Source organism: Salvia splendens, chromosome 6, assembly GCF_004379255.2.
Source record: "Salvia splendens isolate huo1 chromosome 6, SspV2, whole genome shotgun sequence".
Taxonomy (NCBI): Eukaryota; Viridiplantae; Streptophyta; class Magnoliopsida; order Lamiales; family Lamiaceae; genus Salvia; species Salvia splendens.
Genome location: NC_056037.1, coordinates 20,329,571 through 20,401,659, shown reverse-complemented (window position 1 = coordinate 20,401,659; position 72,089 = coordinate 20,329,571). Strand labels below are relative to the sequence as shown.

The 72,089-nt window shown below is 40.3% G+C and overlaps 1 protein-coding gene across 2 annotated transcripts; it reads left to right on the top strand.

Moving 5' to 3' along the window:
• Positions 1-27,074: 27,074 nt before the first annotated feature.
• Positions 27,075-30,051, top strand: LOC121809630 (putative late blight resistance protein homolog R1A-10). Of its 2 annotated transcripts, none has more exons than XM_042210356.1 (2): positions 27,075-28,439; positions 28,806-30,051. In XM_042210356.1, the coding sequence occupies exons 1-2, from the start codon at positions 27,327-27,329 to the stop codon at positions 29,922-29,924; spliced, it is 2,232 nt and encodes a 743-aa protein (XP_042066290.1). In that variant the 5' UTR covers positions 27,075-27,326; the 3' UTR covers positions 29,925-30,051. The 2 variants fall into 2 exon arrangements, with proteins under 2 accessions (XP_042066290.1, XP_042066289.1); XM_042210355.1 differs by having other exon boundaries at positions 27,119-27,200; positions 27,359-30,051.
• Positions 30,052-72,089: the final 42,038 nt, after the last annotated feature.

Here is a 72,089-nt window from a genome sequence, read left to right as displayed (position 1 = left end):
AGTGTCTTCACCAGTAGCTGGGACAATAGAAATCTCATGAACATGCCCGAACGTAGAAATTGTTATGGGAGGCTTAAGATAGTTGCTCATGATCTGCAAGTTATGGCAATCAGAGGCATCGACGTAATTTTAGGAATGGATTGGTTAACCTTGAATTTTGCAACGATTCGTTGTAAGGAGAGACAAATATCTCTACAAGCCCCGGGCCAGGAACCTACCTTATACCATGGAATCTCGATGAACCGGCGAACCTCTATCATTTCCGCGCTTCAAGCTAGTACGATGGTGAGGAAAAGACGTCCTGCTTACCTTGTCTATCTACAAGGAGAGGAGAAAGGAGAAAGGAAAATAGAAGACGTAGCTGTCGTACGGGAATTCCAGGACATTTTCCCCGAATCTCTACCTGGACCACCGCCAGATCGACAATTGGAGTTCACAATCGACCTAACGCCAGGTTCGGCGCCTGTGTCCAAGGCACCCTACCGAATGGCGCCTAAGAAGTTAGAGGAACTCAAGATACATCTCCAAAAACTTATGGACCTGGGGTTTATTAGACCCAGTGTTTGACCGTGGGACGCGCCGGTGCTTGTGAAAAAGAATGATGGATCGATGAGAATGTGTATCGATTATAGGGACCTGAACAAGATGACCCTCAAGAACAAATATCCACTGCCGAGGATAGATGACCTATTCGATCAACTTCGAGGAGCCGGTGTGTTCTCTAAGATGGACTTAAGGTCCGGGTACCATCAGTTGAGAGTCCGAAGAGAGGATATACCAAAGACGGCTTTTCGTACGAGATATGGTCACTATGAGTTTGTCGTAATGCCGTTTGGATTGACGAATGCACCTGCGAGATTCATGGACTTGATGAATTGAGTGTTTCATCCGTACTTGGATAAGTTCATTTGGTATTCATTGATGACGTGCTTGTTTACTCGAAGAATGAGAAGGAGCACGAGGAACATCTACGAATCACCTTGGAGACTTTGAGGAGTGAGAAGTTGTACGCCAAATTCAGCAAGTACGAGTTTTGGCTAAAGGAAGTAAATTTCCTTGGTCACATCGTGTCGGCAGAAGGAATCCGAGTGGATTTCGCTAAGGTTGAGGCGGTGCAACAGTGGAAAACACCTTCAACACCAAACGAGATCAGGAGTTTTCTTGGTTTGGTGGGATACTATCGAAGGTTTATAGAAGGGTTCTCCAAGATAGCGAGACCCATGACACAATGATAAGGCTAATTTCATGCATAGGTCTAGGGGATAAAATCATGGATTTACTGGGTCTAACACACGTTTTAAGCCAGATGTGTAGAAGAATTTCGCCAGATCCAGGAAAGAAAGAGGACAATCACATGTCCGAGGAAACTGGCGAAATAGTGAGCATTGTGGAGGAAAATTGCAAGACGGAGGAAATCTCGAAGCTGAAGGTAGAATAGAGATTTCTATGAAGGCTCTAGAAGATTATGTCCGCGCCTATATATATAAAGAAGAAAGCATGCATTCTGGAGGGACCTTCTCGGTGGAGGCCTCGTTAACAGTCTTTTCGCTTTCTCATATTTCAAAGTTGGGTTGTAACACCGTCCTACTGAGGACAAAGAAACAAGTTCCTTTTATTTTCTCGTATTTGGTGGATTTTACCGAGCTTCGCTGTTCGAAGCTCGGCACTCTGTTTGCTGTTTATTTTGAAGGTTTATGCAAGTTTAATTTTCTGTTATGTCGTTGATGTTGATTTCTGATGTTTATCTTGTGATTTTCTGGAGATTGAGTTAATTTACTTGTGTTGGATGCGTTTCGCAATTGTTCACTGAATCTGATCAGAGTAATGGCTGGATTGGGTTGATCGGAGTATGCAGGTGGATGAATCGGAGGTTTGAGTTTATAGTTTGTAGCTGAGATGAGTGGAATCGTTTGAATCTGGTGTTGGTCGGAGTAGAACTCTTAGATCAAAAGTTATAGAGTTGATTGAGGCTGTCGTTTGGGTTGGATCGCTTGGATCCGGAGTGGATTAAGCATCCAACGTGAATCTGAACAGAGTTGTTTTAAATTTATGCCTAGCCTTCGTGTTTTCATTTCATTCCGTATAGTATATGTAGATCTGTGTTATTTCCGATTTGTTGCAAGTTTCCGACGATCAAACTTTTATATTCTGTTCGAATCTAGGTACGTGCTCTGTTTTCTTCATCTTCGAGTAAGTTAAAGATGCATGTCGCTGTTAGTTTAGAGTTTCGGTTTGTTATTGGCAGCTTTTCCACCGTACCTGCTAATTCTGGAATTATGGTCCCCACTGCTTGCGTACTTTCTGCCTAGCTAAATTAGGTAGTCATTTACATGGTCTAGGAGGTGAGTTTAATATCTACCTGACATGGGGAGGTTTGATCTCAGTTCATTTACAGCTTTCTAGGTCTAGTGTTACAATTCCTGCCTAAGTCTAATAATAGTTTTACCTCAACCCAGCTTGCGTGGCAGCAGCTGCTTTTGTCAAGAGTCTCTAAATGCTTTCTACGTGTTCATCCTCGTGGGATTCGACCCCTACTTCTCTATACTAATCTGTAATATTCGGGTTCAGGGATCTTTGAAGGGGGAGTTGTGTGTGTACAACGACAGAGTATTCTGTGTTCAATTGAGTTCCTAGACCAAGTGATCTAGTGAATTCATCGGACGTGGTATCTCGCCCTAGCATAGCACATTGCTTTTCCACAACACACTCGTCTCGCCCTTCACACAACAACTCAAGAAGAGGGTGAAAGTCAATTGGACTCCTGAGTGCGAGGCGAGTTTTCAACTCTTGAAGGAAAAGCTAACTAGTGCACCGATCTTAGCTGTACCAGAACCTGGAGTGAACTACGTGGTATACACGGACACCTCGAAGGTGGGACTTGGATGTGTATTGATGCAAAACAACAAGGTGATTGCTTACGCATCCCGACAATTGAGGCCACACGAGTTGAACTATCCAAGCCACGACTTGGAGTTAGCAGCAGTGGTACACGCCTTAAAGATTTGGAGACATCATCTCTACGGAGTACGATGTGAGATCTTTACGGACCACAAAAGCCTGAAATATTTCTTTGAGCAAAATGATTTAAACATGAGACAACGAAGATGGCTCGAATTGGTGAAGGACTACGATTGTGGGATCAACTACCACCCTGGCAAGGCAAATGTAGTGGCAGATACCTTGAGCCGGAAGGGTCATTCCCAACTGGCCACTTTTCTCACCAAAGAAGAAAGCTTGGTCCGCGAGTTTAGTAAGATGCGTTTGGAAGTGGTGAGAGCACCTGAAACAGTGGAAGCACGAATTGCCACTCTAGTTGTTGAACCTGATCTAAGGTCAAGGATTATTGAAGCACAACGGATGGATGCGAAACTAGAGGAAATTCGTGTAGAAGTGCGAACCGGCGAATCTGGAAACTTTAGTGAAAAAGGTGACAACGCTTGAAAGAGCAGGTTTGCAGGTGTCGTTTCAAGCAAAGGTGTGTCCTACTGATCAGTATGGAACAATCCCTAGCTAGACCTAAACCTGGTATCAATAATTCCTCAACCCTCTTGTACTGGGTAGTATAGTGAAGGTAGGGGTCGAATCCCACAGACATGGTGACGGTTTGGAGTGATCGTGGTGATATTCTGGAAGGGTTGGTTAGCTACCACGCTTGGGTTGAGTCTCTACCTAGACGGAAAATTGAGATGGTGTCCTTCTGACTAGTAAAGGTGAATATTGGTCGACATGTGGTGGTGTACGTGGAATTTTGGTGGAAACGGTGTAACAGAAAATATTCGAAAAGTACTGGGTTTCTATTTTGGGCCAAACAGAATATCAGAAAGGGATAGGTAGTTAGGCGACAGGCTGACAAATTTGCAAGGTAATAACTAAAAGTGAAGGACAAAAAAAACAAAAAGCATCTAAAAAGCAAAAGTGGTCCCCTACTATTGACATGGACATCATATTCTTCAACACACCATGATCAAAATCAGATGACAACTCCAGATTCATCACGTAAAACACCGAATAATGTCCCACGAGCACAGATCCACAAATAAGAATACCAAATCTGAAATAAAAAACCGACACTGTATCTCCGCATACTGGTCAATATGGAAACGAATCAAGACTAAAAAAACTAGACTTCGCATGCAACGATTCTCTTCACAATCAAATAGTTCCAAATTAAACTAACTTAGAGCAAGTTGCGACGAAAGCAGGAATAACAATTTAACACTTAAAACAACCAGAAACACTAGATCTAAGCTAACTAGGTAGGAAGAAAGGAAATCAGCACGACAAAATGAACAGAAATTAACTTCATAGCACTAAACATGTTCGGATCTTCAACAAGTACTTCAAAGCAGCGAAATTCAAAAGCAACAAAGATCCAACGTAAGGAAAATGCAAGTAAATTAAACTATGAAAACGCAATAAAAGTCTTTTGCCACTCCGGGCGATGAAACTTCTAAACTATGATCTTGTTGACTGGAACGAGGATGACTGGAACTCTGGGAGCTTCTGGAACTTAAGTGATCATGGTTGTGGCGAGGAACGAGAAATACGAAAGACAATGCTGAAGGAGTGATCTGCCGAAGAGATTGCTAACTAAGCTTAGGAGTCTTCTAACTACTTCATCTCCTTTTCAAGTGGCTTCATTATATAGGGAGGCCTCCCTTGATTTTTAGGGTAGACTTCAAGCAATGAAATGACTCTTTTGCCCCCTTGCTAGCGGCTGATCTTCCCAGCTATCTTTCTTCTCCATCTCGAGCCGTTTTAACATGTATACTGGTTAGCATGAGATTTTTCTGATACCCTTTTCACTTGAATCATTTCGAAACTCTCCTACTGGCTGGAGCGCTTATCCTGCATACTTTGAGCAACTATTTTGCAAATCTAATCATTTACGCACATCATACTGACCCGTAACCAAGGCCTAGAATGCGACTTATCAAACTGCTCACACTTACCACATGCTTGTCCTCAAGCGTGAAGACAAACAAAAAGAATAAGTCGTATTCCAGCCTGGTTACTCCCCTGACCGACTCTAATCTAAACTAGACTCTAAACACTATACAAAAAAAAGAACACACAAATGACAACACGCACAAAACAAACACAACACACTTAAAACAAATCAACCGGGCTATATTTTCAACCATCCCTTACCTCGGGATCAGGTGCAATCCGGCCTTAGATAGCCTTGAACTTCTGCCGCCCCCCATTTCTTTCCCAGTCAGTACATCCGCTTGTCAAGATCGCCCACACTCTTGGCCAAACACTAGGTTCACTCAGTCACTCATACCTCACCAGGAATGTTAGGACTGTTCTCTCTAATTGCTGGACCACAAAATGCTTCGAACTTAGATCTCACGTGCAGCGACTGAAGGACTTAAAAGCTTGTAATGAGGCTATTGGCTTGTAGTGTTTTGGGGTAGATGTTCCTAAGGCTCTAAGGTTCAAAACTTCTTCTTTATTGATGTGGGGGAACTGTGTGCATTAGGCTTCTGATCAGTTGCTTTTCTCAGCTGGCGCTTCTTGCGTGGGTCTCTACTGGTCAGTAGCTTCTTGTGGCTTCGCCACCCTTATTCCTTCTCTTTTTCTTTTTCTTCTTTTCCTTTGTGGCTTTGCCACCCTTATACCTTCTTTTTTGGACGACTCCCTAGTCGATCTTCTTCTAAATTTCGTGTCCAGCTGGTTTCTGCCCTTTTGTACAGCTTTCTGGCTAGTAAGTTTCATTCGCCTCATGCCTTGCACACACAGCCCCAGTGGCTAGGGGTGTTTATCTGGATATAAAGGGTTAGGGAAAAAGGGGTTCTAAAGGTGGGGTTTTTTTTGTGGGGGGTTTCCTACTGCCTTCAATGTTTGCTACCCGTGGTTACTTCACCCTATGCAATTTGTGACAACCACTCTTTTCTTTTTCAATATGTGTGGAAAGTGGTTCCACTTAAAGCTATAGCTCACATTTTAAGAGGGCTTCCGTGTTTTGGCCTTAAGTATGGGCTTTTCTCTCATACTCACGTCATCTATCCTGACTAGGAGGTACTAGGGATGGTGGTTTCGGCTTTCCAGCATGTCTTATTTCCCTCAATTCCCTTCACCGTCAGCTCAAGTCAGTTGAGTTTTAAGCCCAATCAACACTCAAAAAAAAAAAAAAACTAGACCTAACAAGACATAAGCACAAACACAGATCACACATACATCATACTAACCATTGCGTTCCCCCTCCCACTTCTCAAGTTTCTGCCCTCAGATAGGGCTGTGAAGTGGAAAAGGTAATGGTCAGTATGGTGGACACGTAGACAAACAACAAACTATATATTAAAAACCAAACTCCTCACACTTAGACTATAGAATAGGCTAAGTGGGGGAGTTTAAAACCTAAACACAAACTCATATATACACACTTCTCACACTTAGGCCATGCAATGGACTAAGTGTGATTCAACATGCAAACGAAAACACAAGAAGAAAAACATAGAAAAAGAGAAAAAGAAAAAGAAATAAGCACGCTCAAACGATATAACCCATTACTTCTCACACTTAGACTACAAAATAGGCTAAGTTTTATGAAGTGGGGTTTGCGCACAAACACAAATTAACTACCTAAACAAATATTAAAACAAACAAACACAAAAAACCAAACACAAAAAACAGAAAACTAAAAAGAAAACTAACTTGTCAGTATGGGGGGGGGTCTATCGATGTCTTCTGCTCCTACGCGGAGCAGGTGGTGCAGGTTGCTTCTCCAGTTGTTCCTCCTCCATTCCAGCGTGGTCCTCGTCTTCCTTCGCCAGCTCCTCGGCCGCTGCCGGCACCTCGGCTTCCTCTTTCTCTGGCTCTCCTATCACTGTCTCTGGTGGGTGTGTTTCATCATCCTGGCCTCCATGGCCCCTTGGTCCTGCAGCTTGTTCTTTCCTCTGGTGGGTCACCTCCTCTAATATGTTATCGATCATGGATAACATCCTGTTCATCTCTGTCTGCATCCTTTGGTTCTCTTCACCCAAGTTGGTCACTATCACTTCCATCGATGCCTGCCTCTGAGCCAGCGCGCTCTGTCCTCCAGACTCTTTTAAAATCCTCTCCATCACTGATGCCAATCGGACCATTTCCGCTCGCATTTGTCTGCCTTCTTCTGCCATTTCAGTAATCGTTCTTTCCAACATTGCAACTCTCCCTCCAGCTGTGGCTTCCTTTCCCATCGCATAAAAATGCGGCCTTCCTGCCCTCATATGTACAGCGTTCGTCCTGACGAAGTAGGGTATGTCGAATGGCCCCGGTGGCCGTACCATGGGAAATGGGGACAAGTCCTCGGCTTCCGTAATGATTAGATTGTTTACGACGAACGCTTCCAAAATGTGGCTCAAGGTGAGGTTCCTGGCAGGGTGAGTGGCTATTAAATGGCATTGATATGCAGTCTAGAATCCAAGATACAACCTTCAGCCTCGTCTCGCACACCAAAGGAGATATAACTCCGTCATCGAAGGCTGAATTAGATTGTCCCAGTAGGTTGGCATCCAGATGAAGCTGTACTAATCGTAGGACCGGATCATTGAAGTGAATGGACCGGGAGATAGTGGACGCGAATTCTCCAGCGTCGGGGTGGGTTAGTTCAGTCCAGGCCTCCTGCAGATTAAAATCCACGTGCCTACGCGGGATACCCCTCTCCCTGGCCCTCCAATCAGGCCCTATCGCTTCTTCCAGGGTACACATACCCAACCGGCAAGTCCACTCAATTAAATTCATCCTAAACTCTCCTCCAAACAGACGAAAACTAACAGATAATTCATCCAAATCCGTCGTCACCTTGAATCTAAAAGTAGTGAAGAACTCTTTTGCAAGTCTAACACAAATTTGCGGACCCCCATTTGCAGTAACCATTCAAAACCCAAAGCAATCATATACGCAAGGAATTGTTCATGAACACCTAGCTCATCTAGAGAAGGATAGTGCATTACCTTCCCACATTTAATCTCATTGCTGCCATCGTCTAAGCTTTCAAAGGTATCCTTCAGCTTCTGTTTTTCGAAGAGTTTCATCTCCTCAGCAATCTCATTGGTGAAGTCTACGGTCCATCGTCTGTATCGGAGCCATTTAACTGGTGGATGCACAAGTTCTCAGTGATCACCCGGGAGTGACTGTTCCCCATACTCCTCAGCCTCCAAGGAGATGTCGCTCTCTGAATCTGACGCTTTACCGACAGCGTACTCACTATCACTTAATTCCCCTCGGCTGGGTGGAGTTCGTTGAGGTGGTTCGGTAATGGCGATTCCTGTGTTTGCTAATCTGGCCCTTTTGGTGACCGACTTCTTTTGGATTGGAGCCTTCCCTTTTCTCTTTCTGGTTCGCTGGTATTGGGCTTCCTCCTCTTGGGCAGGAAGGGTGGTTTCTCCTGGGGCTTGAGCATCAACATCATCAGACTCCTCTGGCCTTACTGATCCGGGTGCGAGGTCCGGACCTTCAGCCACCCCTTCTATTTCCGCGCCTTGTTCGTTCTGCACAGGAGATATCCCAATATCCTCTTGATCAGTAGCCTGAGTAGACGTACCCTCTGCCTTCTTGGGAGTGTCCTGTTCTTCCTCGCTTGCGATCTCGACTGGGTTCTCGGCTGTGTTCGCCTGGGCCCTGCTTGCTGCCTATTTTCCCAGGCATCGCTGAGACACCTGTGTGGATTTCGGCCTCTTTGTCAACGGCTCCTTCTTCAGAACTAATTGCCGCTTCACTGGTTGCGGTTTTATGATTGGAGGCGCCACTGCTTCCGGTACTTGGATTTCCACGGTTGGTACCTCCTCTCCTACTTGCATTCCATCATCCCCTGCTTCCACTTGGGGATTTACTGGCTCAGGTTCTTTCTCTTCACTCTGTACCTCCCTTGCTTCTCCTACTGACTGGGAAGTTTGACCTTCCGGTATGGTTCCTGGAATGGCTTTCTCAATTCCTCCTACTGGCCTTGATGCGGGGTCTAGACCCTCAGCCATCAAAGCAGTATCCTCTGCGGTATACCTCTTCTACGATTGACACAAACTCCGTATCGGTCATGAGGTTGTGCTTCTGTAAGTGGTGCGTCTATGTATATGTGTTTATGGTGAGGAGCGTGTGTTTATTTTTTGTACTGTAATATTTTTGTGTATAATGGTATAATATTTTCATAAATGCTATCTTTGTTGTCATCCTTTGATTATTTGCGTGTCTAGGTTTGTCGTATAGTGAAAGTGTGTCTTTGTGATATCTTGTCTTTAGTTATTTGTTGTTGCCGTATAGTCTATATATTCGTTTGTTTTTGTGTTTTAGTACATGCAGTGTGTGTTTTAAGTTTTTATTATCATATTATGTTAATGTTGGGTGCATTGCTTGTTTTTTGTGTATAAACGTGCTTTATAGTGTGGGTATGTTGTGTGTTTTATATGCTTGCTTATTTTGTTTGCAGTGAATGTAGAGCAGCATGTGCAATGTGTGCATATTGGGAGTATTGTAGGTATTTTTTGTACGTTTTGCGTATTTTGTGTATTGAGTGTGCGTATTTTGTGTACATAGTGCGTAATGTACATGTTGTATATTATGTGCAATATTGTGTGTATTGTGTTTATAGTTTGTGTAAAGTGTGTATTTATTTTGTGTATTATCTACAATATTTGAAGTGTGTATTTTTTGTTGTGTGTAAACGTGGTTATAATGCTTGTATTTTGTGTATGATGTGTTTATACTTTGTGCTATGTGTGTAATTACTAGTAGTATGTATATTTTCTGTATTGGTTATGCTTTGTATAATGCGGGTCGTGTGTATTTTGTGTATCATGTATGTAGTTTAGTATGCGTAGTGTGTGTATTTTGTGATGTGTACATGTAGTTGTAATGCTTATATTTTGATCATAATTTGTTTAAGGTGTGTGCTATGTGTGTATTTTCTGTATGTGTATTTTGTACATTGTTTATTTAGCCCGTTTGTTTTGATGTGTTTATTTTGTGTTGTGTGGGTGAAATACTTGTATTTTGTGTATAGTGTGTATAGGTTAGTATGTACAGTGTTTGTATATCTATAATGTGTTTATGGTGCGATCTATGTGTTTATATTTTGTACATGTATATTTTGTATGCAATGTGTAATTTGTGCATAGTGTGTATATTGCGTGTATACTTTTTGTGTAGTGAATGTGTTTTGTGTATATTTTATTTAGTTAGTTTGTTTTGTGTATAGTGTATATAGTTCGTTTGTTTTGTGATTAGTACGTGTCGTGTATGTTTATATTTTTGTATGTATTATGGGATGTGTTTGTATATACAATGCTTGTATTTTGTGTAGTGTATACGTGGGTGCAGTGATTGTATTTTGTGTATAATGTGCTTATAGTGTGAGGTATATGTCTATTTTATATACTTGTATATTTTGTTTATAGTGAGTATAGAGTTGTATGTGCAATGTGTGTATAAGTATTGTAGGTTTTTTTTGTATGCTTTGCGTATTTTGTGCATTAAGTGTCTGTATTTTGTGTATATAGTGCGTAATGTGTATGTTGTATATTATGTGCAATATTGTATGTGTTGTGTGTATTTTGTGTTGTGTGTAATTGTGGTTATAATGCTTGTATGTAGTGTAGTACTATTTATATTTTCTATATTTATAATGTGTGTAGTCTGTGTATTTTGTGTATAATGTGTGTATATTAGTATGCATAGTGTGTATTTTGTAATGTGTATATGTAGAGGCAATGCTTATATTTTGTGCATAATTTGTTTATGTTGTGCGCTATGTGTGTATTTTTTGGAAGTGTACATTGTGTTTATACGGTGTGCCATGTGTATATTTAGCCTGTTTGTTTTGATGTGTGTATTTTGTGTTGAGTATTTCTATGGGCATAATACTTGTATTTTGTGTATGGTGTGCGTAGGTTTTATGTACAGTGTATATTGCGTACACTGTGTATATGTATAATTTGTTTATGTTGTGAGTTCGGTGTTTATTTTTTGTACATGAATATTTTGTGTGTAATGTGTAATTTGTGCATAGTGTGTATATTGCGTGTTTATACTTTGTGCTATGTGTGTAATTTATAGTACTATGTATATTTTTTGTATTGGTTATGCTTTGTATAATGTGGGTCGTGTGTATTTTGTGTATCATGTATGTAGTTTAGTATGCATAGTGTGTGTATTTTGTGATGTGTACATGTAGATGTTATGCTTATATTTTGTGCATAATTTGTTTAAGGTGTATGCTATGTGTGTATTTTCTATATGTGTACATTGTGTTTATACGGTGTGCCATGTGTGTATTTTGAGTATAGTTTATTTAGCCCGTTTGTTTTGATGTGTGTATTTTGTGTTGTGTGGGTGTAATACTTGTATTTTGTGTATTGTGTGTGTAGATTAGTATGTAAAGTGTGCGTATATGTATAATGTGTTTATGGTGAGAGCTGTGTGTTAATTTTTTGTACATGTATATTTTGTGTATAATGTATAATTTGTGTATAATGTATAATTTGTGCATAGTTTGTTTATTGCGTGTATACTTTTTGTATAGTGAATGTGTTTTGTGTATATTGTATTTAGTTAGTTTGTTTTGCGTATAGTATATATAGTTCGTTTGTTTTGTGATTAGTACATGCAGTGTGTGTTTATAATTTTTATGTATTATATGATGTGATTGTGGGTGCATTGCTTGTATTTTGTGTATAACGTGCTTATAGTGTGTGGTATATGTGTTTTTTATATGCTTGCTTATTTTGTTTGCAGTGAATGTAGAGCAGCATGTGCAATGTGTGCATATTGGGAGTATTGTAGGTATTTTTTGTACGTTTTGCGTATTTTGTGTATTGAGTGTGCGTATTTTGTGTACATAGTGCGTAATGTACATGTTGTATATTATGTGCAATATTGTGTGTATTGTGTTTATAGTTTGTGTAAAGTGTGTATTTATTTTGTGTATTATCTACAATATTTGAAGTTTGTATTTTTTGTTGTGTGTAAATGTGGTTATAATGCTTGTATTTTGTGTATGATGTGTTTATACTTTGTGCTATGTGTGTAATTACTAGTAGTATGTATATTTTCTGTATTGGTTATGCTTTGTATAATGCGGGTCGTGTGTATTTTGTGTATCATGTATGTAGTTTAGTATGCGTAGTGTGTGTATTTTGTGATGTGTACATGTAGTTGTAATGCTTATATTTTGATCATAATTTGTTTAAGGTGTGTGCTATGTGTGTATTTTCTGTATGTGTATTTTGTACATAGTTTATTTAGCCCGTTTGTTTTGATTTGTGTATTTTGTGTTGTGTGGGTGAAATACTTGTATTTTGTGTATAGTGTGTGTAGGTTAGTATGTACAGTGTGTGTATATCTATAATGTGTTTATGGTGCGATCTCTGTGTTTATATTTTGTACATGTATATTTTGTATGCAATGTGTAATTTGTGCATAGTGTGTATATTGCGTGTATACTTTTTGTGTAGTGAATGTGTTTTGTGTATATTTTATTTAGTTAGTTTGTTTTGTGTATAGTGTATATAGTTCGTTTGTTTTGTGATTAGTACGTGTCGTGTATGTTTATATTTTTGTATGTATTATGGGATGTGTTTGTATATACAATGCTTGTATTTTGTGTAGTGTATACGTGCGTGCAGTGATTGTATTTTGTGTATAATGTGCTTATAGTGTGAGGTATATGTCTATTTTATATACTTGTATATTTTGTTTATAGTGAGTATAGAGTTGTATGTGCAATGTGTGTATAAGTATTGTAGGTTTTTTTTGTATGCTTTGCGTATTTTGTGCATTAAGTGTCTGTATTTTGTGTATATAGTGCGTAATGTGTATGTTGTATATTATGTGCAATATTGTATGTGTTGTGTGTATTTTGTGTTGTGTGTAAATGTGGTTATAATGCTTGTATGTAGTGTAGCACTATTTATATTTTCTATATTTATAATGTGTGTAGTCTGTGTATTTTGTGTATAATGTGTGTATATTAGTATGCATAGTGTGTATTTTGTGTTGTGTGGGTGTAATACTTGTATTTTGTGTATTGTGTGTGTAGATTAGTATGTAAAGTGTGCGTATATGTATAATGTGTTTATGGTGAGAGCTGTGTGTTTATTTTTTGTACATGTATATTTTGTGTATAATGAATAATTTGTGCATAGTTTGTTTATTGCGTGTATACTTTTTGTATAGTGAATGTGTTTTGTGTATATTGAATTTAGTTAGTTTGTTTTGCGTATAGTATATATAGTTTGTTTGTTTTGTGTTTAGTACATGCAGTGTGTGTTTATAATTTTTATGTATTATATGATGTGATTGTGGGTGCATTGCTTGTATTTTGTGTATAACGTGCTTATAGTGTGTGGTATATGTGTTTTTTATATGCTTGCTTATTTTGTTTGCAGTGAATGTAGAGCAGCATGTGCAATGTGTGTATATTGGGAGTATTGTAGGTATTTTTTGTACGTTTTGCGTATTTTGTGTATTGAGTGTGCGTATTTTGTGTACATAGTGCGTAATGTACATGATGTATATTATGTGCAATATTGTGTGTATTGTGTTTATAGTTTGTGTAAAGTGTGTATTTATTTTGTGTATTATCTACAATATTTGAAGTGTGTATTTTTTGTTGTGTGTAAATGTGGTTATAATGCTTGTATTTTGTGTATGATGTGTTTATACTTTGTGCTATGTGTGTAATTACTAGTAGTATGTATATTTTCTGTATTGGTTATGCTTTGTATAATGCGGGTCGTGTGTATTTTGTGTATCATGTATGTAGTTTAGTATGCGTAGTGTGTGTATTTTGTGATGTGTACATGTAGTTGTAATGCTTATATTTTGATCATAATTTGTTTAAGGTGTGTGCTATGTGTGTATTTTCTGTATGTGTATTTTGTACATAGTTTATTTAGCCCGTTTGTTTTGATTTGTGTATTTTGTGTTGTGTGGGTGAAATACTTGTATTTTGTGTATAGTGTGTGTAGGTTAGTATGTACAGTGTGTGTATATCTATAATGTGTTTATGGTGCGATCTCTGTGTTTATATTTTGTACATGTATATTTTGTATGCAATGTGTAATTTGTGCATAGTGTGTATATTGCGTGTATACTTTTTGTGTAGTGAATGTGTTTTGTGTATATTTTATTTAGTTAGTTTGTTTTGTGTATAGTGTATATAGTTCGTTTGTTTTGTGATTAGTACGTGTCGTGTATGTTTATATTTTTGTATGTATTATGGGATGTGTTTGTATATACAATGCTTGTATTTTGTGTAGTGTATACGTGGGTGCAGTGATTGTATTTTGTGTATAATGTGCTTATAGTGTGAGGTATATGTCTATTTTATATACTTGTATATTTTGTTTATAGTGAGTATAGAGTTGTATGTGCAATGTGTGTATAAGTATTGTAGGTTTTTTTGTATGCTTTGCGTATTTTGTGCATTAAGTGTCTGTATTTTGTGTATATAGTGCGTAATGTGTATGTTGTATATTATGTGCAATATTGTATGTGTTGTGTGTATTTTGTGTTGTGTGTAAATGTGGTTATAATGCTTGTATGTAGTGTAGTATTATTTATATTTTCTATATTTATAATGTGTGTAGTCTGTGTATTTTGTGTATAATGTGTGTATATTAGTATGCATAGTGTGTATTTTGTGATGTGTATATGTAGAGGCAATGCTTATATTTTGTGCATAATTTGTTTATGTTGTGCACTATGTGTGTATTTTTTGGAAGTGTACATTGTGTTTATACGGTGTGCCATGTGTATATTTAGCCTGTTTGTTTTGATGTGTGTATTTTGTGTTGAGTATTTCTATGGGCATAATACTTGTATTTTGTGTATGGTGTGCGTAGGTTTTATGTACAGTGTATATTGCGTACAGTGTGTATATGTATAATGTGTTTATGTTGTGAGTTCGGTGTTTATTTTTTGTACATGAATATTTTGTGTGTAATGTGTAATTTGTGTATAGTGTGTATATTGCGTGTTTATACTTTGTGCTATGTGTGTAATTTATAGTACTATGTATATTTTTTGTATTGGTTATGCTTTGTATAATGTGGGTCGTGTGTATTTTGTGTATCATGTATGTAGTTTAGTATGCATAGTGTGTGTATTTTGTGATGTGTACATGTAGATGTTATGCCTATATTTTGTGCATAATTTGTTTAAGGTGTGTGCTATGTGTGTATTTTCTATATGTGTACATTGTGTTTATACGGTGTGCCATGTGTGTATTTGGAGTATAGTTTATTTAGCCCGTTTGTTTTGATGTGTGTATTTTGTGTTGTGTGGGTGTAATACTTGTATTTTGTGTATTGTGTGTGTAGATTAGTATGTAAAGTGTGCGTATATGTATAATGTGTTTATGGTGAGAGCTGTGTGTTTATTTTTTGTACATGTATATTTTGTGTATAATGTATAATTTGTGCATAGTTTGTTTATTGCGTGTATACTTTTTGTATAGTGAATGTGTTTTGTGTATATTGTATTTAGTTAGTTTGTTTTGCGATTAGTACATGCAGTGTGTGTTTATAATTTTTATGTATTATATGATGTGATTGTGGGTGCATTGCTTGTATTTTGTGTATAACGTGCTTATAGTGTGTGGTATATGTGTATTTTATATGCTTGCTTATTTTGTTTGCAGTGAATGTAGAGCAGCATGTGCAATGTGTGCATATTGAGAGTATTGTAGGTATTTTTTGTACGTTTTGCGTATTTTGTGTATTGAGTGTGCGTATTTTGTGTACATAGTGCGTAATGTACATGTTGTATATTATGTGCAATATTGTGTGTATTGTGTTTATAGTTTGTGTAAAGTGTGTATTTATTTTGTGTATTATCTACAATATTTGAAGTGTGTATTTTTTGTTGTGTGTAAATGTGGTTATAATGCTTGTATTTTGTGTATGATGTGTTTATACTTTGTGCTATGTGTGTAATTACTAGTAGTATGTATATTTTCTGTATTGGTTATGCTTTGTATAATGCTGGTCGTGTGTATTTTGTGTATCATGTATGTAGTTTAGTATGCGTAGTGTGTGTATTTTGTGATGTGTACATGTAGTTGTAATGCTTATATTTTGATCATAATTTGTTTAAGGTGTGTGCTATGTGTGTATTTTCTGTATGTGTATTTTGTACATAGTTTATTTAGCCCGTTTGTTTTGATTTGTGTATTTTGTGTTGTGTGGGTGAAATACTTGTATTTTGTGTATAGTGTGTGTAGGTTAGTATGTACAGTGTGTGTATATCTATAATGTGTTTATGGTGCGATCTCTGTGTTTATATTTTGTACATGTATATTTTGTATGCAATGTGTAATTTGTGCATAGTGTGTATATTGCGTGTATACTTTTTGTGTAGTGAATGTGTTTTGTGTATATTTTATTTAGTTAGTTTGTTTTGTGTATAGTGTATATAGTTCGTTTGTTTTGTGATTAGTACGTGTCGTGTATGTTTATATTTTTGTATGTATTATGGGATGTGTTTGTATATACAATGCTTGTATTTTGTGTACTGTATACGTGGTTGCAGTGATTGTATTTTGTGTATAATGTGCTTATAGTGTGAGGTATATGTCTATTTTATATACTTGTATATTTTGTTTATAGTGAGTATAGAGTTGTATGTGCAATGTGTGTATAAGTATTGTAGGTTTTTTTTTATGCTTTGCGTATTTTGTGCATTAAGTGTCTGTATTTTGTGTATATAGTGCGTACTGTGTATGTTGTATATTATGTGCAATATTGTATGTGTTGTGTGTATTTTGTGTTGTGTGTAAATGTGGTTATAATGCTTGTTGGTAGTGTAGTACTATTTATATTTTCTATATTTATAATGTGTGTAGTCTGTGTATTTTGTGTATAATGTGTGTATATTAGTATGCATAGTGTGTATTTTGTGATGTGTATATGTAGATGCAATGCTTATATTTTGTGCATAATTTGTTTATGTTGTGAGCTATGTGTGTATTTTTTGGAAGTGTACATTGTGTTTATACGGTGTGCCATGTGTATATTTAGCCTGTTTGTTTTGATGTGTGTATTTTGTGTTGTGTTTTTCTATGGGCATAATACTTGTATTTTGTGTATGGTGTGCGTGGGTTTTATGTACAGTGTATATTGCGTACAGTGTGTATATGTATAATGTGTTTATGTTGTGAGTTCGGTGTTTATTTTTTGTACATGAATATTTTGTGTGTAATGTGTAATTTGTGCATAGTGTGTATATTGCGTGTTTATACTTTGTGCTATGTGTGTAATTTATAGTACTATGTATATTTTTTGTATTGGTTATGCTTTGTATAATGTGGGTCGTGTGTATTTTGTGTATCATGTATGTAGTTTAGTATGCATAGTGTGTGTATTTTGTGATGTGTACATGTAGATGTTATGCTTATATTTTGTGCATAATTTGTTTAAGGTGTGTGCTATGTGTGTATTTTCTATATGTGTACATTGTGTTTATACGGTGTGCCATGTGTGTATTTGGAGTATAGTTTATTTAGCCCGTTTGTTTTGATATGTGTATTTTGTGTTGTGTGGGCTTAATACTTGTTCATGATTAGATTCTCAAGCCATTGGAAATTTCCATCTCCAATTTTGCACTTCACCAGATCAGTATCCTCAATTACAAGTGAAACAAGTGAAGTGAATCTCTTCTTCTCCTCAAATTGCTTACTTTGCTAGTTATGTCAAGAAAAGAAGTTTTAGATAAATTTTAGTGTTAATTTGCAAGTTATAATTTCTAATGAACCTTAAAAACAACTTTAGGCTTACTACTCCATAATTAGCATTTTTCATCTAAAAGATAAGTTTATATGCTCCAAACATAGTCACGAAATCTATCCATATCTATCTAGTCATGTAAACAGTCCTTGCAAACAGAGCTTCCTAGCAGAAGATTAGAAAAAAAAGGTTGAAAAATTTAGAAATTTCCTAAAAAGGTTAGAAATCAACGATAAAATAAGAATGAGAATAATTCAGAGTGAGGGGTAAAATATAAAGAACCAAACGGTTATCCAATTTGGGTAATGGCTTTCGACTTCGGCCATAGTAATTGGGCCCAAGTAATCCACAAAATTGATTGGAACAAATTGGATTTACTAAGAGCATCCGCAATGGCGGACTTCCGCGCGGATGTCAGACCGGCGTGCGCGACGTCCACGCGGGACGTCCGCCATTGTGCAACTGTTCAGCGGATACGGTCCGATACGGACACCGCATGTCCGTGCCTTTCCGCTGACGTCCGTCGGGACGTCCGCCATTGCGTTGACACCCACGGACGTTGGCGCAGAATTCCCTATTTTTGCATTATTTTTTTGAAAAAATTCTATAAATACGTCTCGTTGCATTTCATTTCATTCGCACCATTTGTTTTAACAAGTTTCTCTCTCTCTAAATTTCTTTTATATTTCCGTAATGTCTGGTAGTGGTAGTGGTAGTGGTGGTGGCAGTGTGGTGGTGGTGGGCATTATGAACACATGATGCGGATGATACACGCACGTGTGCGGGAGGCCGCGGAGAGGGAGGAACAAGCAGCCTTGGCGCCGGCGGTGCCTCGACCCATCCATCGTCGCACTATAGTGCCCCGGGATCACCTCGTTGCCCTCAGTCGGTTGTACGAGGTTACTTTGCGCCGGAGCCACGGTTTGGAGAGAACCTATTCCGGGGACGGTTTAGGATGCATCGTCCGCTCTTTCTGCGTATCGTGGGCGCTTTGGAGCGTCGATACGGGTATTTTAGGGTGAGGGAGGATGCGGCTGGTAAACCCGGTCACACGTCGATTCAGAAGTGCACTGCCGCAATTAGGCAGTTGGCATACGGAGGTGCGGCCGACATGTTCGACGAGTACCTCCACATTGGCGAGACGACTGCCCGCGACTGCCCAAAGTATTTTTGTCAGGGCGTTAGGGAGATATTCGGGGATAGGTATCTTCGGAAGACTACCCTCGAAGATTGTCAGGCTCTGCTGGATATGCACGGGAATCAGCACGGGTTTCCGGGGATGTTAGGCAGCATAGATCGTATACACTGGGAATGGAAGAACTACCCCGCAGCCTGGAAAGGGATGTACACTACTGGTTTCAAGGCTAAGAATCCCACGATGATCCTTGAAGCAGTAGCTGACTACCGGCTGTGGATTTGGCATGCCTATTTTGGAGTAGCCGGGTCTAACAACGACTTCAACGTCCTCCAGTCGTCGTCCCTCTTCAACAACCAGTGCATGGGCGTTGGTCCGGCCATCAGTTTCGTTGCCAACGGCAACCAGCACAGTATGGGCTATTATTTGGCGGATGGGATATACCCGATGTTGCCCGTCTTTGTGAAGACGATCAGATGCCCAACGGATGAAAAGAAGATATACTTTGCGCAACGTCAGAAGGCAGCGCGCAAGGATGTGGAGCAGGCATTTGGTGTGCTTTAGTCTCGATGGGCGGCAGTAAAGGGTCCATCACGGCTGTGGTATGTTGACAGCATCGCCGACATCATGTACGTATGTATTATCATGCACAACATGATTGTCGAAGATGAAGGCCCAGCGCTGACTGATTGGGCCAAGGATGATGCTACGGCTGCGGGTCCAAGCCACGACGTGGCCACTGGCAATGTACGCATGGGGATACCCCATGACGATGTCGAGCGAGTCCGTGCATTCGCCGACATGCGCAAAAAACAAGCCCATGTTCGACTCCAGAACGATATAATTGAAGAAGTATGACAGCGGAGGTGTCGTCGTTGATGGAGTTTTTAATTGTTGAAATGTATTTTTTTTTATTTTGGTGAAATGTACTTTTCTTTTTTTTAATTAATGAATTTTTTATTTCGTATTCGTTTCGAATTTTTCTTTCATAAATTGCTTAATTCCGTAAATTGTTAAATTGGTGAATTTGTGATTTTTTTTAATGTGGGAAGTCCTTCGGGATGTCCTTGGGGATGTCCGCCACTGTGCAGTTGGATGTCTGTATGACGTGGCATCTGCAGTGGGAAGTTCGTATAACGTGGCAGGAGGTGTTTTTGGGATGTCCGCGGGGATGTCTGCCGGGACATCCGCACCATTGCGGATGCCCTAAGCTCGAGTCTACTTGATAAGAATGAATGGTTTACCCACTTCACTCCTTTACAATTCTAATCAAAATATCCTAAAACTTGTTAGATTTTTTAGTTTAAAATTTAAATTATTATTATTATTATTATTATTATTATTATTAATTATTGATGTTAGTTGTTGTTTTCAGAAGTACTACTCTCTCTCCCTTCGTCCCACTCGAAATGACACAATTTTTTTTTTATTTGTGTCAAATAAGATGATATATTTTTATTTTTGAAAATTTTCTTCCTCCAATTAATATACTCAACCATATTTTATCTCCTCAATTAAATATTCAACTCTCTTTCTCTCTATTTAATAATTACTTACATATTCTTTCTCTAATTAAATACATTAATCAACAACTCTTAAAATTTTGGGTCAATTATCAAAGTCAACATAGCCAGGAGAAATGATTAATAAATTAGTATGAAATGCGTTCACCGGCGGTCGAAATGACGTAATGGGTCACATACCTTTTTTAGTCCAGTTTTTAAACTTGAAATGCATCATTTCAATTAGGCATCCAAAACCGCCTATAATAGAAATAATTTTTTTATATTGAATAAGAAAGTAGAAGACAAAATCCTCAGATTCTTCACAACTCCTTCCTCTAAATCCAATTATTAAATTTTGAAAATAAAATAAAAGTGATTGTGTGTATTATCTTCGTCATTTTATGAATAAATAAAAGTGACTTTGTGGACAAGTCAATTGGCTTGCCAATGTCAAATTAAAAAAAAAGGGAGAAAAGGGCAAAAAAGGAATCATATTTAAATGTGCGGCACATGGGCATTGGAGGATGGGTCCAGAAGGATGCCAAACTTGACTATAGTGAAAAGGTCATGGAATGATTAATCGGATTCCTAAAGGAAGATTTGGTACACCTGTGGTCAAACAAAAAAAAGACTTTATAAAGTAATACCAAGATGGTCGCTAAGCGCTATTCCAAAACACCCGTGTCTCTCTGGAAAATGAGATTGTGCCATTTCACAAAGTCTGTGTTGCTTAAACTTCTAGTAACAAATTAATTCAATTATATTTATATCTTTGTTTTCACTATTGGATTCTGGAGTTTCGTATGTTAGCCCATTTCTTGAGAGGTATCAAGTTTACTGATTGTTGAGATCCTTGCAGACATACCTCTTGGTCTCGTGACTGTTGAGGCTAAGAGAATTTCACTATGTTTCATGCTGGAAATGGTGGAACAATCGAGCTCTTGCACACAAAGTTGAGTGAATTTTTATTAACACCACCGTCCCACAATAAGAGTACACAATTTGTCATTTCGGTCCATCCCAAAATAAAAGTCACATTTCACTTTTACCATAAATAGTAAGTAGGTGTAACACTAATTCACTTCATTCACATTCTATTATAAAACCAATATAAAAAAGTGAACCTCATTTTCCACTAACTTTTCCAACCCACTGTTCTTTACATTTCTTAGAACTCGTTCCAACACCAAATATGACTCTGACTGTGGGACGGAGGGAGTAATATAAGTCATCCGTCCCCCGGAAATAGACTATATCAATCAAACAGCTAAGATTAAATCGAGTCAACTCCAGCTGAAATGATCAACTCAGTTCCATCCATCTTCAGTTGTGATCGAGCTATCACCCTGCTCAGCGTTTTCTTGCTATTTTGTCTTGAACTTTTGAATTCACTTTTGATTCATAAGCAGAGTTGTTGAAATATATGCATGTAAATAAATGGGGAAAATTATATTGATTGTTGGAAATATAGGATTGAAGCTGCTTATACCCACTTTTAATAGAAATGGTAACTCTTAGTCTACAAGAATGCATTTAATCGATTTAAAATTATAATACAAGTGTTATTATAGCAGGTTGCTTTTTGTTTTTATTTTTTTTGGTTTTATAATACTACAAGATACACATCACTATTATTCTACACGTAAAATAACACAAAGGGTTGCAGCACAAATGGTTGGTTATAGAGGTTTTCATTTTGAGTACTCATTTTGAGAAAATGATAATAAATAACTAAAGTAGAGAGAAAAAGTAAAATAAGAAAGAGAATACTATAAAGAAGACTTTATAATAATATGAATAGGAAGAAGAAATATTTGTTGTTAGATAAATCATATTTCATCCATTTTCTGAAAATAGGAACTTTAGAAATGATAGGATTTTAATACGAAATTGGTAAAGTAAGAAGAAATATAACCTTTCTTGGTATATAAGAGCATCCATAATGGTCGGGACCAGTGGTTGGACTATAGTCTGCGACATCAGCATCGCTTAGTCCAGACTAGCCTCCTGCTATGGTGCGGACTAGTGTTCGCCCTTTCAATTTTATATTTAGTTTTATTTTTTTGTTTTCAATTAATAACAAGCAAAATATAATACTCCCTCCGTCCATGAAAAATAGATCACATTTGTTGTTTTTAGTTGTCCACAAAAATAGACTAAGTTTGAAAAATGACCACATATTTGCTACCAAAGACAATTAAACACTACTAATAATATGGACCTCACATTCCACTAATACTATTACTCTCTTACTTTTCCTTTCTTCTTACTTTATCAGTTCCACATTAAAACCCGTGTTATTCACAATGTGGTCTATTTTTCGTGGACGGATGGAGTATATAAAACACAACAAATTTTAAAAAAACACTTGCATTTATTGAAAAAAAACGCTTACATTATTTAAATAAAGTTACATTATCATAAAAATATAAACATGCTTATAGGAAAAAAAAAGGTGTAAAAAAAAGAATTGAATAAAATGAGAAAAATATAATAGTATAAGTCAAAATTAAAAATAAAATATTATGTTTGGGGTATGAACTGGAACCTCTATGATTTTTCAAGACACATTTACCAACAGAACTAAACATTGATTTTGTATTGAAATCAAGCAAATTTATACATAAAGCATCAAAAATACTTTTTTAAGCGTAAAACTAATTGTCCACATCAAAATTACAAAGAAACTTAGAGTTGGAAACCTATATAAAACAATCATTTATCTCACATCTAAGTCACAATTAAAGTTGATGTTGAAAACCTATCTATAATAGGATTACTCAAGCAATGCAAAACTTGCTCATCTAGTATAAATGATTATATTCTACAAAATATAGTCTTTCACTATTTCATGGATCCGTCTTTTAGTATGGATTGTTGTGAAATTATAATTTTTTGTTTTAATTTAAAAATCAATTTTTAAATAACAATTGATTTTTTAATTAAAAATGAATTAAATGAAGATTAATTCATTTTACTTTTTGGTCAGTTTCAAACTTTCAATATAGACGATCTTTTTGAAAAATAAACTAAGATAAATTAGAGTTTTTGATTCAAGGGTTAAGGCCATCGTTAACGCACTGGGCCGGGCCGCAAAATGCGAGTCTCGGCCCGTCCTGAGCGTTGGAGGGGCGGAAGTTCCGGCCCAGGCTGGTCCCGGGGCCGCATTTGCGGCTCGGTGACGCTCCCGGGGTCCGGCCTGGCCGGCGTTAATCGGGGACGGGCCGCAATACGCGAGTTCCGGCCCGGCGTTGCACGGTCTCTGGGCCGGGCCGCAAGTCCCCAATTTTTTTTTCGATTTCGTCTCTATAAATACGGAACTATGGTGCATCATTCTTACGTACATTATCCATTTCAATCCTCTTTTATTCCCTTTTCTTTCGGCGTCAATGGATTGGTTTAACATCGATGAACGAGTTCGTCAACGCGAACAATTGGTACATGCCGACATCACCACCATCGCAGCCGACGCCTAGTCCGGGAGTCGGTAGCAACATCGACGTAACATCGTCGGTCAACACCGATGAGTTCGAGATCAGTGAGATGGATCCCGCTCAAGGGCGGGGCAAGGGCAAGGTCGGCTAGGATGACGGGCCGAAGAAGTATAGTCCGCAAGAGACAATGTGGCTTGCCAGGAACTACGTCGACGTCGCCGAGGATCGTATCATCGGCAACCAGCAGTCCGGCAAGGTGTTCTAGGAGCGGATTGCTGAGAAGTATAACGCTGGGCGTCCTAAAGGGTCGTTCTAACGTAGCTACGTGAAGCTGCGCAAGCATTGGGGTCGGGTCCAGGCGGATATGAGCAAGTGGAATGGAAAGTGGGCCAACGTAGTCCGGATGTGGCCGAGCGGGCACAGCGAGGCGGACCTTGTCGAGAAGGCGAAGGAGGCGTTCTTCGCTGATGGGAAGAAGCACTTCAAGTACTTCGACGTTTGGAAGCTCGTCGAGAAGAGCCCGAAGTACACCAGTAGTGCCGAACCGACGGCAACCGGGGCGGCAAAGAGAACCAAAGTTTCCGCCTCCAGAAAATACTCTTCGAGCGAAGGAGGTCCGACGATCGACCTCAACGTGACGGACGACGACGTCTTCATCTCATCTCCTAGCGTTCACAGCCGCCCGATGGGAACAAAGGCGGCAAAGAGGAAAGCAAAGGGGAAGGCAACTGCGAGCAACTCCGCTATGGCGCCACCGCCGATCAATCAGTCTCTGGATAAGATGTCCGACTCTTTGTCGGAGATGAGTAATACCTGGCGGATGAGCCAGCTGACGGAGTTGACATCGAGGGATACCTCGACCATGTCGGAGTTCGATCTCGAGTTGCACCGTGAGATGATCGCCTACCTTCGCGCCCAAATGAAGAAATAGTTTTTCTAGGATTTATAAATTTTTTTTCTAGGACTTTTTAAATTTTTTTCTAGGATTTGTAATTTCTTTTTTTGAATGAACAATTTATTTTCCCGGTTTGAATTGTTCAACGTATTGCATTTACGAGTAAAATATGTTGAAGTTGTGAATAGTGTCATTTATTAGTTGCGGCCCGGGTTGGGGCCTGCAGGGTTAGAGCAGTTGGGGTCTGGGCCGCAACTGTAGGGGAATGATGACGTGGAGGGGACTTGGTGCCTGAAATGGGGATGGGGTTAATGATGCCCTAAGAGCATCATTAACGGTAGGGGCCGGGTCGCAAAACGCGAGTCCTGGCCCGTCCTAAGCGTTGGAGGGGAGGAAGTTCCGGCCAAGGCCGGTCCCGGGGCCGCAGTTGCGGCCCAGTGATGGTCCGGCGGTCCGGCCTGGCCGGCGTTAATCGGGGACGGGCTACAAAACGCGAGTCCGGCGTTGCATGCTCTCCGGGTCGGCCCGCATGTCCCCAAAATTTTATTTTATTTTTTTTCGATTTTGTGTCTATAAGTACAGAACTATTGTGCACCATTCTTACGTACATTATCCATTTCAATCCTCTTTTATTCCCTTTCTTTCGGCGCCAATGGATTGGTTTAACAGCGATGAACGTCAGATGGACGAGTTCGTCAACGCGAACAATTGGTACATGTCGGCATCACCACCATCGCAGCCGACGCCTAGTCCGGGAGTCGGTAGTAACATCGACGTAACATCGCCGGTCTGCACCGATGAGTTCGAGATCAGTGAGATGGAGCCAGCTCAAGGGCGGGGCAAGGGCAAGGCCGGCGAGGATGACGGGCCGAAGAAGTATAGTCCGCAAGAGACAATGTGGCTTGCCAGGAACTATGTCGACGTCGCCGTAAGCTATTGGTGTAAGCTATTTATATAAATTGAGGAATGTGATGCTTTCTTAACTTGGCCGGCCTACTATGTAACTTGTATAGCACGAAAGTGAAAGTTTGTGATCAATGTTATCATTTTGAGAGGCCACACCCGGATTGTTAGTATGAGAAAGTACTCGTTTCGTTTGCCCACGTAGAGTAAAAATCCAAATTTGAGTTTTGATTTAAAGGAAAATTGCATTTAAAAAATAATTTTTGATTGTTTTGGTTAAACTCATTAATTTTTAAAATAGAGAATTAAATTTTAACTTTTGTACCTTTCGTAATTGTCTCATGCGATTAAAATTTTGATGAAACTAGTATTATAGCAAGTGATATCCGTGGGACATAATATTTTTCAAATAGTGATGATAAATTCTAAAGTAAGTAGATTTAAATAAAGAGGACAAACAAGAGATATGCAACTTAAGGCCAAAGAGTACGAGCTGGTTAGATTAAGATATACAAATGAAGAAAAATGTGCTACTAAGGATCAATTAGGAAGAAATCATATAATTTGAACAAATAAATAGTTCAACAATTTTGATTAACTAAATATAGATGTTCACAAATACGAACAAAAACTTAGAAAAATAATAAACTAGTACTCCCTCCGTCTCACTCTAAATGGAGCATTTCTATTCCAACACTAGATTTTATTTAGTGTTATTTTGTGAATTAAGTGGAGAGAATAAAGTAAGAGAGAGGAAAAAAGTAAAGAGAATGATGTTTCTATTTTTAAAAATGTTTTATTTAGAGTGGGACATCCAAAAAAGAAAATGATTCACTTAGAGTGAGACAAAGAGAGTAGTTTATAAGTTTTGAAAAACTTCTTTGTAAACAACACTAATAGTGGAATCATCCTGACCATCATCATCATCATCATCATCATCATCTTTACTAACTAACAGAAAAGTATATATACTCCCTCTGTCTCATATAAATAGACCATGTTTCATTTTTTGTCTGTCCCATAAAAATAGTGAATATCCATTTATAACAACTTTTTTCTCATTCTCTTTTACTTTATCATTTATGAGCCCTATCATCCATTACATAATTTCAATTACTTTACCAATTATGCATTAAAACAATGTCTAACTCAGTTATTTAGTGAAGTAGATTCTTAAGGGACGGAGAAAGAAGTTATTTTAGAGATGAAGATTTGGACTTTTTAAAGGTAGGGCGGTATAGGTGGTAACATGGTTGTCTCTAACAAATACCGTCCCTTAAAATTTGTCATATTTTTCTATTTACATACCATAAAATTTGTCACGTTTAACTTTTTACCATTTTTGATAGTAGATTTTATATTCCAATAACTCATTCCAACTCATATTTTATTATATAACTATATAAAGTAGAATCTATTCTATACTAAATTTTTTCTAACTCATTTTCCATTACTTATCAAAATGTGAGAGGGAGTAAATCAGAAGCTCGAATCAATACAGGATTAAATGGGGTTCAAGTCACTAAGATGAAAATCATTATTGTTCTTATTTTTACCAGAAGAAAAAAAGTTGTAAGACCTTTATTTATGTCGGCCGACAGCTCTGGTGGATCCATCCTCCATTAGGTAATGGGAATTTCTTTATGCAAATTCAATAAATGGATAAAATTGTACAAATTCTCTCATATTCATTAGATTGAGTTGGAATTGTTCAAATTCCTCCACTGCAATTTATTCTAGAGAGAGTAGGAAATGACGAATTTGGCTTACTTGGCTGCTGTCAGGCGCAAGATCAGGTCTCGTCTAGAATCTTCTAATATTTCTCGAGAAATCGTAGGAATGGCAGTGCAGGAAATTGAGAGGTTCGAAGAAATGGCGAACAGAATGCTGTGGGGAAGCAGGAGAAGTTGGAACAAAGAAATCAGAGCGACAATAGACAAATTTAAAGGTGCGATGCAGTCCCATCTCTCAAAATCTGGAAGCAGTGGGAATTTCGTGGAGGAAGTAAAACTAGAAATTCAATCTTTTGCGGAAAGAGTGAAGAAGATGGAGGATGAGCTTGTTGATGAACTGTACCAAGATGATGATGATGATGATGATGTTTCATCGCCGATTGGCTCGGAGATGGTGGGACTATCAGATCAGTACGACGAAATCAAACGTAAGATTATAAACGCCGGCGCTGATCTAAAGGTTTTCTCGATCGTGGGGATGGGAGGCATCGGAAAGACTGCTCTTGCCAGAAGAGTTTACGAAGATCGAGATGTTGAGAAACAATTCGATCTTCGTGTATGGGTGACAGTTGGTAGAAAATGTCGGCCTAATCAAATTTTACACCGCATTGTAGCTGAGTTGTATTCCGATCAAGTAGGAAATGATCATGATGAGGTTGTACGGATGCTGAGAGAGATTTTGAAGGGAAAAAAGTATATAATTGTATTGGATGATGTGTGGGGGAGCAAATATGTGGAGTATCACTTGCAAATATCGTATAAATATATAAAAAATGAGATGAAAAACCCTTTTCCCGACCAAGGAAATGGAAGTAGAGTTCTGCTCACCACTAGGCTGCATCAGGTGAATGAAATAAATCATCGATTTATCGATGATTTATCGGTGCGGTTGTTGAATAAACGAGAGAGTTGGGATCTTCTTCGTGAGAAGGTGTTTGGTGAAGAGCCTTGCCCTTTTAAACTAGAGAAATTTGGGAAGAAGATTGCTGAGAAATGTGACGGTCTTCCTCTTACAATCGTGACGATTGCTAAGCTCTTGTCTGAAGTAGACAAGACTTTGGAATGTTGGAAAGAGATTGCAGCACATAAAAGGCATCAAATTTTCGTGGAGGCGTATGAACGAGTATCAAAGGTACTTTTACCAAGCTACAAACACCTGCCTCGCATATTGCAAATGTGCTTTCTTTATATGGGAGTTTTTCCAATAAAATATGAAATATCAGTGTCTAAGCTCACTAATATGTGGAAAACTGATGGATTTCTTGAATTAAAAGCGCGTGAAGTTCCGTACCCTAGTGAACTGGAATATTTGGATGAGCTGGTTTTGAATAATCTCATGATCATCCACAGCACAACCAGAGATGAATCACTATTTGGTGGGAAACAATATATGAAAACTTGTGGCCTCCATTCTTCGTCATGGTATCTCTGTAATAAAGAAGGTCGGAAGGCTAAGTTTTTCCATGTCTTAAATAGTTTTCATGATTGTTCTGGACAGGGTATTGAAGGCCAACAGAGGCTATCCTTCCATAACAATGTTTTACTTGGCATAAAACAAGTGCATGAATCTGTGGAGGAAAATTGTTCATCAACTGCACATTCTTTGCTATGTTATGGTCCATATCAAAAGTATCCAGTGCCAATATGTTTTAGTTTGAGGTTGCTCAAGAAACTTGATGCTCTTACAATCCGTTTCTACGATTTCCCAATGGAAATCATGCAACTAGATCAGTTGTTGTACCTCACCCTCACTTTGGACGGAGAGATTCCTGGTTCCATTTCCCAGCTCTTAAATCTCCAATTCTTGATTGTTGGTCAGCATTTGAGCCTCAAGCCGCGTAGTGGTTCATCACATCTGCCCGTAGAGATATGGGACATGAAAGAATTGCAGCATCTTCAAGTTATGGGAAGGGACTTGCCAAATCCTTGTAGGACTTATTTGGAGAAGTTGTCGACGCTTTTAGGTGTAGGCGCTCTAAGTTGTGCAGTGGGCATTCTTGAAACGATTCCTCGGTTAACTAAGCTAAGTATTCAAATAGAATTGGTTCCTGACGAGGATGGTGATCCTTTAAGCAGCCTTGGTCATGTTTCTTGTCTCAGGGAGCTGAAATCATTAAAATATGTGGCTGTGAATCCTGACATGGTAGTGCCCCTGCATTCTGAACTCCCGGCGTTTCCAAGAAATATACGGAAGTTGAGTTTGGGCGGGTTGGGCTATCCTTGGAGAGAAATGAGTATCATTGGTTCGTTGCCATTTCTTTACATGCTCAAATTGCGAAGCTATGCCTTTCAAGGTCCGGTGTGGGAAGTAGAGGAGAAGAGATTTATTTCACTTGTAACACTTGTGATTGAGGATACCGATTTGGTGGAGTGGAGATTTGGAGATGGAAGTTTCATATCGCTTGGGCAGCTAAGCATAAAGCACTGCTACAATTTGGAAAGGATTGAAGGGGAACTTCAAGTGTATCTTGAAAATATTGAGGTGATTGAATGTGGGCCTTTAGCTGAGAATTGTGTTGAGCAGATAAGAAAGGATAGAATGGGGAAAAGAGATATTCTCCCAGAGCCTGATGTGGATCTTGTTTCTACATGGCTCCAGGGGTACCCTAGGCCATGATTCTCTTTCAAGTTCTAGTTTAAGATGATTAATTGATTTTGTCTACAATGTTTTTGCATATATATAAACAAACTGTTGATGCAAATTGTTTTATGTAATCTCCTGAATGAAAAATATGGTTTTGGCATGATTAGATATTACAGTACTATTTACTTTTTAGCATTTGCATTTGCATTTGGTAAAATATGTTGGTATTTTCTTTACCATCTCTTGTTTTCTTATTCCTTTGCTCAAGTGCTAGTACTCCCTCTGGTACACGATTAATGCCGGTCCACGAAAAACTGTTTCATTTTGTCATTTTGAGATATGTACATAAAGTAGTCTCATCTCTAAAAATATCCAATAATTTTTTTATTCCATAATTTCCACAGTAATACAACGAAAACTTGCATCTTATATTATTTTGGTATTTAAATTTAAATTATTTGATAATATATTAAATATAGAAGTACAAAAAAATTAAAACAAAATACGATGACGTGGAAATTAAATGAGAAGTGGGATAGGCCCTAAGAGCATCCGCAATAGCGGACTTCCCGGCGAGCCGGTCGTCCATAATATGATGACGTGGAAATAAAAATAGGTCCTTGAGATGGATTGGCCTATCCATCTAATGCTCCTAGCCTAGGTATCGTGACAATAAAGTACACAGTGTCTTCATTTTAACTGAGCATGCCTAAACAGAGATTCCTCAGAAGAAGATTAATGAAGAAGGTTGAAGAACTCAGAAATTTCCTAGAAAAGTTAGAAATCAACAAAATTGGGCCTAAGTAATCCACAAAATTATAAACTTGTGAGCTTGGAACAAATTTGATAAGAATGAATCGAAATCGCACTCCTTTACAATTATATTCTAATCAATACGTCATAAAAATTATCAAATTTTATAGTTTAAATAATAATAATAATAATAATTACTGCCAATAAAAAAAGTGGAGTACTCCTTTCGTCCTATTAAATACGAAATATTTAATTTTTGGCATAAAATTTTGTATATGTTATTTTGTGTATTAACGAAGAGAGAATAAAATAAAAAAGTATAAAAAAAATATGGATGATTTTGATTTCATTTTAAAAATTGTTTCATTTTGAATGATACTATCAAAAAAGGAAATGATTTTTAATGAAACTGATGGATTAGAAAATAAAATTCTCGGATTCTTCATACTTCCAAAAATTTATAAAACCTTACTCTAAATCTAATTATTAGTTTTTGAAAATAAAATAAAATTTGGCAATATGACCTTCGGGAAAGTGATCTAAGGAGACCACTACCAAGTGTGGATGAACCATTTTTCCTAGACCCAGAGCCAGAAGTGGAGGACGAAGTAGTGAGGAAGGAAACGGGTGAGTTTTCAACTAGAGGTTCTACAAGAGCAGGGAAACAATTGAAACCATTTCCGCACCGAGGAGAGGTTAAGAAGAAGAAGGAAGAACCGGTGGATTTTATGGACATCTTTGGAAAGTTAGAGATCAACTTACCGTTCTTGCAGGCTTTGAAATTGCCGGTCTTCAGCAAATTCATCAAGGAATTCATAGCTGGAAAGACCAGACCCAGTGGGAAGATCCTGATTGGCGAGAACGTGTCAGCAGTGATTCAGAAACGAAAGATGCCTTCGAAATGCAATGACCCAGGTATGTTCACCCTACCAATTTCCATTGGTGATGTCAGAATTGAGCATGCTATGTGTGACTTAGGGGCGTCGATAAATGTTTTACCGCTTTGCATATACAAAAAGTTGGTAGGAGTTGGAATGGTGGATACAAAAGTGGTAATCCAATTGGCGGATAGGTCGTGCATTTGTCCAGAGGGAGTCTTGGAAAATGTTATAGTCAAAGTGATTGATTTTCTGTATCCAGCCGATTTCCATGTAATTAAAATGAGTGATCATGAATCTGCTGAGTCTAGCGGGGTGCTTTTAGGACGACCTTTTCTGCGTACCGCTAAGACCATTATCGATGTCTTTGATGGAACAATATGTCTGGACTATAATGGGGAGAAATATATATTTAGCATAGATGAAGCAATGAAGAAACCATTAGATGTAGAGAATTTGCATGTTATCGATGTTATTAACCCCCTAGTACAGGAATATCTTGAGACCGAGTTGATACAGGAACAGATTGGAAATTCAGAGTCAAGTCACTCTATTGACAGAGCGGTAGCTGGTTGGTGTGAGGCAATGCACACAAGGGAATTATCGGATGAAGAGCTAGCCGAAGCTATTTCGGAATTCTGTACGAATCCAGAGTCAGCCAGGTCAAGGGGATTAGCCCATGTGGCTAGTATGGGAAATTCTTCAGGGTCTGGAAAGGGAATGATAAATGATGTGAAAGAAAAAAATCTCTTACCCCAGGAAACAAGTACCCCCAAAAAAGGAATTGAAAACGCTTCAACCAGGGCTCAAGTATGTCTATCTGGAAGAAAATGAGACGTTTCCAGTAATCATCAACAACAACTTGACCAAGAAACAGGAAAGGGAGTTACTGGAGGTAATCCGAAGGAATAAGAAGGCAATAGGATGGACTTTCTCAGACCTATTAGGAATCAGTCCTGATCTTTGTATGCACCACATGAGGTTGGGGGAAGGTGCAAGGCCTGTAGGGACCCGCAACGTAAGCTGAACCAAAACATGAGGGAGAAAGTTCTGAAGGAAGTGTTGAAGCTACTTTCCCTGGGTATCATCTACTCCATTCCGAATAGCGAATGGGTCAGTCCGGTTCACGTGGTGCCTAAAAAGTCTAGAATTCAGGTAGTTAAGAATGACAAGAATGAAACTGTGCCCACTCGACTTGTCACTGGGTGGAGGATGTGCATCGATTACAAGAAACTGAATGAAGCAACCATGAAGGACCATTTTCCATTACCCTTCATTGATCAGATGCTAGAGAGGCTGGCTGGAAAGCAATATTTTTGTTTCCTTGACGGATATAGTGGGTACTTCCAGATCTATGTAGATCCCGAAGACCAAGAGAAGACTACGTTTATGTGCCCCTTTGGCACGTATGCTTATAGAAGGATGCCTTTTGGGCTGTGCAATGCGCCAGGCACTTTTCAACGCTTCATGATGAGTATCTTCTCAGATCTACTAGAGGATTGTATCGAGATTTTCATGGATGATTTCACCATATATGGGGACTCGAAAGGACGAGGGTGGTTTGGCTGGAGAACTCGAGCGTATGGTGGTTGGTGATAAGGCTCATTTCATGCATCGGTTTAAGGGTAAAGTGTACGCTGCTTGATCGGTTTATCACGCAAAACAAGTGTTTAATGTGCAGGAATGCCAATTGACCAAGGCTGCAAGGCCAAACTAATCAAGCAAGTACAAAAGGTGATAAAAGGCCAAGAATCGGGGGAGTTGATCAAGGGGAGTGATCAAGCAGTTAGGCGGGGACCACTGGCTTCTAGAAGAAGAAAACGTGAGGAAATGAGCTGGATGTGGCGCACCATTCTGTTATCAAGGACAACGTTCTAGAAGGGGACACGTGCTAGCTTATGAGACGCAAGGACGGAGCTGAGTCATGAATCTGTTACTCAAAAGCGTCGTCATTCTAGAAGAAAGGCACGTAACAATCAATGAGTCGCTCATTCTCAGCACCAGCGAATATTCCCTGTCAGGATCGTTATCCAGCTGGAGGCCGAATCGAGCTTATAAATAAAGGGTGTGCCATCACAAGAAAAAAATCCGATCCTTTACTTTCTGCCTAGTTTAGCTTAGTTTAGTTTAGTCCAGTTCTCTAGAATAGCTTAGCTTAGATAAAGTAATGCGTAGTTAGAAAGGGGAATTAAAGAAGCGCTGCAGAATCTTTGTTTTCTGTCGGCGTATTCCTAAATTACCCGTCGAGATTCTTCTCGGTTTACTTGCTTTCTTATTTTCCGAAGTATTAGCTTAGTTTTAATTTCACGTTGTATTGCTCTCAGTTTAGTTAGTCAAAGTTATTTCATTTTCATCCTCGCATTTACTTTTCGCTGTTACCTGCAATTTACTTGACCCAGTAGTTAAATCTCCGTTGATCAAGCTAGCTAGTTTAATTCTGCCTAGAGTAAAAACAGTAGTTAAAAACTCCCAAGTTAAAGCGTAGCAGCAGCCAACCCCCCCTGTTCACTACTCACACACTCAACACACCAACTTCTCTGTGGGCCCTGAACTTGCCGCTTTACTGTTAAAGTTGTGCAAAATTGGGAGTTTACAAATTACTTTGGTAAGGAAGAAAGAGCGAGAGCAAGACTGCATTGATTAAGTGGCAACGACATTTGCTAACTAATCCGACCGATTCGGTTATCATTCCATATAACTTAATCCAAATTCTAATCGCGTTTTCGTCTCTTTCCAAAGCCCTTCCAAATTGGCGTCGTTGTCGGGGAAGCATGGTGTTACTATTTGTTTGTGCGTAGTGCGTAGGTGTATATAGTCTTATTTCCTTGTTTTCTCATTTTGATTTTTACTGTTGATGAGAAGGTACCAACGCGGTGGACATCCCTTTCTATACAGAGAGGCTATCGCTCATTGAAGAGTCCAGTAAGCCGGCGTTATCAGCACTCGTTACAGAGCAGCATTAGAAGCCGCAGCAGCCGCTGAACAGAACACACAACCACCACCAGTAGAGATGGCCCTTGTCGCTGACGACTCCGGTATCGGATCTCTGCACGCTCATGATGAAAAGGAGCCACACATGCCATTGCCGCTACTCCTGGGATGTGGACCATCGCGATCAAATCAGGAGTACTGGCTGTTTTGTCCCACTTTTACGGTCTTTCAAAAGAGTTTCCGTATGCATTTCTGGAGGAGTTCTGCCGATACTGTGATCTTCAGCCCGTGCCGGCTGGATCCACATCCGAAGACTATAGGCTCAAAGCTATTCCATTCGTTTTAAAGGGCGATGCGGGTGTCTGGCTGTCAAGGCTGCCAGAAGGATCCATCAGGACCTGGGCCGAATTCCGCATGATATTCCTCGACCGCTTCTTTCCAGCATCAAAGACGAGTGCCCTCAAACGGGAGATTACCGAAGCCATACAGGAGTACGATGAGCCCCTCGGTCAATACTGGGATAGATTCCAAGGGCTGCTTCAAGCATGCCCCAACCACAAGCTGGGGGAGCGGGACATCTACTCGATCTTCTATGGCGGACTTACGGTGGATAGCAAAAACGACCTCAACCTCGCAGCTCAAGGGGATTTCTCGAAAACACCGTTTAGCCAAGCCAAAAATATACTGGAAAGGCTGATCGAGGCTAAGCGGTCGTACGAGACATCTCGAGGCCAGTATAAAAGAGGGGCAGTGCATGTAGCAGAGGCGCGCAATGACGAGAAGTTGGAGGCTCGATTTGAGCGAATGGAGAAGAAACTGCTGGAGGCAGTAGAGAAAGCAAGACCGCCACCACCACCATCACCAAAGGAGACACAATATGTGCTGCAACCGTCCCCACCAGAAGAACATTATTATTACTGTGAATTCCCCCCTGAGGTAGAGCCGCAAGCCCAAGTGAATATCGTGGGTCATTAGAACGCGAATGGGAACTGAATCCAAGGGAAGCAAAGAGATGCTTCGTGGATGGACCACCCAAACTTTAGGTGGACTGATCAGAATCAAAGCCAACCACCCCCGACGCAGCCCTTACAACTCACAGAGGGGCAGCCCAACTGGCCTGCTCGGATCCAGGAGAGGCCGATCACTGGAGGAAACAAATTGCAGGGCGGTCAGGCAGGATGGTCAAGAGGACCTTAAGAGAACAGGTCAAGTGGAGGACAACCTAACTGGTCAAGTCAACAACAGGGAGGAGAATGGGGGTACCAGCACCAAGTCCCTTAGTTTGGCAACCAGGGAAGACAACCAAATGATCAAATGGTGAACTATGTCCCACAGTACCAAAGAGGAAACCCGCAGAATCACTTCCAGCCAGAGCAGTATGGACCTTCCGGCTACTATCAGCAAGGCCATGGAGGAGGTCGATTTAATCAGCGATATAACAAAGAGCAATTTGAAGGCCCAGGAGATGTGATGATCCCGCATCAGCCCCATGATGCGATGCGAGAAATATAAGAGACTCAGAAAGAACAGAGGGCTGCACTCGAAATGCTTACAAAGCAGTTGTCCCAGGTAGCCATGTCATTGGGCGAGCTGAGAGGGAATGAGGGAAAGCTCCCCGCCACAGTGCAGCAACCTACAGGGCGCGAAAATGTAAATACAGTCTCTCTGAAATCAGAAACAGTTTGTCAAAGCTCATCTGCAAGTTTTCCAGCACCTAGACTCAACCATAACAGAAGCCTTGAGTCCAATGCCCTTGATCAAGTCACAAAAGGAAAAGAGTCTAGCACCCATGAACAAGTTGCTGAGAAGGGGAGGATGGTCGAAGAGAAAAATATGACCGGTGTGATCCAACCGAGCGATCTTCCACCAAAGAGGACTGACCCAGGGGTATTTACGCTCCCAATTTCCATCAAAGGCGTTCAAATGGAGCACGCAATGTGCAACTTAGGGGCTTCCATCAATATTATGCCGTATTCTATATACAAGAAACTGGAAAATGCTAAGCTTGTCGAAACCAATATGGAAATATGTTAGGTTTAGTATACTGAAAAGCATGTTTAGAGCGAGTTCGCATGAATAGAATCGAGTTCGCACGAATAGAATCTTGCTTTTGTACGGAAAAACTCTACAATCCACTTTTGATAAGGCTCATTTCATGCATCGGTTTAAGGGTAAAATGTACGTTACTTGATCGGTTTATCACGCAAAACAAGTGTTAAATGTGCAGGAATGCCACTTGACCAAGGCAACAAGGCCAAACTGATCAAGCAAGTACAAAAGGTGATAAAAGGCCAAGACTCGGGGGAGTTGATTAAGGGGAGTGATCAAGCAGTTAGGCGGGGACCACTGGCTTCTAGAAAAAGAACACGTGAGGAAATGAGCTGGATGTGGTGCACCATTCTGTTATCAAGGACAACGTTCTAGAAGGGGACACATGCTAGCTTATGAGACGCAAGGACGGAGCTGAGTCATGAATCTGTTACTCAAAAGCGTCGTCATTCTAGAAGAAAGGCACGTAGCAATCAATGAGTCGCTCATTCTCAGCACCAGCGAATATTCCTTGTCAGGATCGTTATTCAGCTGGAGGCCGAATCGAGCTTATAAATAGAGGGTGTGCCATCACAAGAAAAAAAATCCGATCCTTTACTTTCCGTCTAGTTTAGCTTAGTTTAGCTTAGTCCAGTTCTCTACAATAGCTTAGCTTAGATAAAGTAATGCGTAGTTAGAAAGGGGAATTAAAGAAGCGCTGCAGAATACTTGTTTTCTGTCGGCGTATTCCTGAATTACCCGCCGAGATTCTTCTCGGTTTACTTGCTTTCTTATTTTCTGAAGTATTAGCTTAGTTTTAATTTCACGTTGTATTGCTCTCAGTTTAGTTAGTCAAAGTTATTTCATTTTCATCCTCGCATTTACTTTTCGCTGTTACCTGCAATTTACTTGACCCAGTAGTTAAATCTCCGTTGATCAAGCTAGCTAGTTTAATTCTGCCTAGAGTAAAAACAGTAGTTAAAAACTCCCAAGTTAAAGCGTAGCAGCAGCCAACCCCCCTGTTCACTACTCACACACTCAACACACCAACTTCTCTGTGGGCCCTGAACTTGCCGCTTTACTGTTAAAGTTGTGCAAAATTGGGAGTTTACAAATTGGGAGCAAGACTGCATTGATTAAGTGGCAACGACATTTGCTAACTAATCCGACCGATTCGGTTATCATTCCATATAACTTGATCCGCATTCTAATCGCGTTTTCGTCTCTTTCCAAAGCCCTTCCAGTTGGTGAAGAAAGTACATCACAGGTTGTTGAGGGGAAAACCCTGGTTTTTGATGACGTGGCTGTTGAGGGGGAAACCCCTGTTATTGAAGGAGTAGAAATCGAGGGGGAAACCCCGAAGAATTTTGAGGGCGGTGAAGCCCTTTGTTTGGATCAGTTGGTTGCTGAGGGGAAAACCCATGTTTATGTTGAGGGGGGAACCCTAGTTTGTCTGAGGGGGGGAGGCCCCCGTTCTTGATGAAATTTCGGTGCCCGAGGAAAGTGGGCTAAAATTGGTGGTAGATCTGGTAGAGAATCCGAAGGCCACAGACTCACCGATGAGATTGATGATCTCACCCGACCTACAGCAGAGGAAGAGTGCCTAGCCTCGGGTACGGAGGGCGGACTAGAAGAGCAGGTCCCTGGGTCTAGCAGGGATGAGGATGAAGCAGAAGAACGCCGCCTAGTTGCGGAACGCAAAAGGAAAGGAAAGCATGCGGCTCTCTCCCAACCCAAGAAATCCAAGAAGACTGCAACGGACAAATCTGGTGATGCTCTACTTCCTACCCCAACAAAAGTTCATTTCGCTAAGGAACAGGTCGGCCCTAGTCCGCCTAGTGAGTCTGAGGATGAAGCGACGGATGAGCAAGAGGAAGAGCTAAATTTCGAGCAGGCAGAGGTCTGATTGACAAAAGGATTGCTTGAAGCAATGGGGAAGTTTGATGATTCAAAAAGGGCAGCAACCTACAAGGAGCGCAGCGATAGCGGTAAGTTGGCAAAATCTGGGAAACAGTACTATCCGGAAGAGTTGCGGGAGATTGACTCGGATGAAGAGTTCCATCAATATATTGGTGCCATTGGGTTCGATGGGCTCTTGAAACATAGCACTGCGGAGGTGCCAACGGTGTTAGCACGGGAGTTTTTCTCGACATTCAGGCTGAAACCCACCACCGATCTTGACGCGGACTTGATAACCTTCCAGCTGTTTACTGGGGAGCACGAGATGAGTATCAGGGAGTGGTCCCTACGGATGGGGTTGTTCACTTGCGCCGAGGATGATGAGGGCATTTGGAACGAACACATGGTAGGAGCTCCGAAGTTCACACCCGGGTTTAAGCCACAATATGCATGTGAGTTTGTCACCCATCCTAAGGTGGGGCAATTCATATTGAGAACATCATCTTACGATTTGCCCAGACATTGATAAGCTACAACCTGATGGGAACTTCCAATTCTGCCTTGACCACTGCTGACCTCTACTTTACATGGTGTATGGCGAAAGATGTGAAGGTACACCTGGGCTATTGGCTGGCTCAGGCTTGTCATCAGATGGCCGCCAATCCTTCACGCCACATGTACACATGTCATCTTCTAGGTGCATACCTCCAACGCAACACAATCATGAAGATAGCCAAATCCGCGCCCGAGGTAGTCATGTGCGAGCCCCCAGAGATATTCAGCGTTGATTATTTCTTCAACAAGGGCTTACTCTACATGCACGGGAAGGATGTGTGTTTCTATGAGGTGGGAAGAATGGAACCCCAGGTGAAGACGGAGCAGGATGGTGTTTAAACGGTAGCCAGTGTGGATTATAAAGAACTGAAAAAGGAGATGGGCGAGATAAGGAAAGAACTCGGAGGAGTCCGGGAGGAGATAAAGGCCCTCAGGGACAATATTGCCCTCAGGGACAATATTACTGATCTGGTGGTGAGGTCATCCGCGCAGAATGATCGTATGGCGGAAGCCGTTATGTTGATGATGATGATGACCCAGTGGATGGAGAAGAAGTTTCCCGAGCCCCAAAAGAAATTGCCCTCTGGACCCAGCAGCGTGTCTAAGTAACTAGGGCAGGGAAGCTCATCTCTCCAGTTGCCCCCACTCGTATCCAAGCCCCTGTTAGCCCCGTCTGCATCAAAACCCTTGTCTGTGAAGAAGAATGTGTCGAAACAGAGTGAAAAGGAAGAGGAGAAGCCGGCGTCGCCGGCTAGGAAAAAAATGAAAGTGACCCGCCCTTATGTTCCACCCCTGTTTGGCTCCCGCGGGGCCAGACCCCGAATTGAGACCCCCCAATGACCAAGTAACTTTTACTTTTCAGTTTTTATTTTGGTTTTCTTTCCGTTTTTATATGTTTATATGTTTGCTGTTTTGAGTTAGTGTTTTTGCGTTTGTTTTTCTAGCATGCTTCGTGATATCTATATGTGTCTGCATTTATATGTGTCCTCTCCCACTTAGCCCAACCTTTGGTCTAAGTGTGAGAACTTTGTGTTTCTTTTAGGCATGTTTTGGCTTTTGTTCTGTTGTAATTTCTCCCACTTAGCTCGTTGTTTGGTCTAAGTGTGAGAAGTTTGTTTTGCTTGTATATGTTTGTTGTTTTGTGTGTTGTGCTTTTTGTGTTTGTTTCGGTCTGTTCATACTTCCCTGTTTTCCCCCTCACTAGAATAGCTTGGGGACAAGCTTGAGTGAAGTGGGATGGGAGGGAGTTGGTGGAGTCTTTAGGTCTAGGTTTTTGTGTATCGCATGAGCTAGTGAATACAATAAGGCATGATTCCCTTAGTAAGAGCAATTGAAGATATGATGCATGCCAACTTTGAGGCCTTTTTCCTTAATAAATTGACATCGGTTTGAATGAAGTAAGAACGATATATGATGCCTTAGATAACCTAGTTGTGAAGCCCCACTATAAGAGTGAGTTATAAGCCTAAACACTTTGAGCTAAAAAAAAGGGGGCCGCCACTGAGTGCTTAAGGAAAAGAGTCTGAAGGAGAAAAAAGAAAAAAAAAGGAAAATGAGGTATAAGCTGGACTAAGTCCAGGAAAATGAGGTATAAGCTGGACGAAGTCCAGGAAAAGGAGGTATAAGCTGGACGAAGTCCAGGGGAGAAACAAAATTAAATATGAAGGTATAAGCTGGACGAAGTCCAGGGGATATAAAAATGTATAGACAAAAAAAAAAGAGAAAGAAATCTAAGGGCATGAAGCAATAGTAACCTGACCCAGGAATTAAAAGAAAAATGAGACTGTAGGAAGGAGAAACTCTCATAACCCAAAGCATCAGTGGTGTGGCAAAAATTTAAGAGTGAATCGATTTTAACACCCCTGATGAGGAACGAGAGATCGAGTGAATCCAACAATTGGGAAGTCAATAGGCTATCTTGACAAACTAACAGACTGATTAGGTAGAAGAAGGAAATGGGAGGATTTGGAGACTGTAGACGAATCGGATAGACCTTAAGCTTGTGGGGACGGCTGCCCAAAAGTTGCAACTTGTTCATGCTTTGTTGTTTTTATTTCCTTTAAGTGTTTGTTTTCTCTTTGTGAGTCTGTAGTGTCTCTGGGTCTAGGAGTTTGTGTCTTGTTTGTGTCTGTAGAGTCGGTCATAGGATAACCATGCATTGAAATTCCCCTTATTTCTTTTTCTTGTCGTTCATGCTTGAGGACAAGCATGGTTTAAGTGTGAGCAATTTGATAAGGCTAGTTTCATGCATTGGTTAGGGGATTAATTTCGTACATTTACGGGGTCTAACACATCTTTTTGAGCCAGGTGTGTAGAACGTATCGCCAGGCCTAGGAATAAAGGAAGATAATTACAAGGCGAAGGAAATACGACGATAAAGTGAACATTATGAAGAAAAAATGACCAGACGGAGGAGATCGCTAAAGCTGAACGGAAAAACAGAGATTTCCTGCGAAGGCTTCTAGAAGATCACCTCCGCATCTATATAAGGGAAAGAGCATGCAACTCATAGGAGCATCTTTTATTTTTTTTCGGCTCTCAGCTCAATCGCACACTTCTACACATTAGGTTTTCAGAATTCGGGAGGGTTCGGGTTTTACTTTCAGTTAGTTGTTGTGTAACAGCGTCCTCACGTAGGGCGAAGAAACAATTACTGCTATCATTTTCGTTTGTTGCTGCGACTTTCACCGAGCTTCGCTGTTCGAAGCTCGGCTTGTTTGACTGTCAAATTACTGTTGAACCTTTCTATGCAATTTATATTTTCCATTAAGGCGATGTTGATTTCGAGTATTAATGATGTTTGTTTCTGAGTTTATAGTTATTTGCTTGAATGGATGCTTTTCGCACTTGATCTGTGGAGTTGAGATAGAATCATGGATGGATTGTCGTTGATCGGAGTAGATTTGCTAGATCGGAGTTTATGGAGTTGATTTTAGTCGTAATTGGGTTCGGATTGCTTGGATCTAGAGTGGATTAAGTGTCCGACGTGTGGATCTGAAACAGAGTTAGTTGATTGTGCATGAATTTGATGTTTCATTTCTGTGTTCTGTTTACTTCGTCTAGTAGAAGTAGATCTGTTGGTTTCCGTCTGATAGTCAGTTTCCGACGTCCGAATCAGTATCTTCTGTTTGAATCTGGATTTTTACTCTGTTTTCTCCATGTTCGTGTTTAAATCAGGTAACGAGATACAGGTCGTTGTTAGTTAAATTCAGAGTTTGTTATCTGCAGCTTTTGATCCGTACTTTACCGTTTCTAGAAATGGTCCCTACGGCATGTTTACTTTTTGTTTAGCCTAATTAGGTAGCCGGTTACTAGGTCAAGGAAATTTGTTTGAGATATTGAAGTTACGAGGATGTCGGAAATTGCATGCTGTTCTCAGTTTCCTAGGTCTAGTGTTAGATTTTATTCCTAAGTCTAGTAATAGCTTTCCTCAACCCAAAATTGCGTGGCAGTAGCCAATTTCGTGGGATTGATCCCTACTTCCCTTTACTAATTCATAGTATAGCGGGTTGAGGGTTTTGAAGGCGGAATTTGTATGTCCAACGACCAGGACTTCTGAGATCCTCTAAGTTCCTAGACCTCGTGATCTAGTGGATTCTCTGGGTTTGCGAAGCTTGACCTAGCACAAAAGCACACACAGTTCCCATGGACTTTCAGGCCGCTACTGGCTTAGTGGTCGTTGGGTGCCATCGGTCACCGGCAGTGTTGCAGCGGACCGCAGGACATGCAGAACAACTCCAGATTTCCGACTTCGCATTTTGGCTCCCTTTTTAGACTCAAATATGTACATTTCTCACAACACATGTCAAAATACCAAAATAGATAAAATATACAAATAATGGACATGTAATTCAACTTTGACATTGAAAACGGACCAAAAGATGGCCTTAAAAATATGCAAAATCCGAGCGTATCAATAAGGTCGCTCAATGCCCACTTGAATGGTAAACCATCCCAAGCCATTGTCAGTACCCATGCCCAGCAGGCGATCGATATCAAAACGAACATACTGAGGAGGATTACAGACTGTGCGGGGTCCCATTTGCGCTGAAGGGTGAGGCCAACACATAGTTATTAAGGTTACCGGCCAATTCTATCCGCACGTGGGCAGATTTCAGACTAGTTTTCTTGGACTACTTCTTTCCCGTGAACAAGACTAATGCTCTCAAGAAGGAAAGTCAAGCATGCCGACAGGATTATGATGAGTCCTTGAGTCAATATTGGTCACGCTTCAAGGGACTGCTCGATTCATGTCCTAACAACCGAATGATCGAAGCAGAAGTCTACAACATCTTCTATGAAGGGGCGAATCCAGAGTTCGATGATTTGATGAACTCCTCGAGCGGGGGGAATTTTACAAAGAAGCGTCTGATCGAGGCCAGAGGATTCTTGGGAGATTGATTGACGCAAAGAAGGCGTATGATCAGCCGCAAGTCATTCTTAGGAGAGGATCAGCTAATTCAGTCACAGAGCAAGGCGATGAAAAAGTAGGGGCCTAAATTGACAGATTAGAGAAAGCGCTCTTGAGTGCTATAGAGAAGAACAACCAGCCGGCCCCACCAGAGAAGGCAAAAGTGCCAGGTCCAGAGGAATTGCAACCTCAACCCTACTATGGTCCGTTGGGGGAAGGAGATTTCCAAGCCCATGCAAATTCAATAGGGAGATAGACCTCAGGGAAGCAAAGGGATGCTCTATAAAGGGATCACCCTAACTTTAGATGGACTGATAATAACCTGAATCTACCACCCCAGCAGCAGAATACCAACTTTTCAAACCCACTGGAGTTGCAATCTAACTAGTCTGGCAGAAATTAGGAGGGACAAAACAATTGGGGCAACCAAAATCAAGGTAACCAGTCTAACTGGGTAAAAAGGAATCAGAACAATCCAGCAAATTCCTATGTGCATCCACACCAGAGGAATTACCAAGGCAACTACCCGAACCCTCAAACCAATTACCAGGGAAATCAAGGGTCAGGTAATCAATACAACAACAACAAGGGATCTCAGGGGAACTTTCATCCCAATCAAGGGCATGGATCTAGTCATCATCAGGGACCGAGTTCTAGTTAGCCGAGCTCCAGACAGCCGAAGAGCCTCGATGAGATGGTAAAGGGTTTGGTCAGTTGCAAGCAACACCTTCAAAACAACATGAAGTCCAACAATGATATGGTACATAAGCTCCAAGACGCTCAGGTGGAACACAAGGCAGCCATGGATATGTTGGCAAAGCAATTATCCCAGATCGCCACTTCCCTGAGTGAAATGCGTGGGAATGAAGGAAGAATCCCTGCCACAGTTAAGCCACCAAATAGGGCTAACATCAGCCAAATCAGCCTTAGGTTCGGACGAGGAGAGTACAAGGGTTCGACAATGAGGATTGATGAAGGGACACATACTGAGGTGAGCAAGGAAGGAGATGATCTGATCCATCATAAGGAAAACACTAGGACAAAGGAGGCGGAAACAAGGGAAACCAAAACAGAGGATGATATCCAGGTCAGTGACTTGAGAAAACTACTACCCCGAATGGATGAACCAATTTTCCTTGACCCAGGGAGTAAAGTGGAAATTGAAGAAGTAAGGAAAGAAACTGGAGAGCCCTCCAAGGGAGATTCCAGCAACACGGTCAAACAAGTGAAGCCATTTCCCTATCGAGGGGAAGTCAGAAAAAAGAAAGAGGATCCAGTAGACTTCATGGAAATCTTCGGCAAGCTGGAAATCAACCTGCCATTCCTACAGGCTCTGAATCTGCCTCTTTTCAGTAAATTTATCAAGGAGTTCATCACCGGGAAGACTAAACCTAATGGCAAAATAGGGATCAGAGAAAGTGTTTCAGCAGTGATTCGGAAGCGGAGGATGCCATCAAAACGCACTAGCCAAGGTATGTTTACTCTGCCCATTTCAACTGGAGACATTAGAATTGAGCATGCTATGTGTGACTTAGGAGTTTTGATAAATGTTTAACCAATTTCCATCTACAAGAAATTGGTAGGAGTAAAAATGGTTGACACGAAAGTGGTGATCCTGTTAGCGGATAGGTCATGCATTAGTCCAGTGGGTGTGTTAGAAAATGTGATAGTTGATTTCTTTGGTCCAGCCGATTTCCATGTGATTAGGATGAGTGAAAATGAATCTGCTGAGTCTAGCGAAGTGCTTTTAGGTAGACCATTCTTACGAACCGCTAAGACCATAATTGATGTTTTTGATGGAGCAATTTGTTTGGATTATCATGGGGAGAAATTCACGTTTAGCATTGATGAGTCTATGAAAAAACCTTTGGATGTAGAAAATCTTCATGCTATGGATATCATTAACCTGTTAGTCCAGGAATATCTTGAGACTGAATTAATGCAGGAACAAATTGAAAATTCAGACCTGAGCCATTCCATTGATAAAGAGGTAGCCGGATGGTGCGAGGCAATGAACACTCAAGAATTGACGGATGAAGAGCTTGCAGAGGCTATTGTGGAATTTTTTAAGAGTCCGGCATCTGCCAGGTCAAGGGGATCAACCCATCCGGCTAGCGTGGATAAATTACTAGACCCGGAGGAGTCAACCACAAGTGAACAAGAACCCCCTGCCCTAGGAGACAAGTTCCCCAAAGAAGGAGTTGAAGACACTTCCACCAAACCTAAAGTATGCTTACCTAGAAGCGAATGAGACGTTCCCTGTGATCGTCAACAGCAACCTGACCCAAGAGCTGGAGGGTAAATTACTAGAAGTGCTTAGAAGGAATAAGAAAGTCATAGGGTAGACTCTATCAAACTTGGTGGGCATCAGTCCCGATCTCTACATGCATCATATTCGCTTGGAAGAAGACGCGAAGGCCTACCGGGATTCACAGAGGAAATTGAACCCGAACATGAGAGAAGACGTCTTGAAGGAGGTGCTGAAGTTACTGTCCTTGGGAATCATCTACTCGATCCCAGATGGTGAATGGGTTAGTCTGGTCCACATGGTGCCGAAGAAGTCGGGGATATAGGTGGTGAAGAATGAAAAGAATGAGCTCGTACCCACGCGATTACTCACAAGGTGGAGAATGTGTATCGATTACCGGATGTTAAATACAGCCACTCGAAAAGACCATTACCCCTGCCTTTCATCGACCAGATGCTGGAGAGGTTAGCTGGGAAACAATACTTTTGTTTTCTTGACGGTTACAGTGGCTACTTTCAGATTTACGTCGACCCAGAGGATCAAGACAAGATAACATTCACTTGCCCTTTTGGCATGTATGCTTATAGGAGGATGCCCTTCGGCCTATGCAATGCACCTGGAACTTTCCAAAGGTGTATGATGAGCATTTTCTCCGACCTATTAGAAGAGTGTATAGAAATATTCATGGATGACTTCACTGTCTACGGAGATTCTTTTGAGTCATGCTTAGGTCATCTGGACGTTGTTCTGAGAAGGTGATAAGAAAAGAACTTCGTCCTCAACTTCGAGAAGTGTCATTTTATGGTCCCAGAGGGAATCGTCCTGGGCCATGTTGTATCTGAGAGACGAATCCAAGTTGACAAGGCGAAGGTGGATGTAATCTCGAAGCTACCTTATCCCACAAGTCAGAAGGATGTGAGAGGATTCTTAGGTCATGCGGGTTTTTACTGAAGGTTCATAAAGGATTTTGCAAAGATCGCGCAACCGCTTACCCGTCTCCTGCAGAATGAGGTCGATTTTGTGTTTGACGAGGCATGTCAAGGGGCCTTCCAACTCTTGTAGGATAAGCTTGTATCAGCCCCAATAATCCGAGCTCCAGACTGGAATCACCCCTTCGAGGTGATGTGCGATGCCAGTGACTACGCCGTCGGAGCAGTGCTAGGTCAAAGAATTGATGGAAAGAGCTATGTGATTTTCTACGCCTCGAAGACTCTTAACCAGGCCCAGAAGAATTACGACACCACGGAGAAAGAAATTCTAGTTGTTGTGTATTCCTTTGAGAAGTTCCGACCATATTTACTTGGGTCGAGGGTGATAGTGTACACTGATCACGCAGCTATTAAGTACCTGTTGGCGAAGAGGGAGTCTAAGCCAAGACTAATCCGATGGGTGTTGTTACTACAAGAATACGACTGGGAAGTGAGGGATAAGAAGAGAACCGAGAATAAGGTAGCCGATCATCTGAGCAGAATTTTTCAAGGAGATACAGAGTAGGCTATATCAGATGCGTTCCCAGAAGAGCATCTTTATTACGTGGGGAATTCTTCTAGACCGATTAGATGGATGGAAGTGCTAGCGATAACTGGTCCAGGAGATTAAAAAAAGGGGAAGTTTAAGCTAAATGCAGAACCTTGGTTCGCAGACCTGGCAAATTTCTTAGTCACGGGAGAGCTCCCTAATGAGCCAGAAGTTTCCCGGGCCTAGAGGATGAATATTAGGAGTGAAGCCAAGTACTATTTTTGGGACGATCCTTACCTTTGGAGAATGGGTTCAGACCAGGTGATCAAAAGGTGTATTCCGGAATGGGAACACAGAGACGTACTAGACCATTGTCATGCATTGGCATACGATGGGCATTTTGGCCCAAGAAAAACTGCTAGAAAAGTACTTGACAACAGTTTTTACTGGCCCACACTGAATAGAGACTCGTTTGAGTATTGCTAGAGTTGTGGTCGCTGCCAACAGACCGGGGGAATCTCCGCTCGCGACGAAATGCCCCAGGTCCCAGTGACCGTCTGTGAAGTGTTTGATGTCTAGGGGATGGACTTCATGGGTCCATTTCCATCTTCTTATGGAAATGCTTACATACTAGTGGCAGTAGACTATGTATCAAAGTGGATAGAGGCTAAGGCGACTGCCACGTGTGAAGCAAAGGAAGTCATAAAGTTCCTAAAGGCCAATATTTTCAGCCGTTACAGAGGGCCCAGGGCGGTTATTTTGGATCAAGGAATGCATTTCTACAACTGAACCATGGAGGCCCTGTTGAAGAAATACGTAGTACATCACAGGTTGGCCACTCCATATCATCCACAGAGTAACGGGCAGGCGGAGATCTCCAACCGGGAGATAAAAGGAATTTTGGAAAATACAGTTAACCTGTCTAGTAAAGATTGGAGCAAACGGTTTGATGATGCTCTCTGAGCCTACCGTACTGCGTTCAAGATCCCCATTGGAATGTCAATTTACAGGCTCGTTTTCGGCAAGATGTGTCATCTCCCTGTGGGCGTATTGGGACTACCGCGGTGGAAGAACGAAAAACGAACAGGTTCTTACGGATCTATTTAGGTGATTATGCATTCGATTCCAATTTCATGCAATTAAACTAGATCTATAGATTAACACATCAAATGAACACGTTAACATGCAATTTGATGTAGATCCATCATAGGATTGACTTTGCTAGCTGCACCACCCGGAGATCATTGATTTATTGACCACAAATCTTCCATACTATTCCCATGTCCTTGATTATTCATCCGTGTGGCAGATCTCGAAGAATCAATAAAATTGATATGAGATCTAGGAAGTCCAAACAAAAAGCACGAGATTGTCTTGTCCTAATCCTATGAATTAGGATAGAACAAGAACAAAACCAGAACCCTATTCTCCCTCGTGCAATGGCACAAAAACCGAGGCAAAGGAGGGAGAGAGAGAGCGCCTATGATGGCGGCTAGGGTTAGGGTTTTAGAGTGTGAATTGTGTATTGTGGTGTGCTAAGGTTTCCCATCTCTTCACTATTTATAAGCTTGGACTTATTAGGCTAGAATGGGGATCCATGGAATGAAATAGATGTTGGGCTCACCCATTAGATAAATATCTAATTAAATCAGATGACCAATTATTTAATATATTATAAATGAAATATTATTTTGTTCCACTAAAGAATAATATTGCACTCCCATCTAAATCACCTAATTACAAATAACTTGGGTCCATTTTATTTTATAATATTTCTCGCGTTTAAGATTATCTTAATCCATCAATTTAATTCTTTTGTCTACTACGTGACTTGAATTAAATTAATTCTCCAAAGATTTTTTCTAATTTGAAACTTTATTTTTTATTCGTGGAAATAAATTCCAACTTCGCAGATTTCTGAATAATAAATTCCCTTTTCAAACACCTCTTGGTGATTTAATCATACCACACTGGGCACGCGAATTCTATGAAATAATATTCAATTACCTTCATGTTATTCAATTACTACCACCCAAGATATCATGTTTGAGTTACGTACAAACTCTCCCATATTGATAAGTCAAAGTGGCGTCTTATTAAATAAACAATATTGATATTAATTTCATAGACTAAAAAATACTTAAATTTCTGAAATATATTCTTTTAGTAAATAACAATAAAGAATAGATTCCGCATTAGATCCTTTCAATGCTTTACCACAATTGTGTTACTAATCTCTTCTTAGGTAAGAGAGAATTATCACAAACACCGCAACCATACCAATAGGTAGCCAAAGCCTATCTAGGTTGTGAATACGTTTTTCTACTTACTAGATCTGGCCAAGTCCCCTACTGGAAAACTCATGAGGATTCATCGAATTTCCCTACTTTGATATTCTTAGTAAGAAGCCTTAGACTTGTTTATTATATTTCAATAAATAAACCATTATATTATATTATATTATTTATTCTCATAATTAGGTAAACAAGTGGACGTGACGTTTCTCGTATACATGCACAAGCTGACTGTACAAAGGTATGTACGATCGAAGCATCTTTTAGTATACAAACCCCAACAGGGCGTAGAATATAGAGCTTATTGGGCAGTCAAGAAGATGAATCTGAAGCTCCATGCTTGTGAGGTAGAGAGGAAACTTCAACTACAAGAGCTGGAGGAATTGAGACTTGAGTCGTTTGATGCGGCGATGTGGTATAAGGAAAAAACCAAGTTGTGGCACGTCAAAAACCTCCGGGTCAAGGAATTGCAAGTTGGTCAGAAAGTTATCTTGTTCCAATCAAGGCTGAAGTTAATGCCTGAAAAGCTGAAGTCTAAATGGATAGGACCCAACAAGATCTTTAGCCTTCGAGCGAATGGAGCTGTGGAAATTCAGGGAAACGCTTTTAACTCTATACATTTTCTTGTTAACAGCCTCAAGGTCAAGGTATTTAGGGATAGTTCAGAGATGTATGTAGTGGAAGAAATTCCACTACGCATGCTCTCCATTATTACCTAACTGGTCAGGTTGCTAATTATTCTTCGGGAATTCCAGGGTCAGGTAGACAGAAATTAAGTTTTAAAATGTGTGGACTGAACCAGCATATACCCAAGAATACTTACGCACGAATTGTAAATAATGTGAATATGTTTCTGGAATCTTGATATAAAAAATCCAAACAAAGAAAAAAATGATTACCCAAAAATATTTTTGAAACACCAAGCATACCTGGAAAAGCAATAGAGATTGAAAATATTTTGGATTCATATCCCCTTGACCAGGTTGTTTGGTGTCTAATCTTTTTAGCTAAAATATTTCCTAAGTGTTGTATTGTGAGAAGTAACTTGGAATTGGCAGTTAAGTGAAGGGGAGGAATTTTCGGTCAAAATGGGGGGATGTTTTTAAAATTCAAAATTCAAATTTCACATGTTGGGGAAGGCATACGGTTGCTTGCATAATCCTGCAACCGCCCCTCTTCCTTTTTCTTTTAGTTTTATTTTTATTTCCTTATTTTAATTTTTCCTAAAATAACTTCCCCCACCTTATTAACTTCTCCCTCACAATTATTTTCTCTCACAACACACACATTCAATTTTTTTGAAACCCTTTACTCATCATTCCAATTTTCTGTGTATCAGTTTCCGGCGAAACCACCAAAACCGCCGAAGATTTCCGAGCAGACCACCATGGAAAACCAGCCACCAAAACACACTTCCCGAAGGGAGAATTCGCAACCCACCAAAGTAAAGACCGACGGGTCTTCATCAAAATCATCGACAAACCCGCCAGTAAAGAAACCACCGACCGTTCCTCCGACGGCGGCGGTGGCGACTTCATCGTCTCAAATCGTGACTCCCACCCTATTACAGTGCGGACGGAGCCAACGGCGGTGGCAACTACAACTTCTGCCATGCCACCAACGATTTCCACCGCCCCGCCTGCCGCAACTGCCATCGCTACCACAGAGCCTACCGACGAGCCCGATCTAGAGCAGATTATGAAGGAGTTTCTCCCAAAATTTGGCCATGGAGCGAAGACGAGTGAATTCTATGCTCGCATTCCAAGAATAGGAAGCTACCCCAACTCCACTCGAAATTCTACCCAGACCGTCGACCTTTCGAGAAACCCCCACAGCCCAAATCCTATCCTTTCACATTGAGATCCCTAAAAATTTCACAGAAACCCTAACCCCTGTTATAGAACCCCCTTCCTCGGCGATCCAAGCCGAGACCCAAGCCACGACATCTATCCCTACTCTATTCTGTCACATGCAGAGGCGGAAGTATCCTCATGAGGAGGCAGAATGGGATGATAAGGAGGTGGGGGAGGAGGGAGATCATGGTAGTGAGGAAGGGAGGGACGGGGAGAGAGTATCAGAAGGGGAGGGCGAAGAGGAGGAGGGTGATTAGAGAGTGGAGGGTGAAGAGCCAGAGGGTGATGAGGTAGATTTAGGGGAGGAGAATGTGGTTGCAGGAGAGGGTAGAGTGAACGAGGATGTTGATGGTAGTGAGAGGGCTGAAGATAACAGAGAGGTTGAGGAGAATGTTGAGGGAGAGGTCCCTGAGAATGTTGAGGGAAAGATCCCTGAGAACGTAGAGGGATAAATCCCTGAGGATGTGATTGTTGTTGAGAATTAGGAGGAAATCGTCAATGGGACAATGGTAAAGATGTTGGGACAGGGCACTCCGTTAATTTGAATGTAGATGAACCCGAAGAAGAAGGGTTGAAAGAAATTGTGGATCTAGATGATGGGTCGGAGGTGGAGGAGACGCCAGTCGATGAAAGGATGACGAGAAGGAACACCCATAGGAGCAAGCAAGTGGATGAATTGGTAGCGGCTACAAGGGAAAGGAAGTTGCTTTGGCCAAGGAATTTTTCACCTCGTACAAGTTCAAGTCCACCACGGTGACGCCGACTCGATCAGCTTTCGCCTATTGAACGAGGAGATAACAATGAGTATTAGGGAATGGTCTTTGAGGATAGGATTGTTCACACCGGAGGAAGAAGAGGAAGGAATATGGAATGAAAGGGTAATGGGCCCCCCGAAGAAAAGTCCATGCTTCGATATACAGAAGGCTTGCGAGCTCATCTTCCATAAGAGTGGTGGTACCTTCAAGAAAAGCGTCTCAAAGGGAGTCCACATTACTAACCATATCCTCCATTTCGCCAAAGTCTTTATCAGGTATAATCTCATGGGTCAGGCAAGCTCCTCCCTTACTACACCCGAGCTCTACTTTACCTGGTGTATGTTGAAGGGTGTGAAGGTCCATCTCGGATTTTGGTTGGCCTAAGCGTGCCACTTGATGACTACCCATACCTCCCGCCACCTCTACATTTGTCACCTCCTCAGCGCTTACCTACAACGGAATGTGATAATGAAGTTAGCAAAATCGGTACCCACTCTCCCAATGTGCGATCCTCCATAGCTGTTCAACCTAGATTATTTCTTCAACAAAGGCCTTCTGAAGATGAAGGATGGAGAAATAATATTTTATGAGGTGGAGAAGGTCGAGGCGACTTTGAAAGTGGAAGAAGGAGGGGTGTCCAATGCCAAGAGAGAGGGATGGCGTAGGGAGATGGGGGAAGTCAGAAGTGAGATTGGGGAGATCTGGGGCGAGATGAGCATGATAAGCTCAGCTGTACTGGAACTGATAGGGCTCGTTACAAGCATGGCTTTGTAGGGTTTATTGCACTAACATTGCTGATAATGTGCGAAAAGAATGGTGAATTTCAGTGTGTAGGGCTATAAAGTGTAAAAGCGGCAAATGCAGGATCGACATGATCAACTCAATAAAGGAGTGAAAAATGGCCAGAAATGGAGCTAAGTTTATCAGTTGTGTACAAGCAGCGAAACTTGCCCAGCTGACAAGTTGATCAAGTGGAGTTTACCACATGGAGTGATGAGTCACAGGAAATAGAAGAAAAGATGCCATCTCAAGGGAATCAATGTCAAGATAGGATGGGCTTAACCTAGAAATGTGGGCCCAACATCATCCTATAAATAGCAAGGAGAATGCATGCAAAGGGAGTTCTTTTTTCCGGTTCCAGTATCACCTACACAATCCTCTTTTACATTTTCAAGCATGGAGTACGGGAGCTAGGAGTCATCGGAGCCACAATTCTACTTCCACCTTCCTTTTTTCTTCCTCATCAAGGAAGAACAGATGCAGATCTGCCTAAGAAGCCTTCATAGTTTGTTTTTCTTTAAAACCCCGAGGGTTCGAAACAATTGTTGCTTAGTTTTCGTTCATGTTTTCTTCTGAATTTTAGGTGTTATTTTGTTTAGTCTCTACTCTGTTCCTTATTGCTGATCGATCTTCTGAATTTGAGCTTTGGAATTCTGTTTTGTTTGTAGAAAAACGTTTGTGAAATGGAGTTTTCAATGCAAGCTATTTTGGATCTGATGTTCTCCGTTGTGTTTCTTTGTTTAGTTTAGTTCTGTTATAATTTGGAAGTTAGCTCTCCGTTGTGTTTCTTTGTTTAGTTTAGCACCCGAAAAATTTGTGACTTATTTTATTTTATTAATGAGGATGTTGATTGGGAAATACAATTATGAAATTTAATTTCTATGTGATTAAGTTAATTATGTGAAATTAGTTGTGAGTTATGTGAATAATGTGATTAAATTTCCAATGTGTGAATTAAATTAAATGGGATCATGCATAATTATTCTAGCCATTTTATTGGAATTTTCGGCCCTCTTATTTATTAGAAATAAAATTATCTTTCTTGGATTTAATTAATTATTTTGGGATATTTATCCAAATTAAATCCAAACCAAATTGTCCCTATGTTATTCTACATTATGTTTGAAATTTTTGAAATTCTCCCTTGTCCCTGTGTCCATTCCTTGAAATTTTTGAAATTCTCCTATTAATTAAATTGTCCCTATGTTACCATATCATGCCAAATCTTTCCTTATCCTATTTAAATTAGGATTTAAATTATTTCCTTGTGCAGATAATTCAATTTTCGGTTCACCCCATTTTTCTAAAGGGGTTAATATTTTATTCCTATTTTGTGGGATTCTTTCTCTCTAAAACCATATCTCCATTTAATTAGTCAAAAAAATCCCACAACCTTTTTCTTTCTCAAAAATACACGCCTACTTTCCCTATTTTTTTTTCTCTCCACAATTTTTAATTGTTTTATTTAAGTGGGAGAAATAAATCCTTGAATATAAATAGAAAAAAAAACCTAACCCTAATCCCTCCCACAATTCACACGCCTCCCTCACTCTCTCCCTCTCCTCCCACACGTTTCCCTCCCCCTCCTTCTCCCTCTCAAGTGCTCCAAATCGATTCTTCACAAATTCGTCATCTTTGCTTTAATTTGGAGTTGGAAACTCAAAGATCCATCGAAGAATCCAACCACTCATCGTTTCTACCGATTGTTTTTCAAGGGAAAGGTATATTTTGATCCATCTTTCTCATTTCCACCGTAATCCATAATATTTTGAACCCTCATGCATATAGTTGAGGGGAGAATGGTATATCTAAGAATTAAATGGTTGGGAAGGAAGTTTGTACAAGATTGTGTATGTGTGTGCGTGTATGTGTGTACGTGGATGTGTGTGTGTTGGATGTATAAATTGTGAATATTATGTGTGATTAAGAAGGCATGGTTGTGAATGGGTTTTTGGAAGCATGAATATGTATGTGTGGAAGTATGATAGACAAACTAGGGTTTGTGGGTGTTGAGTATGAAAACTGCTGTGTACAGGCAGTAGGTTCCGACGTCTGTTAGACCAATCAAACGATCTTATTTTGGCACGAATTTTTAACTGGATGAATTTTTAGATGTCTTCTGTGTTGTGTCCAAATTTCAGCTTGAATCGATGACGGATGAATGTTTACCGTTTTTTTCAATTGAACTGCGCAGTCCTGCCAGATTTGTGTTTCGTTCAGTGAGTTTCGTCTTTGGTTTGACCGATCTAAAGATATGATTTTGGCGTGAAATTTTAACTAGATAAACCCTTATGTGTCTACTGTATGGTTACCAAATTTTAGCTTCAAATGATATCGGATGGAATTTTAATGATTTTTACAAAAGGACTGCGCTGTTCTGTTAGATTCATGTTTTGGTTGTGATAGTCCTTGATGACGAGTTTTGAATGAAGTACATGATACATGTATGAGTAAGGCTCTGATCTTATGAAGTGGTTATGTGTTGCACGTTGATGTATGCTAAAGTGATAGTTTCTTTTATGATTGTGAGAGATTATGATGGGCAATGTAAGAAAACGATGAAATGAACGATAGGGCATGCATGTTTAATGTGATGGTGGAAAACTGATTGTGTTATGTGCTTATGGTGATGACAAGGATTATTGGGCGTACATGAGTACGAAGAAGCTAGGGTTGCAATAAAGTTGTGAACTGTGAATTATAAGCAACAGAGGTGGGCTTTCTTTTACTGAAACTCTTTTACGCTTTCAAAAGTATGATTATGGTGTAATAAGGGTTCTTTAAACTGTTATGTCATGTCATGTTTGTTTGATGATGAGATTGTTGCATGATGCCTAGATTGTGAGTTCGCTCCATTAGGCTATAGGACTATGTTAAACGAATTCGGGTCTGAGTAGGGCCGCAAACCCTATCAGGCTAGTGTACATAGATGGGATCGTGAGCCGTCCTTGCTAGTCGGCCGGTCTCGTGGGCGAATAGTATGGCCACACTTTCGTCGCACTATGGTAAGAGGTTGTGATTGATTGATTGTTGAGAAAAGGAGGAGATTGTTTTGACTGGCCAGTCTATGATATTGTTTTGTGTGTTCTCGATTATTTTTCTCAAGTTAAAACTCGAGTTCACTATGGTATGGATGACATAACTTTTATCAACTGTTTTCGGCAAGTGTCCACTGAGTATATTAAGTACTCAGCCATGCATGTGTTTTCCCTATCTGCAGCTTGAGTGGTGATGTTGCGGCGGATGTTGAGTCGAGCCTTGATAAATTCCGGATGCGTCGTGTCGCCATACATGGGCGTTATCCCATGACTCTCTAGATACCTTTATTCCGCTGTCTTGTTTGATTTGTTTTTCCAAAGTCTTCTGCTTTACCCTAGACTGCATTAATGATATTGACCACTTTGAGACATTAATTCCGCTGTTTGACTATTTATTAGTTTTAAATAATCCTTTTGAAGTTTAGTTAAGTTTCGAGTTAAATGTTGTCTTTTATTGTTTTTCCCAATTTCTTTCCCGCTTCTTAGTTCCTCCCCTAGTCACGATTTCCCCGTCTTTACTATTCTTACTAAGGGCGGTCGTGACAGCACAACTCAGTGATTGATGTTTAGATCTGAAGTTAGGATGGAGTATGTGATGCATGTTGGGTTGGATTCGGTGAATTCGGAATTGGATCTTGTTTGGATTACCTATATTGCTCTGTCTTCCAATTTTTCGTAGTTAGATCTAAGTTTCACTTCATTAACTTGCATGAGTTTAGGATAGATACCTTAGATTTGTCTTCTCTTGGGTTAAATCACATGGATCCGTGTTTTGATTTGTTTGTCTCTCACTTTAATGTCATATGCTCTTCTTTCCTCAGCCGTGATGTTTGTTTTTAGATGCTTAGTGAAGAAGAAGGTCATAGTTCGTTAGGATCGCACTCCCTATCACCTTTTCGTTGTTTGCAGCTTTTTGTAGTGCACTTTTCTTTTAGTGGTCCCTGCTGTTATGTTGAGGTGTGGTTTATATCTGAGTTGATCAGTTCAAGTTATGATGTTTCATGTTGATAGTGTAGTTGTTCAAGTTAGTTTATTGCTTGAGTAATTTTAGTTAACCCACAGTAGTGAAGCGTGGCAGCAACCAACCCCCAACATGTCTCATACACAACTCGACATGCCTTTGTCCCTGTGGGATTCGACCCTTACTTCCCTTTACTAGTCTATAGTACTGTGGGTTAAGGTATTGAAGGCCCTAAACCCTCCGTTTGCATAACTAATGACTGGATAGTTGCCTACTTGATCCCTTCATCATTGACTTGATCAGTTGAGCAGTATCAACATACTAAAAATCTGTTGTGTGAACTAGAGTCATTAGGTTGAGGGAAACCTCTCGCGCATCCTTCAGGGACAGAGTCCAGCACTTTATTCCTCTTGGGTCCAGTGGAGAGATCAGGCCCCCAGCCCCAGGAGCCTCCACCATTTAGCAAGCGCCCGTTAATCCTGCTAGTACCACAAGTAAGAAGAGGAAGGAAGTGTCAACAACAACAACCACAACCATGCAAGTGAAGAAGAAGAACACCCCCATGCCAGTAAGGAAGGAGACAGAGGAGCCAGCTTCATCCGCTCCTAAGAAAGTGAAAGCAGACGGCCCAAAACAGGTGCCCCAGAAACCTGGATCCTAAGGGAGCCAGAAGCAGAATTGATACCCCCCAAGTGACCAAGTAAATTTTACATTTCAGTTTTTGTTTTTCTTTTCTTTTGATAAGTATATGTCATGCTTGGTTTAAGCATGTTTCATCGCATCTGTGTATATGTGTTTTGAGTAAATTCTCCCACTTAGCCAAATTCTCGATCTAAGTGTGAGAAGTTCTATATAGGTTTTGTTGTTTTGTGTCCTCTTCCACTTAGCCCAATACTTGGTCTAAGTGTGAGAAGATTATGTTTGCTTGTGCACACCAACTGCCTTGAGTGAAGTGTGCGGGGGAGAGCAGTTAGTGCAGTTAGGAGTTAGTGTCAAGCATGTGTAATTGTGAGGGGGAGAGCAGTTAGTGCAGTTAGCAGTTAGTGTCAAGCATGTGTAATTGTTGGTGTCGAGTCAGTTTAGTGTCAGTTTTTTTTTAGGAAGTATGTGTTAAGAATAAACTGGCGAAATAGAAAGCAAAGATCCCCTTAGTGAGAGTAATTGAAGAGAGGATGCATGTCAAATTTTGAGACCTCTTTCCTTAATAAATCAAAATCAGTTTGAAGGAAGTAAAAACGTGAAGGGGTTAGTATCGGAAGCGTGCGGTCTAAGGGATAACATAAAATTCTGATCTATTTAGCAGATTATTTAGACAAATTCTATTCGCATAATTTTCACATGTATCATGCTCATAACTTGAAATCAAACATGCTTTAGGGCAATTAACACCTAAAACATGCTTACAGCGGAGTTAGCCAATTTACCTCGTTGATTCTCCAAAGAATCGAAGCTGGCTAGCGCCTTCTCCACGTGAAGTTCTTGAGTACTAAACCACGGATCTTCTGACTGGTTCCAGGACAGTAAACTGATATCAATGTGGGCTGATCTCACCAGAATACTAGTGCTTGAATAAAGAAGACGGAAACTGCTCACGGAGAGAGCAAAAATCATCCCCTATGATGGATAGGAGCTGAACGAAAATTTTGTAAGAAAATACAAGTGTTTTTCTGTCTCCTTTATTCTGCTATTTATATTAAGTCACATATTCGGCCCAGTCAGGGATCTATGGAAGAATTTGGATATGGCCTCCCACAATTAGCTTCTTACTAATTAAATTGAACCCACAATTTAATATAAGCTTATATTATAATATTACAAGCAACCACTACATAAGTAATATTGCACTGCCCATCGAAATATGAAATTACAAGTATTCCGGGTTTCCATTTGTTTGTCATTTATTTCTCATGCTTAAGATATAAACGTCCATTAATTAATTAATGTCTGTTATGGTCATAATTAATAAACATATTAGTAACTCCAAGAGTGGACTTAGCAAGAAACGCTTATTTATTATTCATAGAGTAATCAAACTCCAACTAGCTAGGTTCCGAACAATAAAACCTTGTTTCGAACTCCTCTTGTGGACGTTATCAAACGAGACTCACCTCACGCACAATTCAATATAATAGCAATCCTAGCACCGCTAGATATTAATCACCACTACCCAATATACCAGGATTCTTGGGTTACGAAAACCTCGCACCTTTTGGTAAGTCAAAGTAGTGCATAATCAATACCGTATGTTCAATGCTAACATACATTGATTAAGAAATTAATTATCAAGACCTAGTCTTTCAGTAGATAGCATAAAGACTTGTCTTGCTGTTAGATCCAATTCAATGCTATACCACACCAATGTCATCTTATTTCAGTAAGGCTTAGAAATATGCGGATTGACATTGCAACCTTTCACGATAGGTAGTCTAGGTCTATCTAGGTTGTGAAATTCTTAGTTTTCTTTGTTCAGAACTGACCGTGTTACCTTAAAGTGGACGACGCCCACAACCGGTCTACTAAAATAAAGACTAAGACTTTGTTACATTCTTATACATTTAAATATGTAATAAACAACCATTAAATGTAAAACATAACAACATTATGACAAAAATAATCTGTTTCATTCTTTTGGAAAATAACATATAGTGTTTTACAGTATTCAATCACTCGAAAGGTGATTTCTAGTATACAAACTCTAACAATCTCCTACTTATACTCAAAACAGCTTTCGAGTATACAAAATATAGGTGGTCACGTCAGTATATCCCAAATGACAGAGCTTGGCTACATTGTAAATTTGAGCATAGTCCTTAGTCCGTTTAAGGTACTTGAGTATGTTCTTTACAGCAGTGCAAAGTCCTTGGCCGGCCCGGATTCGACTGATATCTTGCCACCATGCCAACAGCAAAGCAAATATCATGCCTTATACAAAGCATAGCATACATGAGATTACCAACTGCCGAAGCATATGGAATCCTTCTCATCTCTTCTATCTCAGATGGCGTTTTGGGGCACATCTCTTGAGATAGATAGATGTCATGTCTAAAAGGTAAGAAACCTTTCTTGGCATCTTGCATGCTAAAGCGACTAAGTACAATATTGATGTAGGGTTCTTCAGATAAGCACAACATCCTCTTTTCAAGATACCTAAGAACCCTGTGTTAGGGTTTTGTATACTAGAAATCACCTTTCGAGTGATTGGATACTGTAAAACGCTACTATTATTTTCCAATGAATAAAACAGATTATTTTTGTCATAATGTTGTTATGTTTTACATTTAATGGTTGTTTATTGCATATTTAAATGTATAAGAACGTAACAAAGTCTAAGTCTTTGTTCTAGTAGACCGGTTGTGGGCGTCGTCCACTTTAAGGTAACACGGTCAGTTCTGAACAAAGAAAAAGAAGAATTTCACAACCCAGATAGGCCTAGACTACCTATCGTGAAAGGTTGCAATGTCAGTCCGATTATTTCTAAGCCTTATTGAAATAAGATGACGTTGGTGTGGTATAGCACTGAATGGATCGAACCGCAAGATGAGTCTTTATGCTATCTACTGAAAGACGAGGTCTTGATAATAATTTCTTAATCAATGTACGTTAGCATTGAGCATACGATATTGAGTATCTACTACTTTGACTTACCAAAGGTGCGGGTTTTTCGTAACCCAACGATCTAGGTATATTGGGTAGTGGTGATCATTATCTAGCGGTGCTAGGATTGCTATTACGTTGAATCGTGCGCGAGGAGAGTCTCGTTTGATAACATCCACAAGAGGAGCTCGAAACAAGGTTTTATTATTCGGAACCTAGCTAGTTGGAGTTTGATTACTCTATGAATAATAAATAAGAGTTTCTTGCTAAGTCCACTCTTGGAGATTAAATATGTTGATTAATTAAGTCCATAGCAGATATTAATTAATTAATGGATGTTGCTATCTTAAGCGCCGTAAATGAATTGAACGCAAATAAAGGAAACCCAGAATACTAGTAATTTCGGATTTGGAAAGGCAGTGCAATATTACTTCTGTAGTGGCTGCTTGTAATATTCCAATATAAGCTTATATTAAATTATGGGTTCAATTTAATTAGTAAAAAGCTAATTGGGTGAGGCCTGATCCAATTCTTCCTTAGATCCCTGACTGGACCCAATTTGTGACTTAATATAAATAGGAGAATAAAGGAGACAGAAAACACCTTTTTTCCACAAAAAAAATTTTGTCCCCTTAGAGAGAGAGTTCAAAATTTGTGCCTCATCCGTGAGCAGTTTATGTCTTCCATTATTCGAGTCCTAGCACGTTGGTGAGATTTGCCCACAAATATCAGCGTATAGTCCGGGACACCAGTCAGAAGATCCGAGGTCTTGTATTGAAGATCTTCACGTGGAGACGGAGCAAGCCATCATCGATTCTTTATTGAATCAACGAGGTATATTGGCTAATTCCGTAGTAAGCATGTTTTAGGGATTTTATATGCTAAAGCATGTTTTAATTCAAGTCATTAGCATGATACATGTGATAATTGAGCGAATAGAATTTGTCTGAATAATCTGCTAAATAGATCAAATTCATGTGATCGGATAATTTCTGCACGCTTCCGCTGCCAACCCCTTCAATTGGTATCAGAGCCAGTCTTTGGCTCTGATTATTTGGATTTAAATTTTGCAAAATTCATGTATGCATGTCCAATTTGATTGCGAAGCATGTTCTTGGTGTTTTGTTTAATTTATTATGCATGATGAACTCAAGAACACTCAAATCAAAGAACTTGAATTGCTCGATTGTACGAGACGTGCAATCCGTCGGCGCTTGCGCCGAGACGGATCGCACCACGCGCGATCGAGGTAGGGATGTCGAGACAGTGGGAGCCGGGGACTCACGATCACGGAGCGACGCACAGACGAGCGAGGGCTCGTGCGCGTCACAGGCCGAGATCGCACGCCCCAGACGCACCCGTTTCAAGACTGACATGGATGCTGGCGTGGTACGGCGGTTCGACCGAGAACCGGCCGAGACACCGAGACGCGAGGGAACTCCATCCCTAGGCGGAAGGTCCGAGACGGAGTCCCGAGCCACTGGCCGAGACGGACGCGCCGAGTCGCGTGCCGTGTGCCACTGGGATGAGAGCATCGTCGTTCGGATATGCCGAGACGGGCGACAGCAACTAGCCGAGAGCAGCGCCACCGTCGTGCGCGCTGCTGGCAGAGGACCGCGTCACCCGACGTGCCGAGACGACCGAGGAGCGTCAGCACCCGTCGGTTGACACGACCGAGACTGGCGCTCGCAGCTGGCCGAGACGCGTCGACACCCGACGGTCCACAAGACCGAGACGGGCACTCGCCGCTGGCCGAGACGCGGCGACACCCGATGGCTCGACGGGCCGAGACGCTGGCGTGCCACCTGCGCGCCGATGGCCGAGACGTTGCGTGCGTCGTGTTCCGACGACGAACTCGTCGGATCTTCGTCGTTCATCATTTGTGCGAACCTCGTACGATGAGATAACGATGAAGGATTATTTTAATGATTATTTAATTATTTTTTTAAAAGATATCATTAATATATTATTGTTTAATGGAAATAAAATATTCATAGAAGATTTTCCTAGATTTTAGGAATATTTTTATTATTATCTATATCTATGGAAATAAATAATATTATTTTGATTCCTAGATGATATGGATGAGCATAATTTAATAGTTTCCTAATATTAATCTAGATTTGAGGAATATTGTTTTATTATTTTCTATATATATGGAAATAAATAATATTATTTTGGTTCCTAGATGATATGGATGAGAATAATTTAATAGTTTCCTAATATTAATCTAGATTTAAGGAATAATTTTATTATTTTCTATATCTATGGAAATAAATAATATTATTTTGATTTCTAGATGATATGGATAAGAATAATTTAATAGTTTCCTAATATTTTTATATCTAAGATCCAAATAAGGATAGATACGTATGAATATATTAAATAATAAAATATCTCTTCCTAATCTGGAACAAGGAAATAATTTGAATTTATTTTTCATGTCTTATTAAGGATTAAATAATTTATTTATTTTAGATATACCTTATAGTAGACATGAATAAGAATTAAATTCTAGAACAACAATTTCCTAAAAGAAGATAACAACATTAATCTAAAGATTTAATTATCCAGCAAATTAAATACCAACAGAATTTAATCAAGCCTTTCTCTGCCCTAAGGGTAAGGATAATTAAAGAAAAATCAGAACCCAAATATCTAAGCTATAATTACGAACTCAACGTTTGTATATGGTCTCCATTAATAGGTCTGCAATTTATGAAGCATTTTTCTAATATTATCGCCACCTGCTCTGTGGGGACAATAATCATAAGAAAATAGCAAGTTCATGAGGGCGGACTTCTCAAATATAAATAGTATGAACTAGAATGTAGTTTCCAATATTATCGCCACCTGCGCTGTGGGGACAATAATCCTAAGAAACTACGAGATTCAGAAGTTCACACAGGATTTATGAGATAGCTTGATCTTGTTAACAGCACATGAACATTGTTATGGGAGTGTGTTGTAGAAATGAGACTCTGTATTACTAAAGAGATGGTCTTGCTTAGGCAACATTAGGCGGCCATGCCACTCTGTGGTCTCTGGACTATTCGTCGGTGTTGTGACAAGTAAAATTGTAAGATTTTAATGCGTATTGACTTCCTCTGGAGGGTACAAAATTTTAATTTTACAGTTGTAAGATTTTGAAAAGTTTTATGGTTAATCTAATCAAACTTCTTACATAAGTTTATGACATATGGTAAATATTCTGTTTTGCAGTGCAAACCAAATCGTCAATATGTCGTTCAATCCTCTTTCTGCAATTCTCAAAGAAAACAAACTCGAGGGCCAAAATTACATAGAATGGAAACAAAATTTGGACATCGTTCTTACAGCTGAAGAGTACAACTTTGTGCTCACAACCCCGCGACCTCCAGTGCCAGCGGCTAACGCTGAGGTAGGACTCGGAGATGCACATAGACGGTGGCATAAGGCGAATGAGATGGCTAAGTGCTACATGTTGGCATCTATGTGATCAGTACTCAAGCATCAGCATTCTGCCATGTAAACCGCCGCCGAGATTATGCAGAATCTCAATAATCTTTTTGGTACTCAGAATCGAACGGCTAAGTCTCAAGCCTTTCGGAGTATCATGTCGAAGACAATGAAGTAAAGCAAGTCTGTGAGGGACCATATCCTCGAGATGATTGGCCACCTCAACCAGATTGAGGTGTTGGGAGGGACAATCGATCTCAAGTCCCAGGTAACAATCATCCTTCAAAGTCTTCCCCCTAGCTTCCAGCAGTTCAAGCTCAACTTTGAGATGAACAAAAGGAATTACACCTTGGCAGAACTATTGACTGAACTTCAGTCAGCAGAGGACCTTATGGTCCAGGCTAAGGCTGTCATGATGACTTCGGCACCTCGTTCCTCTGGCTTCAAGCCTAGCAAAGGAAAAAGGAAGGCACCGAACTCAGAATTGGGCAAAGTGGCTAAGGGAAAGAAGAAGAAAAGGGCTAATAAGAAGCCCTCAGGGAAGTGTTTCAAGTGCGGAGAAAAGGGGCATTGGAAGCCAGACTGTCCTAAAAGGGGCAAGGCTACAGGTATCCACCAAGCTTTAGTAGTTGAATCATGTTTGACTTTGACATCTACTTGCACTTTTGTTATTGACACAGGAGCCACTGATCATATTTGTTTTGATCCTGACTTAATGCAGGTAACAAGACGGCTACATGATCGTGAGATCGAAGTCCAGCTGGGCGACGGTACCAAAGTGGCGGCCGTTGCAGTGGGAGACATTTATTTGCGTTTTAGTAGTGATAGATTTTTGATTTTGAAGAATGTTTTGTTGATACCTTCTTTTAGAAGAAATTTAATTTCAGTTTCTAAATTGGTTTTTGATGGATATTCGATTTCTTTTAATGAAAACTGCGTAATTAAGAAAGATGGTTCTTATATCTGTCGTGGTATCATGGAAAACAATTTGTACACAATCACTTCTACACAATTTAATAATCGCAAATCAGAACTCAATACAACATCGAAAATTTCAAAGAAACGAAAGGAACCTTCAAGTTCAATGAACGAAACGTACTTATGGCACCTTAGACTTGGTCATGCAAATGAAAGGAGGATCCATTCTCTTGTTCAACAAGATCTTATTAAAGGTCTTGAGGAGGAACCTTTTCATAAGTGTGAGTCATGCTTAGAAGGCAAGATGACCAAGAGGCCTTTTACGGCTAAAGGCAATAGGGCCAAGAAAGTACTTGAGCTCGTTCATTCCGATGTATGTGGACCAATGACTACAGAGGCAAGAGGTGGTTTTCGATACTTCATCACATTTATTGATGACTTCTCGAAAATTGGATATGTCTATTTGATGCGTCACAAGTCAGAGTCTTTTGACAAGTTTAAAGACTTTAAGACTCTTGTGGAAGAAGTATCATGGAAAGAATATCAAAAGCCTACGATCTGATCGTGGAGGCGAATACCTCAATGCCAAATTTTTACACTACTTATCGGAGTCGGGTATTGAATCACAACTGACTGCGCCGGGCACGCTCCAGCAAAACGGCGTGGCTGAAACAAGGAATAGGACCTTATTAAATATGGTTCGATCGATGATGAGTTATGCACGTCTGCCTATTTCGTTTTGGGGACATGCCTTGCTTTCTGCAAGCCATATTTTAGACAATTTACCATCAAAATCCGTACCTACTACTCCTTATGAGTTGTGGACTGGGCGCAAGCCCAATCTAGCACATCTCAAGATTTGGGGTTGCCCGGCTCATGTAGTGGAAAAGGATCCAACTAAGCTAGGATCAAGGACGGAGGTATGTTTGTTTATAGGATACCCTAAAGGGACGAAAGGTTATGAATTCTTTAGTCTTCGAGACAAGAAAGTCATTGTGAGTACTCACGTGACATTCTTAGAGGAAGACTATGTAATGAATCATAAACCCAGCAGCGAAGTGGCTCTTGATGAGCTAACTTCTGTCACAAGTTCCATTAACCAAGAACAAGTACCAAGTGTACAAACAATTCCCGAAACTTCAACTTCTACTCAAAATATTGTAGTGCCGCGCCGCAGTGGGAGGGTTTCGCATGAGCCCGACAGATACATTGGTTTGGGAGAATCTATGGATCACTCCTCGGACAATAATGTATTAGATCCCTAGAACTTTGCGGAGGCGCAGGCAGATGTCTATCATTGCGAATGGGTGAAAGCAATGGATTCAGAACTACAATCTATGATAGACAAAGATGTCTACGATTTTTCCGTCCTACCCGAAGGTTGTACTGCTATTGGGAGCAAGTGGATATATAAGCGTAAACGTGGACCCGATGGACGAGTTAAAGTCTTTAAGGCAAGACTAGTGGCCAAGGGGTATACCCAAAAGGAATGCGTCGATTATGACGAGACCTTCTCCCCAGTGGCCATGCTCAAATCGATCCGGATACTCTTTTCTATTGCAGCTTATATGGATTGGTATGTATGGCAGATGGACGTTAAGACTGTGTTTCTAAACGGCGGTCTTGAGGAGACCATCTACATGGAACAACCCGAAGGATATGCCATAAAGGGCAAAGAACACATGGTTTGGAAGCTTAAGAAGGCCATTTATGGCCTCAAGCAAGCATCTAGATCGTGGAACCAATGTTTCGATCAAACTATTCGTAAGTTTGGATTCGAAAAGTGCCCAAGTGAAAGCTGCGTATATAAGAAAGTTGATAAGGGGAATGTGGTGTTCTTAGTTTTATATGTAGATGACATTCTTCTAATTGGAAACAATAAAAAGATATTGTCATCAGTACGAACATGGTTGTCGAACCAGTTCGAGATAAAGGATATGGGAGACGCGGGACACATCCTCGGGATCAAGGTTCTTCGGAATCGAGAAAAGAAGATGTTGTGCTTATCTCAAGAACCTTACATCAACACAGTACTTAATCGTTTTAGCATGCAGGACGCCAAGAAAGGTTTCTTACCTTTTAAACACGGCATCCATTTATCTCAAGAGATGTTCCCTAAAACGCCGTTTGAGATACAAGAAATTAGAAGGATTCCATATGCTTCGGCAGTTGGAAGTCTCATGTATGCTATGCTTTGTACTAGACCTGATATTTGCTTTGCTGTTGGCATGGTGGCAAGATATCAGTCGAATCCAGGCCAAGGACATTGGACTGCCTAAAGAACATACTCAAGTACCTTAAACGGACTAAGGACTATGCTTTAGTTTACAATGCAGTCGAGCTCTGTCCTTTGGGATATACTGACTCGGACTTTCAAGCTGATCAAGACTCGAGAAAATCTACTTCAGGATATGTGTTCACCTTAGGAGGTGGAGCCGTAATTTGGAAGAGTGTGAAGCAAAAATGCATCGCGGACTCGACCATGGAAGCCGAGTATGTGGCCGCTTCGGAGGCTGCAAAAGAGGCAGTATGGTTCAAGAACTTCCTTATGGATTTAGGTGTGATTTCGAATCTGCCCAAGAGCATCACCATTTATTGTGACAATTCTGGTGTTGTGGCAAACTCGAAAGAACCAAGAGCTCACAAAGCGAGCAAACACATAGAGCTGAAGTATCATATCATTAGAGATATAGTGCAAAGAGGAGACATACAAGTGGTCAAGATTGCGTCAGAGAACAACCTGGCAGATCCTTTTACAAAGGCTTTGGCGGTAAAACCGTTCGAATGCCACGTTGAAGGGATGGGATTTCGACTCATTCAAGACCTCAACTCGCTTTCAGTATAAGTGGGAGAAATTTAGACGTGTGCACTATTTTTTTGTATACTCGAAAGCTGTTTTGAGTATAAGTGGGAGATTGTTAGGGTTTTGTATACTAGAAATCACCTTTCGAGTGATTGGATACTGTAAAACTCTACTTGTTATTTTCCAATGAATAAAACAGATTATTTTTGTCATAATGTTGTTATGTTTTACATTTAATGGTTGTTTATTACATATTTAAATGTATAAGAATGTAACAAAGTCTTAGTCTTTGTTCTAGTAGACCGGTTGTGGGCGTCGTCCACTTTAAGGTAACACGGTCAGTTCTGAACAAAGAAAAAGAAGAATTTCACAACCCAGATAGGCCTAGACTACCTATCGTGAAAGGTTGCAATGTCAGTCCGATTATTTCTAAGCCTTATTGAAATAAGATGACGTTGGTGTGGTATAGCACTGAATGGATCTAACAATAATACGAGTCTTTATGCTATCTACTGAAAGACGAGGTCTTGATAATAATTTCTATATCAATGTACATTAACATTGAGCATACGATATTGAGTATCTACTACTTTGACTTACCAAAGGTGCGGGTTTTTCGTAACCCAACGATCCAGGTATATTGGGTAGTGGTGATCATTATATAGCGGTGCTAGGATTGCTATTACGTTGAATCGTGTGCGAGGAGAGTCTCGTTTGATAACATCTACAAGAGGAGCTCGAAACAAGGTTTTATTATTCGGAACCTAGCTAGTTGGAGTTTGATTACTCTATGAATAATAAATAAGAGTTTCTTGCTAAGTCCACTCTTGGAGATTAAATATGTTGATTAATTAAGTCCATAGCATACATTAATTAATTAATGGATGTTTCTATCTTAAGCACGGGAAATAAATTGAACGCAAATAAAGAAAACCCAAAATACTTGTAATTTCGGATTTGGAAAGGCAGTGCAATATTACTTCTGTAGTGGTTGCTTGTAATATTCCAATATAAGCTTATATTAAATTGTGGGTTCAATTTAATTAGTAAAAAGCTAATTGGGTGAGGCCTGATCCAATTCTTCCTTAGATCCGTGACTGGGCACACAAATATAAGCGTATAGTCCGGGATACCGTTCAGAAGATCCGAGGTCTTGTATTGAAGATCTTCACGTGGAGACTGAGCAAGCCATCATCGATTCTTGATTGAATCAATGAGGTAAATTGGCTAATTCTGTAGTAAGCATGTTTTAGGGATTTTATATGCTAAAGCATGTTTTAATTCAAGTTATGAGCATGATACATGTGATAATTGCGCGAATAGAATTTGTCTGAATAATGTGCTAAATAGATCAAATTCATGTGATCGGATAATTTCTGCACGCTTCCGCTGCCAACCCCTTCACCTTGATCCCGAGGATGTGTCCCGCTTCTCCCATATCCTTCATCTAGAACTGGTTCGACAACTAAGTTCATACTGATGACAACATCTTTTTATTGTTTCCAATTAGAATGTCATCTACATATAAAACTAAGAACACAACATTCCCCTTTTCAACCTTCTTATTAACGCAGCTTTCATTTTGGCACATTTCGAATCCAAACTTATGAACAGTCTGATCGAAACACTGGTTCCATGATCTAGATGCTTGCTTGAGGCCATAAATGGCCTTCTTAACCTTCCAAACCATGTGTTCTATACCCTTCACGGCATATCCTTCGGGTTGTTCCATGTAGATGGTCTCCTCAAGACTCACGTTCAAGAACACAGTCTTAACGTCCATCTTCCATACATCCCAATCCATGTAAGCTGCTATAGACAAAAGTATCCGGATCAATTTGAGCATGGCCACCGGGGAGAAGGTCTCGTCGTAATCGACACCTTCCTTTTTGGATATACCCCTAGGCCACTAGTCTTGCCTTAAAGACTTTAACTCGTCCATCAGGTCCACGTTTACGCTTGTATATCCACTTGCTCCCAATGGAAATACAGCCTTCGGGTAGGATGGAAAAATCGTAGATATCTTTGTCTATCATAGATTGTAGTTCCGGATCCATTGCTTTCACCCATTCGCAATGATCGACATCTGCCTGTGCCTCTGCAAAGTTCCAGGGATCTAATACATTGTTGTCCGAGGAGTGATCCATAGATTCTCCCAAACGAATGTATCTATCGGGCTCATGAGAGACCCTCCCACTATGGCACGACACTACAATACTTGGAGTAGAAGTTGAAATGTTGGGAATTATTTATACACTAGGTACGGGTTCTTGGTTAATGGAACTTGTGACAGAAGTTAGCTCGTCAAGAGCCACTTCACTGTTGGGTTTATGATTCATTACAAAGTCTTCCTCTAAGAATTTTGCGTGAGTACTCATAATGACTTTCTTGTCTCGGAGACTATAGAATTCATAAGCTTTCGATCCTCTAGGGTACCCTATAAACACACATACCTCCGTCCTTTATCCCAGCTTAGTTGGATCCTTTTCCAAAACATGAGTCGGGTAACCCCAAATCTTGAGATGTGCTAGATTAGGTTTGCGCCCAGTCCATAACTCATAAGGAGTAGTAGGTACGGATTTTGACGGTAAGTTGTCTAAAATATAACTTGCAGAAAGCAAGGCATGTCCCCAAAACGAAATAGGTAGCCGTGCAAAACTCATCATCGATTGGACCATGTTCAACAAGGTCCTATTCATTCTTTCAGCCACACCGTTCTGCTGGGGCGTGCCTGGAGCGGTCAGTTGGGATTTAATTCCCGCCACCAATAAGTAGTCCAAAAACTCGGCACTGAGGTATTCGCCTCCGCGATCAGATCGCAGGCTTTTGATACTCTTTCCATGATACGTCTCCACATATGCCTTAAACTCTTTGAACTTGTCAAAAGATTCAGACTTGTGGCGCCTCAAATAGACATATCTGATTTTCGAGAAGTCAGCAATAAAAGTGATGAAGTATCGAAAACCACCTCTTGCCTCTGTTGACATTGGTCCACATACATCGGTATGAACGAGTTCAAATACTTCCTTGGCCCTATTTCCCTTAGTCTTAAAAGACCTCTTGGTCATCTTGCCTTCTAAACATGATTCACACTTATGAAAAAGTTCATTCTCTAGACCTTTAATAAGGTCTTGTTCCACAAGAGAATGGATCCTCCTTTCATTAGCATGACTAACTCTAAGGTGCCATAAGTACGTTTCGTTCATTGAACTTGAAGGTGCTTTTCTTTTCTTTGAAATTATCCATGTTGTATTGAGTTCTGATTTGCGATTATTAAACTGTGTAGATGTGATTATGTACAGATTGTTTTCCATGATACCACGACAGATATAAGAACCATCTTTCTTAATAACACAATTGTCATTAAAAGAAATCGAATATCCATCAAAAACCAATTTAGAAACTGAAATTAAATTTCTTCTAAAAGAAGGTATCAACAAAACATTCTTCAAAATAAAAAATCTATCACTACTAAAACGCAAATAAACGTCTCTCACTGCAACGGCCGCCACTTTTGTAGCGTCGCCCAGCTGGACTTCGATCTCATGATCATATAGCTATCTTGTCACCTGCAATAAGTCAGGATCAAAACAAATATGATCAGTGGCTCCAGTGTCTATGACCCAAGTATGAGTAGATGACATAGTCAAACATGACTTGACCACTAGAGCTTGGTGCATACCTGTAGCCTTGCCCTTTTTAGGACAATCTGGCTTCCAATGCCCATTTTCTCCACACTTGAAACACTTCCCCAAAGACTTTTTGTTAGCCTTCTTCTTCTCATTTCCCTTAGCAACCTTAGCCGTAACAGAGTTCGATGCCCTCTCCTTTCCCACGCCAGGCTTAGAGCCAGAGGATAGGGGCGCCAAACTCAACATGGCTGCCTTAGCCTGAACCATAAGGTCCTCCGCCGACTGAAGTTCAGTCAACAACTCTGCCAAGGTGTAATTCCTTTTGTTCATCTCAAAGTTGAGCTTGAACTGCTGGAAGCTTGGGGGAAGTCTCTGAAGGATAATTGTTACTTGGGATTCGGGATCGATTATCCCAAAACCTCAATTTGTTTGAGGTGGTCCATCATCTCGAGGACATGGTCCCGCACAGACGTGCCTTCCTTCATTGTCTTCGTCATGATACTCCGAAAGGCTTGAGACTTAGCTGTTCGATTCTGAGTACCAAAATGATTTGTGAGATTTTGCATAATCTCGGTGGTAGTCGCCATGGCAGAATGCTGATGCTTGAGTATTGAAGACATAGAAGACAACATGTAGCACTTAGTCATCTCATTCGCCTTATGCCACCGTCTATGCGCATCTCTAACTCGTGCCGCGGAGTTAGCCGCCGGCACTAGAGGTCGTGGGGTTGTGAGCACAAAGCTTTACTCTTCTGTTGTGAGAACGATGTCCAAATTTTATTTCCATTCTATGTAATTTTTGCCCTCGAGTTTGTTTTCTTTAAGAATTGCAGAAAGAGGATTGAATGACATCCAGATGATTTAGGTTGCACTACAAAACAGAATATTTACTATTTTCATAAACTTATGTAAGAAGTTTGAGTAGATTAACCATAAAACTTTTCAAAATCTTACAACTGTAAAATTAAAATT

What these genes read in the sequence shown, in the direction of transcription:
- LOC121809630 (XM_042210355.1), top strand. Translation starts at nt 27,414, where the DNA reads ATGGCAGTGCAGGAAATTGAGAGGTTCGAAGAAATGGCGAACAGAATG.